General features: G+C 33.6%; 1 protein-coding gene and 1 pseudogene across 1 annotated transcript; both read left to right on the top strand.

Annotated features, from left to right (window-relative positions):
- Positions 1 to 34,793: 34,793 nt before the first annotated feature.
- LOC114321787 (sulfite exporter TauE/SafE family protein 3) lies at positions 34,794 to 42,133 on the top strand. The gene is made up of 12 exons (XM_028268996.2): positions 34,794 to 35,494; positions 37,810 to 37,969; positions 38,544 to 38,744; positions 38,827 to 38,891; positions 39,210 to 39,237; positions 39,348 to 39,439; positions 39,510 to 39,596; positions 39,750 to 39,800; positions 40,008 to 40,229; positions 41,113 to 41,206; positions 41,357 to 41,497; positions 41,660 to 42,133. The coding sequence occupies exons 1-12, from the start codon at positions 35,276 to 35,278 to the stop codon at positions 41,743 to 41,745; spliced, it is 1,446 nt and encodes a 481-aa protein (XP_028124797.2). The 5' UTR covers positions 34,794 to 35,275; the 3' UTR covers positions 41,746 to 42,133.
- A 16,864-nt stretch (positions 42,134 to 58,997) lies between these two features.
- LOC145806548 (uncharacterized) lies at positions 58,998 to 59,766 on the top strand (annotated as a pseudogene).
- The last annotated feature ends 9,926 nt before the right edge of the window (positions 59,767 to 69,692 follow it).

The following is a 69,692-nucleotide window of genomic DNA, read 5'->3' on the forward strand; positions in this document are numbered from 1 at the left end:
CTAGTAAGGGCTGCCTAAACCATGTTTAAGTCCATCTCTTTGCTTGTTTGCATGCACACCTCGCATGGTTGCTTGCATACTTGCATGTACACATTGCATTGCCATGTTGCATCCTTAGCTCGCATGCCTAGGTTGCATTGCATTGTGCATGCATTGCCTCACCTCTTGAAGTGAGTCATGATAGAGGTAGAAGCCCCTTTGATTTGTTTATATGCATTGCATGACATTTGAAATCAAAAGTGCACATTTGGTTTCTTAGGTCATCACGCATTGAAATACGCGATTGGTGGTCCGAGAACCAAGGACCATGTCCCTTTGAGTAATAAACATGATAAGGGATATGGTTGGTGCATACATTGCTTGAATTGTATTGCCATGCAAGGCTCTGTCCTCTGCTGCTGTCAAACAGATTCTGAAGGAACTTTTTGCCGATCGACTGCACAGAGTGCCGAGCGACAATCCATCCGTGGCCGATATCCTCATCAACAGCCGATGATCACATCTTACTGCCGGTGGCCATCCTACCCGGCCGATGGTGTCTCCCAATGTCCAGGGAAGCAATTCTGAGACTTTGGCAGTTTTCAGAGGGGCAGAGCAGGGAAAACAGAGCCAGCTTGCGCATGGCAGTGGACTTCCGAGCAAGACCCAAGCACGTGTGCATTGAGCTCTCTTCCCGAGGCTTTTTTTTTCTTGCTTTCTTAAATTAATTAATTCGTTTAATTAATTTAGTTGGCCTGTAATAATTAATTAGCTAGGTTAGTTAATTCATTATTCGAATTGTATTATTCTTTCGGTCCCTCCGAGCGAGGGCGAATTTGTAATAAGTGTGGGTGAGTGTGTGCATGTCTTCCAACACCCACTTCTTTCTCCCTTTTACTTACCTGCTTTGATGGTTAGTAATAGGTCATGTTTAATTTAGCATACCTTATGCTATGCATGCGTGCATCATTCATCAGTATTGCATGCACCGGGCTCGGCGCATCATGCTAACTGCATTAATATTTCGAATCTAACTTGAATACATGCTACCTGTGCATTTTCACATGTCATTCATAGAGTAGCCGAGCCTACTCTAGTGACATTCCATATGCGTTGCATTAGGCATTTAAACATGGACTTGGATCATGCATTGATTGCTAACGAGTTCTTTGTTTTGGCACAGAGTACGATGTAAGTATTTATGCTTCAGCATCTCGCATGAGTGTGAATGTTAACATGACAGCATGCTTACCATGTGGCTAGATGCTTATGTGTTATAAAATTGCCTGAATGCCTGTGGGTGAAGGTTGGATTGTCTGAGTTGGAATAGCTCATTGAAATTCGTGTTTTAGCCTACTTGCGAGTAGTAAATTCCAAAACATTTTTCCAAAACAAATGGATATGCAATGCTTATTCCCAAATTAGGCAATCTAGTCTATACTTTTGTGCTGTGTGCATAACATAGTAATTCTAGGCTAATAATCGGGATAAGAACACATAACGTTTTCAAAATTGGATATCACGGTTAGTAGAGGCCGATCTTCGGATCGGACGAGAGGGGGTGCTCATAGATGACCTTCCCCAATCGTACCCAAGTTCCCGAGCCGAGGCAACTTTGGTGATGACGGACATGTGGCCTTTGGCACCGAGTCAGGGTTTCCTAAATTCTCCCAAAATAAAATATTTAGGTGGCGACTCTGTATCTGGCAAAGTAGTCCATGTTTGGCACTTCTTTCTAAAAATCTATTTTTCTCAAAACGATTTGCCAGATTTGGACTCTTTGGTTCAGATTAAGAACCGTGACACAAATCGAGTCTAAACTGTAGCGGGGTCCCTCGCGGACGTGCTACAACGCTCCGTCAAAGTAGATTGTCCAAGTCTCCTCCTTAACTTGCAAAATGGCTTTATTTGGGAACAAGTATTCCATGCTTTATCCCCCTTTACTAGGTGATCTGCCAAGAACTCCGCCACAACTCTTCCTTTGACCGACTTGTGGGTGACATACTTGAGATCAAATTCGGAGAGGAGAAGCAACCAACGACCTAGCCTACCCGTAAGTGCTGGCTTCTCAAAGAGATATTTAATGGGATCTAATCTCGAAACCAGAATTATAAAGTAAGCTAACAAGTAGTGCCTCAACTTCTTGGTAGTCCATACCAAGGCTAAGCAAGCTTTCTCCAATGGAGTGTAGCCGGTTTCATAATCCAGCATCTTCTTGCTCAAATAGTAGATGACTTTCTCCACCCTATCCTAATATTCCTGAGCAAGCATGCATCCCGTAGTTGTATCCGTTACTGACAGTTACAGAATCAAAGGCTTCCTAGCTTTGGCGGCGATAACACAGGCGGATTCTAAAGGTACTGCTTAATCTGCTCAAAAGTGAATTGACATCGGTCATCCCATCAGAATTTCTTTCCTTTCTTCAGTAGACCAAATAGTGGTTCACAAGTTAAGGTTAATTTGGAAATAAATCGTCTTATGAATTGCACTTTACCCCTCATTTTCAGTCCTTAGTGGTGGTATTTTTAAGATGACCTTGATTTTAAAAGGATCTACTTCGATGCCCCTCTATGTGATTAAAAAGCCCAGCATTTTCCCAGCTGTTACGCCAAAAGTACATTTTTGTGGATTCAACCTCAGTCTGTATTCTCTAATCCGTTGAAAGAATTTCTTCAAGGTAGTGTAGTGGCCCTCTCTTTCTTTGGACTTGACAATCATGTCGTCCACATACACCTCGACCTCTTTGTGGATCATATCATGCAGAATAATGGTTGCAGTCCTTTGATAGGTAGCCCCGACATTCTTTGGCCCAAATGGCATAACCCGAAAGCAGTAGGTTCCCCACAGCGTAGTAAATGCGATTTTCTCTCTGTCCTCGGGTGCCATCAAAATATGGTTATACCCAAAAAACCCGTCCATGAAGGATAGTAATGCATGGCCTGCAGTGAAGTCCACTAATTCATTAATGTGCGACAAAGGGAAGTCATCCTTCGGATTGGCTCTGTTCAAATCCCAGAAGTCCACACACACCCATATTCTACCATCCTTTTTCGGCACTGGGACAATGTTGGCCAACCAAGTCAGATATTCAGATATTAATAAGAAACCTACCTCGATCAGCTTGGTGACCTCTTTTTTTATTTTTAGCACCCAATCCGGACATATTCTTCGTAATTTCTGCTTGACAGGTTGGGCCTCGGGGTCAAAAGGAATCTGATACTGTACAATCTTAGGATCGATTTTAGGTATGTCTTCATAGGACCACGCAAAAACATCTTTGAAATCTTCTAATAAAGTGACTAGGCGCTCGTGCTTCTCCGAAGACAATGTGGACCTAATCTGGACCAGATGTGGATCATTTTCAGTACCCACGTTAATAACAATGATTTCATCAGCATAGGGTTTTGCAAACCTCTCTGCCTCTCGATTAATCAAGTTTTTCAAAACTAGAGGAATTCCTTCCTCTTCGCTTTCATTAAAACTTTGAAAATCTTGGTCAATGCAATAAACAAGCAGCACAGAGAAATACTCAGAATCAATGGCATTTTCATTCATAAGGTCCAGCTCTTCGGTTACAACTAACTCAAAAGCAAGAGAAAAATAGGACCTGGACAAGACTTTGGCATCTGGGTTATCACCCTTGGGAATACCGAACTCAGACTCAGAAGAACCAGAATCTGATTCCAACTCCACAGACTCTGTGGAATCAGATTCTGGCTCATCACCCGACTCAAAACTAGATAGGTAGCCCTTCTCTAGCTGCTAGACAAAAGATGGTGCTTTAGATGCATCCAAAATGTTGTTGGATGGGTTCACACCTGGTTGGTCCCCGATCATGGAGATGGTAAGGTTATCCCCCACGTTCTCTGAGTCAGCCGGAGGGCCTGTAAGGAGACACGCCAGTGTTGCCCCTACTCCAAGCTCGCTGTTGTTCGAGTCATTTTCCATGCTCCGTTCAGCTTGAGTACTTGGCTCAGCCTTTTCCTCGGCATCACTATCTTGCAATTGCAGGTCGAAGAAGATTTCGAATCTGGGGACACACTGCTTCGCAAAATTTATCCACGGCTCGGGAAATCCGCAAAAGTGGAAGTCTTCACCCTCGTGAACAAAGAGGCCATTCAGGGTTCACCGAATTAGTCTATAAACGAGCTCATAGTGTTTTCCACCCTGCTTGGCTCTAACTCTATCTGCCATCTCTTCTCTTTTCCTAACCCAATCGTCTTTGGTTTCTCTTTGGTGGGTACATAACCCAAACCAAAGACATGTGGATTATGTGGCACATCGGCCAATGCTATGACGCCTTTCCAGCCACTTCTTCCAAGTCCCATTCCTAGCACATTGCTGCAGTTTGTTCATGACATAGATTGATTGGGTGCTGACATATATGCCCTCAGCAGTGGCCAAGATGGTTTGCATTACTCGAGTCTCAGCCAGCATAAACCCTGAAAGGGACGCATCCTCTTCACCATGAACGATCTCTAACACCGGTGTAGTTATCTCTGGTGGAGGGTGGATAGATGAATTCTCGAAAATAATCGCCACTCCTTTCCCGTGAGGGTATTTCAGTATTTGTGGAGGGTAGAGGAGACTGCTTTCACAAGATATAACCAGGGCCTTCCTAGCAGTAAGTTGAAGGTGGTTGGGACATCCAGGACCTGGAATTCGACATCCTGCTGAGCTGGGCCCACCTGGACTCTGATTTGTACCGTGTCCATAACCTCCTTACTTGTATTATCATATGCCCGAATTACTTGGGCAGTGGGCACAAAGTCTGCTGGTCTAAGGCCGATGGCATAAGCTGTACGAGAAGGACATACGTTGATAGCTGAACCGGTGTCGACCAACACCATTGGTATCCATTTTTCTCTGCACTCAACTGATATGTATAGGGATTTGTTGTGTGCTGAGCCTTCCGGCAACAATTCTTTATCAGAAAAGGTTAGGTTTGGCCCAATACCACCTGGGAAGACCAATCCCACAAGCTGTTCAGGGGTAGTGTCAATGGACAATTTAGCTTTGTCCATTGCTGATATTACGGCCTATTAATGCACTCGGGAGGCCATAAGTAGACCCCAAATTGAGATGTCAGCCTGAATTTTCTTCAGTTGCTTCAACACTGCCTCTTTTTCCAACTATTTTTCTTTTTGTTTCTCAACCTCTCTGTTTTTCCCAGATGTTTCAGCTTGGTTTAAGTGCGGTGACTTGAAATATCGCCCACTCCTTATCATGTGGTCGATCTCTTCAGCATACCATGTGTTGTCGAGGAGGCACTCACCACAATCCTCGTTGGTGTGGGCTAGATGTAGATCGTCATCATCCCACCATACACCTTCGGCAACCGAAAAACAGTTGTCTAGCTCTGTTCTGATCACTCTCATATCACAAGTTTTCCCTGCAGGGCGTTGAGTCATTACAGTTTTCTTGTTGTCTTCAACTCTCTCTTGTGCAAACTGCTTCAGCACAACTTCCTGTTCTGTATCCACAGTACTTATAGTGTCCAGTTCCTGAGCTGAATTGTTTATGCCGGTGTTCTCCAGCAGTTTCCCCTTTTCATCGGCCATTCTGGCCACTGCAGCAATTTCTGCTTTCTTTTCCTCCGATTTTGTTTTGATTCCTTCCTCTCTGTCTGGTTCATCACTCAACCACCCAGAGTTGTCCGCTGATCCATTCAAATCGACCTAATCAATTTGCACATCACCTTGATCTTGTTCGTCAAAGAATTGCAGGTTGTCTAAGTCCTCCTCAAGTTCTGCCAAATCATCTAAACCTTGGTTCGGGCCATCCTCTCTAGCCACATTGACCTCCACTGCAGTTGGCAATACCACTTCTAGCTTGACTTGATCAATCGGTACAATGTAGCAACTTGGATCGTACACCTCATCAGACAAGTCCTCAGAGCACTCAAGCAACGAACTCATACCCTGCTAGCCTCCCTTGTATTGCCACTGTCACCATTACAGGTTTAGGTTGAAGTGCGAACGTGTCCATCATGCACAAATTTGTGCTTTCTGGAATGAATACCGTCGATCTGGGTAGGTGGGAATAATATATACGCTGGGGTCATAGGGGATGGCCAGTGTATGGATTAGGTTTAGATTTTGAGGTGAGGAAACTTGATTGTGGGTCGGGAGAGGGTTTGTAGTCACATTTGTTTTTGGAGTGGTGCAATCACCTTATTGTCAATGAGGTCTTAAATCTCATGGCGCCGCCTGAAGCATTGGTCAGTGTCGTGACTATACTGCTGGTGAAACGCACAGTATTTGGCTGGGTTGTGTTTAGGTGGTAAAGGATCGGGTAGTGGGTGAGGCTCTAATGGCTTGAGGTGCCCCTTTTTGATCAACACCTTCATGGCTTAAGATAAAGGCATGTAGAGTTGGGTAAAGGTCCTCTGAGATCGGGCAGGGTTGTTTGAAGTTTGTGATGCTATATTGGCAAAGGGATTAGCAGTCTTGGTTGTGGTGGTGACAACGCTCACATCCGACGGCCGCATAACTATGCTATCACTGGTGGTTGCATTGGAACTGTGCACAAAAGGCCTCTTGGCCTGCTCTTTCTCATCAGTAATCAACCCCTGTTTCATGGCGTCTTCAATCTGAACACCCATTTCATGGAGCTCGGTGAATGTGAACAAAAGTAGGACAATCATCTTCTACAACAACTTCTCATGCAGATTATGGACTACTATCCTTATCTGATCTTTCTCGGAAGGCCATGTGGTCATCATTGAAGCTTTGGCCCTCCAGCTCGTCACAAATTCTGAAAAGCCCTCATTCGACCCCTGATGAGTTGCCTCAAGATCACAAGTCATGACCTTGATTTGTGTGTTGTACGAGTATTGAGCTATAAAGGCCTCAGCCATTTCCTCCTAACTCTGCTTCACAGAATCCTCCAGCTTCGCATACCATATAGTTGCTATACCAGACATGGTACGGCAAAAAAGTGAGAGCTTCTACAACCTGGTCAAGCCATCGACCGCAGGATGTCTGAAAATAGATGAAGATGAACCATGGGGTCTCCGGAGTCGTCGAATCTATCGATGTGCGGCATTTTGAACAGATCTGGAAATGTCACTATAGAGTCAGTATACCCGTCTTCTATGTCGGGAATAAAGTTGAGCCCCTATGCTCTCTTGAAGAGCTTCTCCAGTTTGCTGACCTTAAGTACAGTCAGATCAACCTCAAACTCAAATGGAGCCTCGGCTTGATACACAAGTGCTTTGGAGGCTTGTGGTGGTATCAGCTTTGTCGGATTGCCCTAATTCTCAGCATGGGCAGTGGCTCCAGGTGGTGGAATACCCGTAGGAGGTGCATGAGATACAGAAGCTGCTACCAGCTGTGGTTGTTGTTGTTGCAACATGTTTATTACCTCAGCCTGATGTGCTGTGACCTTGGCCTGATGAGCAACGTCTTGCTGCATGGTTTTAACTGTTTGCTAAAGGTGGTGAATCAAGTCCTCCATACTGACCAGGGGATACTGTGCCATCGGAATGGGCGAATGATCTCGTGCTGGACTAGATGTAGAAGACTGAGCCTAACTAGATGCAGTTGAAATGAGGGGTGATTGCTGTAGAAATTATACTGGTGAACTCTGCCTTACCCTCCTCCGTCTAGTAACCGGCAGGAGCGAAGTAAACACGGGCTGTCCCCTAATGAGATCTCTGACTCTATAAAGCCTTCTGACACGGGTCCAGAGCACTTGGGGGATATCTGAATTGTCCGAAGCTATGGTGTTATACTACTTAGCAAAAAGAAAGCAGTAATCAGAAACCGCACAACACCTTAGCTTAGATGTTAACAACACACAGATGTAATCAAAGCTATAAGACTGCACTCAACACTGAATTCTGCCCCCAAAACGGATACCAATACCTGTGACTAATACGCACATTCCTGTACAGTTTCACTATAAAGCACATACTAGTTAAGTGAGAGCCAAAACACCCCTATGAGGGGGTAGGGTTTCCCTATCCTAATTTTGTCAAGAACTAGGGTTCACTATTCAAACAAGCAGTTTCATGCAATTCTATATTCGGGTGAGCATTCTGTCATAGTTTGGAACAGTCTTTACGATTTTCGATATGCAACTAGGCCAAATGGTCAAAAAAGGGTACCTCAGCAAGACTACCTAATATACCTCTCGTACCTAACACCAAGAAGTGAAAAGAGGATCAAACGATACAATGGTAGTCCAGATACAAGGGTTGTGTTCCCATCGTGGCAAAACCCGTGACTGGTCATCCTTTTGGGCAAGCCTTCAGCAAACCGTCTAGGAATAGCAGATGGCAAATATAGTGACTTAAACGCACAAATGCAAATGCAATTCAAAGGAATATATAAGGGTAGATAAAAGTTCATATCATGAATTTCAAGTCAAGTTCTCTAATTTTCCCCAGCAAAGTCGCCAGAAATTGTAGCTCGACTTTTTTCGCGCCCCTTTTGAAAGGCAAAATAAGCCCTACAATATCGGACTCCCGCGGTTCTAAATCTGATCTCATAAGTGCAATGTGAAATAGATAAACACCAAAGAGTCCTAATTTGGCAAATCTTTTGAAAAATTGATTTTGAATTAAATTGTCAAAAATTGACTGCTTTGCCAGATACAGAGTCGCTACCTAAATATTTTTAAAAATTTAGGAAATCCATGACTAGTGCCAAAGGCCACGTGTCCAAGATTGTCTCGACTCGAGAACTTAGGTACGAGAGGGGAAGATCATGAATTGAGCACCCCCGTTCGCTCGATCAAATATCGGTCTCTACTAATCATGATATGAATCTTATGTACATTATATGTTGTTCTAGTTTATTAGGCTAGCATTACTATGTGATGTGCACACACACAAGCATAGACTAACTTGCAAGAATTGGAACACTTGATTCATGTTTGTTTTGCAAAATTGTTTCAAAATATGTACCACTTGAAAAAGTGATCGCATATGAACATTACTCAAATTATTCCAATTCAAACAATTAGACTTCATCCACAGGCATTCAAGCAATTATAGAAATTAAGCAATTACCCTCATGGCAAGCATGCTAAACATGGCAACAATCACACACATGCGATTATGCTAAATCGAGTAAAGGCTCACCTAGTACTCCAAGCCAAAAGAGAAATGAGTTAGAAAAATGTATGATCGTAACTTATGCAAGATGACTAATGCAATGCATACAATAATGCAACTAATAGGCTCGGCTATTAATATGGCATATGAATCAATTAAATAGCATGCATTCTAAGTACATATTCAAAGAATGTTTAAACTTACAATGCAGTTAGAATGATGAACTGAGTCTCGGTGCATGCAATACAAGTGGATGTAAGCATGAAATATGCTAAACAAAACATGATGTCCCTAAACTAACCATCATAAGCAATTAAATAAAAGAGAGAAAGACGTGGGGTTGTAAGACATACATATTATTACATTGCGCTCTCACGAAAGAGAGTCTGAATGAATAAACTAACTAACTAGCTGACTAGCTAACTAATTAAAGCTAAGCTAAGCCAAGCTAATTATTACAAAACAAATGAATAAATAGCTAAACTACTTAACTAATTATTACAAACTGAAGTAATTTAACTATTCTAGCTAATTAGAGATTACAACATCACAACTAGCTAACCACTTTAACTAATTAAATAATTACAACACAAGTGCAATTAAAAGAAGTAAGTAAGCTAAACAATTAAGTACTAAGCTAACTATTCCGCTTCGGGAAACGAGAGATGTTCATGTGCATGTTCAGTTTCCACCCAAAAAGGCCACTGTTTTGCTTCCAGAGAGCCTCTGTTTGCACAGAGAACACATGCACTATTGCCCACTTCCAGAATAACTCTGCTTTACTTGACAAACACACTGCTGAATTTTGCATCAGTGACCGGCCGACTAGTGATAAGGGTTATTGGCCACCAGTGATAGCCGGTCAGCCATCAAAGATGGTCTAACAGCCACCTACCGGCCATGGAAAGTGGCCTACCAGCCACTGCTACCCAGTTTATCCTGCTGCAACAGAGGACAAACAGAGCATGTACAGGGTAAGACCTAGAACACCAAACTCATAAGGACTATTACACTATAAACATGCAAAACAAAGCTCAAATGCAACTATCAACCAAAAAAAGTGCTAAAACAGGTCAAATACAGTCCTAAAGCATGCTGAAATTGAGCTAACAAAGGCTAGATTAATATGCTAAAACATAGCACAAATTAGGCTAGTAAGCAAGACACAAGGAAGGGAGGCTAACTACTCCAAATTTGGACTTCAAAACATGATTTTGGCCACTAAAAAAGCTCTGAAAATCAGTGTTTATAAGCTCAAAAATAGATAGTAAAAAGATGGGAAACACAAGGGGAATGGCCTTCAAAGTAAGGTACAAAGAAGGATAGAACACTCCTCAACCTTCAATGGCGTTAAAACCCAAGTTTCAGCCCAAAAATATAGAAGTTTTACTACCCAAAAACACTTAGAAAAATGCAAGAAAAAGAGTAGAGAAAACAAGCTAATAGACAAAGCCTGATACCTTTCGAAGAGGAAGTCAATTCCAAGCAACCAAACCAAGTAAACAACACCCTCAAGAGCTCCAACAAAGCTCTAGGATACCTCAACTCAAGTATGGACAGAATTTGTTAAGGGTGTATAGGCAAAGGTTAAGGATTTGTAGGCAAAAGTGTAAGGATTTACAGGAGAGAGAGAGAGAAAAAAAAAAAAATTGTTCTAAAATGTTTCCAACCTTAAAAAATGAGAGGGAGACCTCCTATATATAGAAAACATGAATTCTCCTCAAGAATATCTAGCCCTACATGTGGGTGAAGACGCATGCATCTGTGCAAACAGCTAGCAAAAGAAACTGGTGGCCGACAGACCACATCAGTGACCAGAAACGAAAAGGTGATGGCTGGCAGCCGAAAAAGGTGGCCGACAGGCCACCAAGGGTTACAAGCTTGAAGAACCAAGGCTTGGTCCAAGAATGAGGCAACAAGAGTGCAGGGCTTGAAAGGCTTAAAGCTGTGGCATTCTGCTGAGGGCTTCGAGCATTTGATGAGCATATAGACTCATCATTGGGTGTGCATGCGATGGCGTCCAAGTTGTAAGGGCCATAAAAAATGAGGTGTCTACACCTTCCCTCCTTATGCTTGTTTCTTAGCTTAATTGCTATATATTTTTAGCTTACTCTTTTAGCTATTTTTCCTTTAAATTTAGCACTGTTTTAGTGTAAATTAAGACTGTTTTTAAGAGTTAGTGGTTTAGGCCTTAGTCAACAACTATTTGAGTTGATAACATTTATTTCTTGCTTTCCATACTTGTATTCACCTCTAGCATCTCTGCAAACTCCCTCATTTCTTGGTTTTTTCTCTTTGTTTTGAGAGTTGCTTCAAAATGAGTGTTGTTTAAGCTTAACGGGTGATATTGTACTTAATGGTTTAATCCCTTTGGGGGTTCATTACCAACGACATGATCTCCCTATCATGCCTAAAACAACATTTGGTTTGGTACTTCCCTTCTTTAGTGGACTTAAAGCTCATTATTGGACTTAATGGACTAATGAATGAATGGTAATTTAAAAAAGGGTAATCAATGGTTTAAAAATGGAACAAGATAATAAAATGGTTTGGGTTCAATCGGACGTTAATTGAACTCATTGAGTCTTGAGTTTTTTGATACTTGTTAGTGATGAAAACGGTTCAAGAATCAATGTTAACCCTTTCCCTTGATCAATCCATGATAGGGAGGAGGTTTTGAGAGTCTTTTATTGTGCATTTATTGAAATTGTATCCCTTAGTTCATAAGTCATCACGCAATGAAATTACGTCGATTAATGGCTTGCGAATCGAGCCTACCTCTCCTTTGAGTTGTTTGATGATAAGGAGATGAAGGGTGGACAAACATCCTTTGAGAATGCTCTGTTTGTGCTTTGTTTGTTCTCTGTTGCAGCAAGAAAGAACCAACATTAGTGGCCGGCATATCACTTTTACTGGGCGGCAGGCCACTACTTCTGGGTTGTCGACCACTTTTTTCAGCCAGGTAGTGTTCTTTTTCTAGCAGAGCAGAGCAGAGGCTGAGGTGGAAAAAGAGTGCAAGTTTCTAACTGTGCAACAAAGGCATTCTGGTAACAAAACGAAAAGCATTGTCGGGTGGAAATCCACATCCATACATGAGCCATCCCTCGATTCTCGGGATCCGTTAAATGATGTTGTAGTATTAGTATGTTGTACTTAGAGTAACGAACTTGTAACTAATTAGTTAAATTAATTAGAATAACTGGTTAGTTGTGTTGTACTTAATTAATTAGCCAAAGTAGTTAGTTAATTTTTGGTGTTGTAATAATTGGCTAGTATAATTAATTTATTTCATTTGGGTTTGTAATATATTAGTTAATTCACAATAATTAGCTAGGGCATTTATTCGGACCCTTCTGCGCGAGGGCAAATATGTAATAATGCGTGTATATCTTCCAACCCCACGTCTTTCTCCCTTTTATTTACTTGCTTATAATGGGTAGTTTAGAACATCATGTTTCTTTTAGCATTTCCCATGTTTGCATCTACTTATCTTGCATGCATCGAGGCTAGGTTCATCATTCTAACAAGTATTGTCGTTTATTACTTCGTTGAATACGTGTTTAAACCGCATGCCTTCAAATTGATTATTCACATGTCATAATTAGTAGCCGAACCTATTAATTACATTATTACATGTGTTGCATTAGCTAGGGGCATGCATGTTTTCTAACTCTTTTATCTTTTGGCTTGCCTTGGAGTACGAAGTGAACATTTTTTGTGCTTTAGCATATCACATGCATGTGAGTGTTGCCATGTCTAGCATGCTTGCCATGAGGCTATATCTGTTTGAATGCCTGTGGATGGAGGCTAATTGCTTAAACTGGAATAGTTTGATGAATGTGCATATGAGCTCACTTTTTCAAGCGGTACATATTCAAACACTTTTCAAAAAACAAACATAAATCAAATATTCTAATTTTAGCAAATTAGTCTATACTTGTGTGCATTACATAGTAAGGTTAGCTTAATAATCGGAACAAGAGCATATAATGTAAATAAGAATCACATCATGATTAGTAAAGACCGATCTTTGAACGGGCGAGTGTGGTTCTCAATTCATGACCTTCCCCTCTCGTATCTAAGTTCCCAAGCCAAGACACTTTGGTGATGACGAACACGTGGCCTTTGGCACGAGTCACAGGTTCCCTAATTTTTTTAAAATATTTAGGTGGCAACTTTGTATCTTGCAAAACAGTTCATTTTTGGTATTTTGATTCAAAATCAAATTTTCAAAAGAATTGTCAGATTTGGACTTATTTGTGTTTATCTATTTCACATTGCACTTGTGGAATCAGATTCAAAACCACGAGAGTCCGAACTATAGAGCTAGTCGTATCCGAAAGGAGTACGAAAAGTCAAGCTACAATAAGCAAATTATACCACTTATTTAAAATAAAAATAAAAAAAACTTGTTTCACGTCACATGCATAACAAAAACTTATTTAAATATTGACACACAATGATAATATATATGTGAATATCTATGAAAACAATTAAAATATTCGTCATTAATCCATTACATATACATTGTCACTCATTAATATTTGAATATCCAATAAAATTTTAAAAGTAAAACAAATTTTCATCTAATAATAATAATAATAATAATAATGTTGCAACTATGTCACATCCAAAGTAACACTATGATTATTTCATATTGACTTATGTCACAAAAACATATTGCCACAAATTCAAAAACTCTCATGTCTACCAATCTTGACTTCATGAGAATCAATTACTCAAGATCTTGTGGTTACTAAATTCATGTTGTATTCGTGTTACATGCGAATCAATAGAAAGTTCGTATCAACGTGTCAATACGAATTTTTAAGCAGGTCAAACATGTCCATTTTAGGTTTAGCGTGTTCAACCCAAACACGACTCATTTTAATATTCTTGTTTTTGGGTCGTGTTATATTTGTGTTCAAGTAAAAAAATGATTAATCCCAACCCTCTAATTACTAGGGATGGCAATTTAAATCCGGCCCGACGGGGACCCGATCTCTCGACCCCAATTAGAATGGTTTTTTCCCGAAAAATACCCTCGACGGGCCGGGGATGGTATTCGAAAATGAATCCCCGATAATTTTTGGGCCGGGGACGGTGATATGTTTTTCAACCCTGGCCCGGCCCCGACTCCGTCCTCGTCCCCGTTCCCAGCGCCGTTTTTTCCAAGCTGAAATTACATATATACCCCCTATATTTATTCATATATATACACCTAACCCTCCTAATCAGCGAGCAAAAAGAGCAGAGAGAGAGAGACACTATCGAATCAATGAAAGAGACAGAGAGAGAGAGAGAGCAAAGGTGAGGAGAAGATCGGAGGAGAGAGAGCAAAGAGAAAGAGAGAGGGAGAGAGAGCAAAGGTGAGCAAAGAGCACAGAGAGAGAGAGAGAGAGAGTACCAAAACACCGAATCACTCTCTCTTTTCTCTCCTGGCGACCGTCGCTTTTTCTCCGCGCCACCGCAGCAGCTGTCTCTTCTCTCCGCAATGACCGTCGCTGCCTCCTCCTCCTCCTCTCGTCTCCACCATGGCAGATCTCTCTCTTCTCTCTCTCTCTCTCTCCCTCTACTTAGATCTCTCTACTCAGATCTCTGTGTGTGTGTGATGTTGATGATGTTGTTTGATGATGATGTTGTTGCTAAGATCTCTCTTTCTACTCGAATCTCTCTCTGTGTGTGATGTTGATGATGTTGTTGTTGATGTCTGATGATGATGTTGTTGCTATTAATTTTTTTTTTTTGGTTCAGGAAATTTCGGGGTCGGGGAAACCCAATCCCCATTAGGGGGCGGGGATGGGGACGGTGACAGGTTCCCTGTCAAGGATCAGGGCCGGAGACAGGGAAATTTTTATCATCGGGGATCGAGGACGGGGAGTGTGATCCCCAGCCCCGCCCCGCCCCGACCCGACCCATTGCCATCCCTACTAATTACGTGTATGATTCGAGTTGTGTTAACCGGTTACGTGCAAAATTCCCACCCTTACCCACATCCCTCTAGGACATAATAATCCAATATATATAAGATTTATAATTCGATGGGACTCCTAATCTGAAATATAAATTATCAACTAAACAACAGACTCCATAGTAGATTGGATATGGAATCCAATCCCCTGTCCGATCCTTCTAAACAATTGATGAAATTTATTAATAGTTTGAATATTTTTTTAATATTCTTCTCTACTAAATTTAAGATAGAGTTTGAGTAGGCACAAAGTAAGGAATTGTTTGGGGTCATCTACTTTAGATCATATTTTTATTTTATTTGGGTCACATCACTTTTTATTTGAATCATATTATCTCTCTACCATATTAAATAGCTTTTCATAAAAAATTAAAAATTATACTTATTTAAATCATCTCGAACAACTTATAAATCACCGAGCTTAATCTTTTAAGTAATCATTTGGCAAGTGAGTTAGGTTTAGGTTGTGACTAAAAAAGTATAAAAAGACAAAATAACTTAAATAATTTAGTAAGATAAAATGTCATATCTAAATCATAATTATTTTATTTCTTTTTATAAAAAAGTAAAAAAATTTAAAAAAATCAAAACAATTTTTCCAAACAATATTAAATTATCCAAGTTAAATTAGTTAAAAAAAATTAAAAAATCAAACAACAAAAAAGTTAGTAAATGAACATTTGAAGAACATGTTAGTGGATTTGACCACTTTTAAGTTAATTGAAAATGTTAGTTAAAAGTTGATTTTTTCAACAAAAAAAAATTAACTTTTTAAAAATAATACATAAAAAAATAAAAAGATAATGTGATTCAAAATAAATTAAAAATTAATTTTTTGACTTTTAGTTATCTTTCCAAAAGAGGCCTTTGTGACCTCTACCAATCGGAATTAGTTATTGTAATTATGTATCCCATCATAATTTTTAATGGTGTTATGATTAGTAAAGGGAGTGCGATTTATAAATTTGTGTTAAATAATTAGAAAATATGAAAAAAAAATATAATAAATTGTGATTGGTAAGAAGTATGGTTATGTGGTGTTTCAAGATCAGTTAATAATTTTTTCTTAAACAGAGTATTTAAATAATTATAGGCAATGATGTTGGTTTTTGATTTTGTCATAAAAAAAATATATATCTATATACTATATATCAAGCAAAAGGGGGTTTTTAACCCCAAGTCTTGTGGGAGCTCCAATCTCCCAATCTAAATTTCTTGATTTTTTGATTTTAAAAAAAAAAATCTTAGCATTTATTAACTTCTCCCAACTCCCAAGTTTTATCCTCATAATAACACTTTAATGCATTAAGAACAAGCATAAAAAAAATTCTTTGAAATCCAACACATGAATTTCTTGAAAAGTCCCAACACGTATGATTATTATCCCTCATAATAACACTTTAATGTATTAAGAACAACCATAAAAAAAAATTCTTGAAAAGTCCAACACATATGATTATTATCAAAATATTAAATTTTAATATAATATAATAAAAAAAAGACATTTAATTACTTGAAAAGTCCAACACATATGATTATTATCAAAAATTAAACTTTAATATAATATAAAAAAGGAAAAAAAGAAGACATTTAAAAAAAATATTTAAAAATCACAATTCACATATATAGATAATTGTAAACGCAATCCGTGCATAGACCCCCAAGTCTTACCCTCATAATAACACTTTAATGCATTAAGAACACGCATAAAAAAATTATTTGAAATCCAACACATATGAATTCCTTGAAAAATCCCAACACATATGATTATTATCCCTCATAATAACACTTTAATGCATTAAGAACAAACATAAAAAAAATTTATTGAAAAATTCAATACATATGATTATTATCAAAATATTAAACTTTAATATAATATAATAAAAAAAACATTTAACTTCTTGAAAAGTCTAACACATATAATTATTATCAAAATAATAAACTTTAATATAACATAAAAAATGAAAAAAAAGAAGACATTTAAAAATCGCAATTCATATATATAGATAATTGTAAACACAATCCGTGCATAGCACGGGTGATGTGCTAGTACTATATATTAAACAAAAGGGGGGTTTTTTAATCCCAAGGCTTGTGGGAGCTTCAATATCTCAATCTGAATTTTCTAAATTTTTTATTAAAAAAAAAAAACTCAGCATTTATTGATTTGGTCAAAATTCCCTGATCAACATTTATTAACTTTTTTCAATCCACATGTTTTTCTATATGCTTGCATTTATTGATTTGGTCAAATCCTGTAATCAACATTTAAAATTTCCTCATACAAATAATTATCGATACAATCCGAATTGGGGTGGCTGCTGTGTGGGGTGCACAACAGCCATGGCTGTGCAGCCAATTGGGCCCTTTTCGGAGTCCATTTTGATAATCCAAACTGTTCACATTTTAGAATATATCGAGTAGAACATACTTGTAAAAAATCAAGTTAATCGGATATCGTTTATCCATTCATCCACTCACATTTGTATCTACAAAAATAAATAACAATTATAATTTAAAGTATTAAACTGAATACAAATGTGAGTGGATGAATGGGTAAACGATATCCGATTAACTTAATTTTTTACAAGTATGTTCTACTTGATGTATTTTAAAATGTGAACGGTTTAGATTATCAAAATGGGTCCTGAAAAGGGCCCAATTGGCTGCACAGCAGTGGCTGCTGTGCACCCCGCATAGCAGCGACATCAATTCCATACAATCTGTGTATAGTTACTGCAGTGCCCTTTTCAACTTCTCTCATATACTATGGTTAGTGATAAGATTGTTAAATTATGTTTATGAAAAATCTTAAAAAACATAATTTATATATTAAAAAAATCTAAAACAAAAATTAATATTTATAATTATTTCGTGCATAGTACGAGTGATAGGCTAGTATATATATATAAGAAAAATAATTTAAACCAAAAAAAAAAAGGGGGAAAAATGTAAATTTTAAAAAGAGGTTAAAATGAGTAATTATTTTAGTGTAGATTCGAGCATTCCTATGAGCTGTGCAAGTAGACCACAAACTCCAACTCATCATCTTTGTCGTTATTATCGTCACGTTCTCTTGGATACTAATAGAGTTGAGTCCAATTATTAGGTAGGGGAGATAGAGTTGAGTCCAATTATTAGGTAGGAGAGACAATAATGATTCATGATTTTGTGAAAATGAAAACAGTGGGTTTGGTTCGAGTTTTTTGAATTAAATTTTTTAAAAATTAAGTTTTTTAGTTTTTGTATTTTTTTATTTTTAGTAAATATTTTTAAAATTTTACATATTTTTTTAACTGTTTTAGATGTACCTTATTTAGATGCATTTAAAAAGTAAAAAAAATTTGAAAAAATATTTTAAAAAATTAAGAAATACATAAAAATATAACAAAATGTACTGAATTTTTGTATTTTTTATATTTATGGTATTTAGTAAATTTTTAAAAGATTTTTTTAATATTTTTTTTACTTTTTAAGTGTATTTATGTTAGATATGTTTAAAAAGTAAAAAATTTCCATAAAATATTAAAAAAATTCAGTAAAATCAAAAAAATACAAAAAATAAGAAAATAGAATTTTCTGAAAACTATTTTTAGAAAAATGGAACCGAACATAGTGAACCTCCTTTTTTTTTGTTTTTTTGTTTTTTTTTCGCTTAGTGCACGTTTGGAAAGTTGAGGTGTAGGGATTTTTTAATTAAAATAGTCACACAAAAAAAAAAATTAATAAGATAAAATATCATATTTAATCTATAATTATTATATTTTTTTCTCTCATAAAAATTAAAAAAGTCAAAAGTCCATTTCAAATAAGACTTTTTACCTCCAGATTAAAATAATCAAAAAATTAAAAAGTCAAAAAGTCAATACACTTTCTAAACGAACCTTCTTCATGGTTTAAAATTTGAATTAACTGGGTTGTTTAGACTCATAGAGCTTATTTTGTTTTGATAATGTGAATGTATATTTTGTAAAACTTTATATATATATATATATATTATTTATAAAATTTAAATTAATTTAATAATTATAACTTTTTTATTTTATTACATTTTTTTTATAAAAAAAAGACAATAAGTGTATTTTTAAAAATAATCTATTTAGTTTTTTAGATATACTCAATAAAATGAAGAAATTATAATTATAAAATTGATATAATTTTTTTATAAATAATACCCATACAAAGACTTTATAAAAAAAAAAATTAATTAAATTATCAAAACAAATCTGTGATTCGTCTTACAATCCCAGCAGCAAGCCCAACACTTTCTTTTAATAATTGTCGTATTCAATCAAGTAGCTCATACTCCATTTTTTTTAGATTTGTAATTCATTAATATATTTCCTTAATTAAATAAATAACATACGCATGTTTCTTCTGCTAGTAATGTTGATTTATGATATTTTATCCTTTGGCCATTATCTTGGCGGCTTAACAACTATAAAACCACCAGGGTTGGTGGCTTGGTGGAAGGACGCAGCATGTTCTTTAGTCGAGATTCAGGTTTGATTCTTGAGAGGGGTTGTTTGTTATCTTTATAGAGAGTTCGCCCTTTACTCCTTTCGTTCTTGGGCTCTTCTGCTGTGTGTGTCTGCCCTCCACTGATGTCCTGGTGGTGGGTTCCTTACTTGGTGAGAGTTAATTCCTGACTGGCAACCGGTTACCTCAGGGCCAGGGGCTATGATGACACCACATAGCCTTTTTTTTCTAGTTCAAAAAAAAAAAACAACTATAAAAATTAAATAATTATAAATTATAATTTGGGTAAATTACAAAACACATCTTCATGCATCTGTCATATTTTTTTTAAAAAAAAAAATCTGCGTCAAACCAATACGACAAACCTTATTCCACCCCACTCTCTCTTTTTCATTTGAACTAAAAAAATATGATATTAGCTACTAAACATAATCATCATTTTTCACTTAGTTATAAAAATTATATTTATTTTATTTTTCTAGCATTTTGTGTTTTCGTTGTCCATGAAAGTATAAATTTTTCTTGATTTGATTTTTGACTATCAAAATTGTCTTGATTATGAAAATTATGGATATTGGGTGATTTGGGTTTAAAAAGAAATAAAATTAGAATAAATCAAATTGTTTTATTTGTGAAAGTTATGAATTTTGAATCAAAATTATAGTATAAAAAAATTAATATTACATTATAAAAAATTAAAAAGGTCCCAAAATAATTTTTTTTACCTTGTTTCAAATAGGCTTGAGCCCCTCTATCAAGAAGTATGAGAACTGCGTAATCCCTTAAAAAAATTTCATAAATTGACTACCTTTTTTTATTAAAAAAAATAAATAAATAAATAAATAAAAAGAAAATAAAACGATAATTACAGGAAAAACGCATTTTGTGTCAATTTTTGTCATGAATGATGAAAAGGATAGCACAAGTTGAATTATCAAAGATGAATACATGGATATAGGCTTGAGCCCCTCTTATCAAGTATGGGAACTGCGTAATCCCTCAAAAAAAAATTATAAATTGACGGAAAAGAAAAAAAATAATAATAAAGAGAAAATAAAGGATAATGACAGAAAAAACACATTTTTGTGTCAATTTTTGTTATGAATGATGAAAAGGATAGCACAAGTTGATTATCAAAGATGATATAGGTAGGTGTCAATTTTGTTGGTCATGCATGATACTGAGGTCTCGTTTGACAATTTTTAGTTTTATTTAGAAAGTGAAAAAAGTTATTATAAATTGACACATCACTTTCTTTACTTTTTTATACATCGTTTCGTAAAAAATCAAAAAATTACTAAAATAGATTATTCTCAAACAAGGTCTCATGTCATTTTATAGCTAGATGCCCATTTATTTTTAATTAATATATATTGAGCAATATTACATGCACAAAATTCATCTACATAAAAATGTTCAAAATATTTAGGATAAATTACACCTTGATCTCTATTGTTTTAATTTGAACTGTTTGGTTCCTACACTTTAAGTACAGTTTTAATTTGATTATTTTGTCCAAAGTTTTATTAATATTTCTTGTGTGTATACTTTAAAAGATTGACAAGTATTCTAAAATCATTAATTTTAACTTCCAACTTCAATGGAAGGATCAAATTGAAATCACAGGAATCTGAATAAAATTTAAGTCAAATTATAAATATGCAAAGTATAATTTACCCAAATATTATTCAAATTTATTTAAAATATGGGTTACATTATATACAAGTTAAATTTCAACTATATGTTTTTAAATATATTTTTGTACATAAAATTTGTACACAAATTTTTAATGATATTCACTCCCTTAACTAAAATTTTGTTGGTTGTTTGCATCATTGCTTTTACGTACAAAAGTACATTAAGGCCATATTTGTTTGGGTGGACATGAGTTTGGGATTGGACTAATAGTCCATTAAAATTATTAATCCGATATTTGGTTAAACAATTGAAGTACGGATTAATTATTTTAAACTTGACTATTAGTTAAGATAGGATACATAATCCAACGGATTGGTAGTCCTAGGACTATTAGTCATGGGAATACTAATCCAATCCGCCCAAACAAACATGGCGTAAAGGGTGAGAGAGAGATATGCGCTCATGTGCCATTCATGAGAGAGCTGTTCTCATGGTGGCATTCATGCTTTTGTTCGGATGCATAAAAATTATGGAGAAAATTACAATATATATACGGTGTCTTTCAAAAAAAAAAAAAAAATTTAAATAAAATCAATGATAATTTTCATAAAATTTTATAAATTTTAATAAGTAAAATCATAAAAAAATTTATTAATCTATAAATATTTTGTAAAAATGTCATTGATGTGTTATTTCCCTAAATTATGGCAAAATCCAATTCAATCCAATCCAACTCATGTGCCCCTTGACTGCTTCAATGTGCACATATGAAAAAGGGAAATTACTATTCAGGATGTGCTTTGAAATTTTTTTTACAAAATAGTGAAATAATTTATGATTTTAATTATTAATATTTATAAAATTTATCATTTTTTTGTAATATTTTTTACTGACACACCACTAATATTTAATTCTCTCTACGAAAAAATCTCGAAATGTCAGTGATATTTGCCATTTATTTATTCAAACAGAAAGAATACCAACCACATGTACTATATCCATATGGATAAGAGAATGCTAACATGTACATAAAATAAATTTATTCACATATTTTAGATTTTAGGAAAAATTATCAGAAAGTCCTATTTACCAATTTATTACTCCATTTGGTCCCACATTCATTCTTTTGGATTGACAAGTCCTATTTGGTATGTTTTGTGGACAGTTAGGACCCATTTTGAATTTATGTGATATGTGTATGGACAGGTTTGCCCTTTTTGTTTTTTTTCTATAGAGGTGTATATTGGGATTAAAGGTAGATTTTGTGGGATACATTTGCTGATCCACGTTTGGTAATTTGGGTCTCATGTTTTGAACATGGATGAACACTGCAATGCTAGTTGGCTGATCCACGTTTGCTGACCCACGTTTGCTGATCCTCGTCTGCCTCACCACCATTCTCTTCCTCCGCGAAATCCCACCTTCCTCCACGAGAAGACACTGCTTTTCTCTCTCTAGAAATCCCACTCTCTCTCTCTGAAAATCATGGCAATGGCGGCGAGAAGACACTGCTCTTCTTCTCTGTGGTTCTCTCCACTCTCCTCCCTCTTCCTCCCCACAGGGGACCTCCTAGCTCTCATCTTCATTCTCGCTCTCCTCCTCCATCACCTCACTCTCTCTACCGTTTCCGCCGCTGACTCACACTTCGAGGGTTTTGATGCAGACGACGAAACCCTAGACGATGACCCTATCCATCTCATCGATCTCCCTCTCCAATCCCCAACACCTTCGACTATCACTCAGTCCGACACCAGCGAGTCCGATCATGAACCCCCTGATCAAACCCTCTTTTCAGCCGATTCGGATGCACCTCCCAAACCCTTAACGAGTTCGTTCGAGTACTGGGATGAAGACGAATTCGGAGGCCTCCCTGTACAACACCAACCTCCAGAAACGGCGAATTTAATTCGGGATCTGAAAATTGAAAAAACTGTGAAGAACACTGCTAATGTTCAACGATGGTATATAGTCGAGATTGGGTGCGGACGGTTTTTGATTTAGGTTCACGTTGAGACGTCACAAATGGCAATTGGAAAACAAAGGGTCAAACTGTGGGAAAGTCGAAACATGACACGATTCATGTCAAAAAAAAAAAATGTGTCAAATTATTTGTGTTCACGTCACAACCCGCGTCAAAAAAAAAAAAAAAAAAAAAAAAAAGAAAAAAAAAGTGTCGAATTACTTGTGTTCAGGTCACAACCCACATCACAAAAAAAAAAAAAAAAACAACAAAAAATGTGTCAAAATACTTGTGTTCACGTCACAACCTATGTCTCATGTTTTGAGTGTTACACACTTACTAAATTAAAAAAAGTATTAGTGTGCTTTTTCGATCAGCGTGACATACAAACACCCATTCACTGTATCTCATACAAACTCACACCAAATGTCAATCAATAATACTAGCAGTGGCAAAACTGTCAACAAACAAATTAAGGGACCACCCAGTCACTAAGAAAACATTCAGGACCTTATGGATTACAAGTTCACAATATGGGATTTACTGGTCAATTTCCCTAGATTTTATTATTTTAAATTTATCAAATTTTGATAATGTGTGAATAAAATTGTACTCAATAGTGAAACCTTATATAAAAAAATACCTATTATAAAAAAATCAAATTAATCTGATAATCACGACCATCTAATTTATCATTACAAGATAAATTAAAAAAATTATAAATTTTAAGAATAAAATGAAATCATATAATTAAAATTATGGAATCAATTTGATTTTTATTTTATTTTATTTAACTTGTAAAAAAAAAATAACCTATACACATGGGGAATCAATCATGTCACATAACAGATAAACATGGATTGAACTGTCCAATCCATACAAGAACAGGGAATCCATATGGATAAGAGAAGGCTACATTCACATATTTTATATCTTATTATTTTGATTTATCAAAATCTTGATAATGTGTGAATAAATTGAATTTAATAGTGGAACCTTATATAAAAAAATACCTATTATCAAAAAAAATTAAATTAATCTGATAATCATGACCACGTTATTTATCATTATAAAATAATTTTGAAAATATAAATTATAAGAGTAAGAAGAAATCATATAATTAAAAGGGTAAATTACAAACACCCCTCTCGAGCTTTGATAAAAATACAAATTCCCCTGAGGTTTGAACAATTACAAATTGCCCCTGAGGGTCAAATTTTCATAACAAATTAGGAAAAATTAAGGAAAAATCTGTATGAAAATAAAAACTTCAAAGAGCAATTTGTTATGAAAATATAAACATCAGGGGGTGGGAAGTAATTTCTCAAATCTCAAAGAAAATCTGTATTTTTACTAAATCTAGAAGGGATGTTTATAATTTGCCCTAGTTAAGATTATTGAATTGATTTGATTTGATTTGATTTATAAAAAAAATAACCTACACAGGGTGATAAAAAAATAAACCAATCAATCATCAAATAGGTCACATGAACTCGGACAAACATGGATTGAACTGTCCAATCCATACAAGAACCGGGACAAGCCAAGTTCATTTTTTTTAGTATTTTAATTAATTTTTGTTCTTTTTGTTCTTATGAAATATTTTTAAAATTAAAATAAAATTATGCCATTTTAAAGTGTGTAATTTAGGATTGGTTTGGAAAGCTATTTTTTGTTGGGTTTTTTTACTAAAATGTGAGATATAAGTGCACTTATTTAGGTCACATTACCTCTTTGATTTTCTCACATTTTTCGTAAAGAGTTAAAAAGTATATTTATTTAGATCATTTTAAATAATCCCTTGAAAATAATATTTTGACATTTTATGGGGGAAAAAAGTAAAATAAAATAAAATAGAGAATTAAATTAATCTTTGACTTCTTTTATATGATATTTTTATTTATTTATTTATTTTTACTTGTTCAAGAAGTGACTAAATTAGAAAAAAAAATCGCTATAAAATTAATCTATTCTCATTATTTTTTTTTTATATTTATTCATAAAAAGTCACAAATCACTTAAAAAAAGGCTATTTTCAGAATAAACTCTTTTTCATTTTTAACTAAATCCAATCTTTCCACTAAATTCAATCACTAAGGTGCTGTTTGGTAACACTTACGTTTTCAGTTTTCTGTTTATATTTATAAAAATTTTAAAAACTTAAATAAAAACTTGTTTGGTAAAATTTTTGATTTATAAATCAGTGGTCTCAGTTTATAAATTTAGCCAAAAAATGAAAACACAAAAAATGTGTTTCCGTGTTGAGTTTTGAGTTTTTTTTTTTTTTTATCACCCAACACTAACCACCAACCGTCATTATTTTCCACCACCGTCTTCCGGTACCACCAGCCACCTGCTACCACCAGCCACCACCCGCCACCACCAGCCACCACCCACCTGCCACCCACTCGCCACCACCACCCACCCTTCGCAACCGCCGCCGCCGCCACCACCACCACCACCATCACCCACTACCCACCCGCTACCCACCTGCCACTACCACCCACCACCCGCTCGCTACCACCTATCACCCGTCACCGTCACCCACCCAACCACCGCCACCGTCACCGTCACCCACCCAACCACCACCACCACCCACCACCACCCGCCATCCGCCACCCACTTGCCACCACTACCCACCACCTGCCACTACCACCGCCACAGCCACCTACTCGCTACCACCTACCACTTGCCACCTGCCACCGTCACCTACCCACCCACTCGTCATCCGCCACCCACCTGCCACCACCACCACCCACTCGCTACCACCCACCACTCGCCACTGTTACCCACCCACCCACCACCAACCCGCCATCCGCCATCTACTTGTTACCACCACCCGCCACTACCACCATCACCACCCACTCGCTACCACCCACTACCCGCCACCGTCACCCACCCATCCACCAACCACCACCACCTGCCACCTACCCGTCACGACCACCCACCCGTCACCACCACCACCACCCACTCGCTACCACCCACCACCCGCCACCGTCACCTACCCACCTATCCACACACCAGCACCACCTGCCACCACCACCACCCACCCGCTACCACCCTCCACCACCCATCATTCGCCACCCACCTGTCACCACCACCAACCACCACCACCACCACCACCACCACCCGCCACCATCACCCACTCAACCACCACCACCACCACCCACTACCACTAGCTACCCACCACCCACCGTCACCACTTTCCACCACCGTCTTCCGCCGCCACTTGCCATCACTTGCCATTTCTCACTCTTTTTTATATTTGAAATTTTTTTAAAACATTTTGTCAATTACCAAACGCGTTTGTAGTTTATGTTTTTTTAAAAATAAACAAAAAATAAACAAAAACCAATTTATAAAATTTTTATAAATATAAAATGAAAACTTAAACATTACCAAACACACCCTAAAAAAGGATGGTTAGAATTATTCTCAGAAGAAAACCAATGATTGAACTAATCCTAGGAGGATTGACAATAACTGGTGTTGTACCATTCATTCTAGTTAAAGGTAATAAACGAATCACATAATTTAAACTTAATTTGTGTTCAACTCATTAAAAATTTGTTTGAACTCAACTTGTATTCAGTTTATTAAAAATTTATTTATGAATTAGTTAAGTAAATAAACCAAACTTAAACATATTTTGAAAATAGTTGAAGTTTTAAATTAAATTTGAACAGTCAATTGATCATTCGTTTCGGTTTGATAAACATAAAATTATATAAAAATACCAAACTATTTTAACTCAGCTCGGCAAAAGTTTATTTGAAATCAGTTAAAAAATTTAACAAATCAAACTTAAATAAGGGATTGTTTGGGATGACCTAAATAAGTGCACTTTTTGTCTTTTTACGAAAAGATGTACAAAAAAATAGAGAAATAATGTGATGAAAAAAAGATAAAAAGATAAAAAATGTGTACTTATTTAAGATAGTCAAACTTGACATAAATTTTAAAACTGCTGAAAATTATCAAAAACAAATTTAAACAATTAATTATTCAGTTACCATACAGAACAGACCACACAGAGGGTTTAATTATTCAGTTACCCTACAGAACAGACCACACTGGGGGTTAATAAAGTAAATTGGGGCCATTTCAGTTGGTGAGATGATTTGTCGGTGCATGTATCACAAAAATAATGCAATCAATCAGCCACCCACGTGCAATATATATGTGCATTCAATTATTATATAGGTGGAATACATTATCAAAAGTAGAAAACAAAAAACGGAAAAATCTGCAATTTTTTTATATGAAGATTGTTAAATGGAATCTCAAAAAATGATTTTTTTTTTTTTTACAGCATTTTAGGTCTCAAAAAGAAATAAAAAAGTTAATTTATTAATTTATTTAAGTCATATCACTTTTTTTTATTCTTTTTTTTATATAAAATTAAAAAAAAACTTATAAATTATAAAAAAAATAACTCTTGGTACCATTCTTAATTGAAACAACCTCGATACCATTATTGCTGCTCCAAAAGTTGCTTTACTTTTGGTTTTATCCAAAAAATAAATAAAGGTTTGTGGACGGAAATATATATTTTAAAAATCTCTCAAGTTCCTTGATAATAAATTTCATTATATGTTAATGTGCTCAGCCTTTAATATATATATAAACAGATATGGATTTATTAATATGAAAATAATGGTAATTTCAAACATTTTGTTGTTTTTAACCCCCCCCAAAAAAAAATGAAAACAAAAATTTTTAAAATGACACCAAACTTTCGCAAGGATTCTGATGTTGATACTCAAAGCCCCTTGTCCTTTACTTTTTAGTTTTTTTTTTTTTTGGTATTTTCTAGTAATATTCATCCTATAATTTAGTTTATAAGTGAAATAAATAAAAGAAGAAAGGAAAAAAAGAAAAGAAAAAAAAGTGCATAGTACGTGATGAAAATAAAAATATTCAACTTCGTTCACCCGAGTTGGATATCTACTAGACTACTAGTTCATTTGATGTGAATATTATATTATTACTTGTTTTTTTTCCTCCTAAGAACGGCCTATATATTTAATAATTGCTAAATTATTTTTTTAATTCATCAAATAACTCCAAACTTTGCAAAACAGTATTTTCTATTAATTTATTAAATTGCCCAAAAAAATTAAATATAAAATTACAAACACAAATTATGCTTGCACCTACTACTAGTGTACATCTATTATATTATACACTACAAATGGCTAAGTTGGTGTTAGCATTTTTTTTACAGAATTTTTATTTTCAAATTACCTTTCTGTAACTAACAATCCAAGCACAAGTCCTTCTATAACAGTCAATTCAATCTGTATTTGTCAATTTTAACTCACATGAAAATTATATATGTTTTGAGCATGCACAACAAGTCTATTTTCGGAAGTCACTATTTCAGCTGAAGAATTATTACAAAAAAATCAACAATTCTTTCTGGTTTTTTTTTTTTTCCACGTCTCCTTTTTGGAAAGGAAAATAGTATATAAGTTTATTTTTCACACACACTTTCGAGGTCAAGTGATGTGTCAAGAACCAAACATCTTCTTGATATATCACTGGGTCTAAAAAGTAGGTCTAATTTTTGGACCTAAATATCAATTTTTTTTGGAAAAAGTAAAAAATACTAAAAAGAATTAATTCCCAAAGCAAAACTAATGTGATATTGTGGATATTTGGTGTAACTTATCTAAGTTGTTTACACAATTTTTTTATTTTATGAGTCCGTATCAGATTGTTTGGTATACTTTTTGGCTTATTAGGCAAAAAAAAAAAAAAAAAAAAAAAAAAACAAAAATATCTTCAAAAGCTCGCTGAGAAGTGCTTTTGACTTTTCCTTATGAGTTATTAATTTTTAATTTAGAATAAACTGTGCCATCATTAATTTGGTGATTCTCACAGTTGAAATGGCAAATTCTTCATCTTAAAAGTGGTAATTATTGCATATAAAAAATAAAAAATAAAAAATAAAAAATAAAAGATGATTTTTTTATGAAAAAAATATGTAAAAACAGTAGAGAGAAAAAAAAATGTTTAATTTTTAAGTGATGCTACATCGCTTAATATATGATTCTTATTTTGGCCCGTTTGGTAAAGTTGTGAAAAAGTGATTATAGATTATAACTTAACAGATTATAACTTATAACTGAAACTGTTAACTTGTTTGGTGCAACTGTGGGATTATAAATTTAAGCAGCAGAGTAGTGTTTGGTTGATAAGCTGTAAAATAACTTTTTGATGTGTAATTGTCCTTTTTGCCCTTATATAATATAAAAATGATTATTTTGTCATTTTTTTTAGTTTTAATTTTAAAAAAAATTATTTCATTAATAAAAGTTAATATAATTAGTATTACATAAATTATTATTTTCATTATAAAATTATTTATTTTTTTCAATATAAATTAATTAGTGTCAATTAATGACTTATTTTCATTTTTTCATTATAAATTATTATTTCCAATTTTTCATTATAAATCAATTAGTAAAAAATTATTTCATATTTTCAATTAATTAATTAGTGTCAATTAATGGCTTATTTTCATTTTTTCATATAGATTATTATTTCCATTGTTTTTTTATTAAAAAAATACTGAAAACCTCCGCACACACACACACAAAAAAACTAAAACCCTAACTCCGGCAAGCACAGTTGCAATGAATCGACGCTAGGGTTTGAGATCGGGAATGGGGGACGATGACGGAGGCACACAGAGATAGAAAGAGACCAACAACAAGAGAGAGAGAGAGAGATCGCAATGGTTCAGAGACAGATCGCGATGGCGAGAAAGAGAGAGATAGATTGCGATGGTTCAAAGACGAAGAGAGACATATCATGATGGCGACGAACCAATGCCAGAGAGAGAAACAGAGAGATAGAGAGAGAACAACTCGAAATCTTAGCTAGAAATAGTCGCTGGAAATCGCCTTTCAGACGCCAGAAATCACCTCTCACGTTCTCTCTTTCTCTAGACATGAACAATGTTTGAGTGTCGAGTTTATATAGTGGTGTTTTGGTAATTTCTAAATTTTTGAAGGGGCATTTAGGTCATTTCACCCCTTCTATAACTAGCTGCGTGCATAAGCTAAAAAAAAATAAAAAAAAAATCTCTCAAGCAGCTTACAACTTTTAGCTCAAAATCAATTAATTTAAGTTATAATCTATCTCTCATAAGCTCAATCAAACACTCTAAAATGACTTATTTTAAGCCAAAAATTGATTTAAGCTACCTATAAGTTGTACCAAACGGGTCTTTTGGCCTCTCAAGAAGTAAAAGAAAGAAAGAATAGAGAGAGATAAACAGAGAAAAAATGAGAAGTAAGAAAGTAAGATTTATTTCACATCATTAAAAAGGTTGTTTGGGATGTGAAGTAGAGAAAAAGAAGATGTATATTTAGGATAATATTTTAATTTTTTACAAAAAGATATGTAATAAAATATTATAATAAAATCAAAATTACTATTTTACCTTTGTTGACTGTTTAACTTTTAATTTTTTGACATTTAAGTAATTAAATTCAAATGACAAAATAATAAATTTACTCTCTAAACTTTCTCCACAAACTTTTTAGAAATAATATAATGAGAGGGTAATTTGTATAGCCAAATTGGGCTGAGCTAGGAAGCATTGTTTCTGAATATTGGGTTGCGTTGTGGGCCAAGTAAGATAGCTCGGTGTGGGAACAAGGGTTGACAGGCCGGTTGGTGAGCTCTAGTTACAGTCGTTCGGTAAGCCGAAGTGTTATGTCGGCTACATATAGGAAGCCGAGCTAGAGATAGCCCGGTGAGAGAATTCAAAGTAAATCGTGATTATGCAGACAGGTCGGAGGTGATTGCTGGACCTTAAACTACATAACTTGGAGTCCACGGCAGAACCGTGGCATTTTATTTCTAGAAGGCCGAGCTATGCGCAGCTCGATAAAACACGGTGCGGTTCAGAGCAAGTTATCTCGGTTGGGCATCAGCAGCCGAACAAAGTGTGGCCATCTCACTTGGCTTGTAGTGATAGGGTATTGTAAGGATAAACATCATCCTTGGGTATGAGACTCCTAGAAGGACTCTGTTAAGGAGAGTACAGTCCTACTAGAATTGTGCAAACCATCTCACTTGGTTGGTAGTGAGTAAAGTGTGTGATTCATAGGAGGACTCTTATAAGGAGATTTGGAATCCTATTAGGATTGTGCCAAGCAGAGTCTATAAAAGCTCATAGCAGGACCTATGTATAGGTATCACAATTTTGACTCTCGAATATAAAGCTTTTGTTTATTGTTTATTTGCTGACTTAGGTATCGGAGAGGTATCCGGCATACACCCGCCGACTAGCTCACGTTTGTGTTTTCAAGGAGTAGGGCGACGACGTTTGGAGAAGTGTAAACTTGATCAATAAAATTATATAAAAAATTTCGTGCTTGTACATATAGACTTTTTGAAATTTTTTTAACAAGGATTTGACTTTTTCACTTTTATAAATAATAACTTTTTCACTTTTACCTACTCTAGCATAAGAGTTGCATGAATCGCGTTGGAGAGAATCAAACCATGTGATCGTGATCATGCGTGTATGTGTTATTTTTCTTCACTTAAACCGGGTAAAGGAGATGTTTTAAAAATGTTTTACATATATATATATATATTTTACAGTGAGTTATATTAAATTGAGCTTTTAGTTAAAATTGTTGAACAAATTAATTGAAAAATAATAAAAATAAGGCGCTTTTATATAAAAATTAATTAATAATTAAAGAATAATGTTAGAGATTTTTAAAAAATGATCAAAAATTTTATCAAATATTTCATATAGATGTGAAACTCACATGATGTGTGAGATAGGTGGTAGTGATGATAACCATGGTGTAGGTGGTGAGTTTGGTAATAAGCTTAAGCCTCTCATTTGAGAATATGTTATATATAAGGTAAAAGAATTAATATTTTGGGATAATTCTTTTATTTTTTATGAAAAAATATGCAAAAAATAAAGAAAAATATAATCTTTGATTTTTTTTAAATAGCTCGTTGACCGTTTGAATTATATTTTTTTATTATTTATTTTTAAGCTAAAATATGTCATGGTGGAGATTTTTTGACATAGATAGACATTGATAGTAATTACTGGTAATAGAAGAGAGTGGGGGTTATATTGTTAAATTGAAGACATTTATAGTTTGTGAATAAAGGAAAAATACGGTAGTGCTATGCCCCACAAATTTTTCTCACAAAAGTATTATTCACAATTTTTCATTGATAAGAGTTCACATAAACTCTTACTGGTAAAAATTTGTAAACAAATATTCTTGTGAGAGAAATTTGTAGGGATTGATCATTTTTCGTGAAAGAATAATGGTTGAGAGCTCTAGGATAAGAGCTCTAAAACATGCACTAATGACATGGATGTGTGTGGGGTCCAATTTGGTGTGATGTTTTAGCTTGAATTTCTTTTTTTTTTTTTTTTTTTTGGATATGCCAGCTCAGTAGAGCTCTTTTTAGAGCTCTACGTTTAGAGCTCTATAGCATTGTTGTTTCATGAAAATAACATTTTTATGAAATTAAAAAGGTCATTTTAATAGACTTAAAATCATATAAAGCTAATAACAATTTGATTAAAATTCAAATTATGTTGCCTCAATTTCATTTGCTTGTTCTCTTATTAGGAATAATGTATAACTTCAAACATCACTATTTAGGGTTGTAAATTGATCGTCTTAATAAAATGTAGTTTGTTTCAAATTTTCTTTTCTTTAATACTGATCAAAATGTTATATTTAAATATTTTCATGTATTATAAATTTTTTATTAAAAGATAAGTAATAAATGATACACATTTTGCTATAAAAATTAAAAAAATATATAGGAGTAACATTTATAGAACATCTTCCATCATCTCTCTTTATTTATTCTTAACATAATTTTTTTTAAATTTCTATAAAATCCTTAAAAGTTCTTATCAATCAATCTGTTACGCAAAATAAAAAATTAATACAAAAATTGAATACACAACATATTCTAAAGATAATCGTTAGCATTTTTTCTTTAAAAATTGACAAAAAAATCTAAAATTACAAAATCAAATACAATCTATAGAACAAGTCTTATTACAAAATAGTATATCTATTCTGTAATTGATTACAAATAAATAAATAAAATTGTATAAAATGGTGATCTTAAAGCATCTTCAACGGTGCATCAATTTTTTTTATTAAATTTGAATAAAAGCTTAGTTTGATATCAAGTATTTCAACGAAAGATTTTAAAATTTCATCAGAATACTGGTTGACCGAGCAGACTACCGGGAGGATGTTTGGCTGGTCGATCGACCAGTGTAAATTTTATTTTTTTATTTTTTTATTTTTTTGCCTTGAGGTGGTCGACTGGCCAATGCAATTTTTTTACAAAATTTTGCCTTGAAGTGGTCATTTGGGAGGACATTCGGAGGGACGTTCGACAACGGTAATGGATAGTGATTTTATGAAAGACACATTGGTCCTCAGTTTGATGACAAAAAAGTAAAATTCTCAATTTGATATTTATTTGATGCAACTATTGGAACAACAAAAAGACTTGAATTTGATGAAAATTTTGAGTAATCATTGGAGATGGTCTAACACAGTATATACTTTTCCCACTAAATATAGATTTATTAATGGGATTATTTCACATCAGTATACAACTTCAAAAATAATTACAAATTAATAATAATTTTTATTGATATTACTAATAATTAAAATCATAAAATTGTCCATACATTGTAATAATTTTTTGAAGATCATATGGGATAGTTTATTTTGAGAAATAGATTAAAAGTTAATTTTTTTATTTTCTTTTAAAATAATGTGCAAAAAAGTAGATCAAGAAAGTTAAAAAGTTACTTTTAACTATGTTCTCAAAACAAATTAGGAAAAGCCAATGTGAAAAAAGGGATTTACTTGTAGGTTTTACTAGGTAAATTTATTGTTTAATAGATCCTATGATAATTAATAATATTTTTCATTAAACACTATTTAAAAATAAATTAATTGTTAATTTTCAGCGACAGTTTAAAAATTGTCAATTTTTAACGACATATGCCAAAAAAAAAAAGTCATAAAAAATTATTTTTAATAATAAATTTGTTTAGCTTGCTTGGTTTCATTTTTTCAAAAACACTTTTCAGAAAATTTTATTTTCTTATTTTACGTGTTTTTTGTTTTTACTGATTTTTTTTTACTTTTTAAACACACTTAACATAAATACACCTACAAAGTGAAAAAAAATTGGAAAAAAAAAATCTTTTAAAAATTCACTAAATACCAAAAATATAAAAAAATACAATAATTAAGTACATTTTTTTATATTTTTATGTATTTATTAAATTTTTAAAATATTTTTTCACAAAATTTACTTTTTAGATATATCTAAGTAAGGTGCATCTAAAAAAGTAAAAAAAAATGTTTAAAATTTAAAAAATATTCACTAAAAACAAAAAAATACGAAAACTAAAAAACTCATTTTTCAAAAAATTTAATTCAAAAAATTCAAATCAAACACATTGATTAAGATTTATTTTTAATTATTTAAAAACAAGTTATTTTAGTAATTTTTTAAGTAAAATATGAGATAAAAAAATTAAAATATTTGAAACATTTTTAATTTTTTTATGATGATATGTACAAAAACAGACCACATGTCAAACGAGACTATCACAAGGAATAAGCATAATTAGCAGGACATATTGGTAATTTAACCATGTGAAAGGGAAAGGCATGAAGTGAAGTGAGTATTGTTTCCTATATAATGAATCTAATCCCCAAATCCCAAAATTCCATTGAAACATCTCTTCGTTCTCTTTTGGGCTTACCACCATTTCTCTCTTTTAAATTTTCATTTTTTTTATTCCTAAACATCTCTGCAATCACAAGACCCATTCCTAACAAAGCAAAAATCTATCCTTTCTCCGGTTTAATTTTCTCGCATTTTCTCTTCCTTTCTCTCAGAAAATTTTCTCATCTCTCTTCCGCATGCCGTAACAAAAGTTTTTTGTCTCTCTAATATTTTCCTCGGGATTCTCTTGTGATTCAGAACTACATTTATTGCCCTGTAGATGCATATCTGTAGAGAGAGAAAGTGAGAGCCAGTGTTTGGTAGTTGGGATTCGAGAGAGAGAGAGAGAGAGAGAGAGAGAGAGAATCGAAGAGTTGAGTTGGAAAAAGGTTTGAGGTATTGGAGTTGAATGGCGGAAATTGGAGTGAAATGGAGGGTTTTGAGATCGATATCGTTGATATCGTGGAATTTTTTATTAGCATCAGTGCTTGTTGCAGCTGAAAGAAGCTTGAAACAGCAATCATCAACCTATACCCCTGCCCAAGAAGCATCAGGATCAGATTATTTTTCACAGTTTGTGAATTTCTTGTGGCAATCGAATGAATCTGGGTACCAACATGTTTGGCCTGTAAGTCAAATTATCTATCTGATTACGTCTTGAAGACTTTTCTTTTCTTTCTTTTTGTATTGTTTTTTTTTTTCAAATCTTTTTGAAAAATTCCAAGCTTCAGTTTTAACCATTTTTTATTTTTTATTTTTTTAAAAATACCCATCTCCAATCAGTTCTCTTTTTAAAATTTCATCAAATACAAGAAAAAATATGACTGGGAAATTTGGTGATGGATTTGGTTCATCCTTGTTTTGGTTTAAAAAAAAAAAATAAAAAATTTGCCCATGCCGTGATTTGATACAGATTTGATAAAATGGTTGGAGCACACTTCTAGCCATTTTCCCTCAATTTTGAATTTGATGAAAAAATTGATGAAGGATTGGAGATGTTATGTTGATTCCATTGCTATTACCCATTTTTGCATAATAATTAACAAAGATGGTCCAAATCAACTAACTTGTTAATTTATTGGTCTAGTTGGTGTTATATTCTTTTTGCTTTATATTTTTCTTTGTGGGTTGGTTGACCTTTAAATGGATAGGGTTGCAAGCTTAGCCAAATAGTAGTGTGTTCAAGCTCTGCTCGATAAAACTCGAGCTTGACCTCGGCTTGGTTCAACTCGATTATATAAACAAGCCAAGATTAACTTGCACGTTGTGCATGTTTTTGAGTTCAAGCTCAAGCTTGAGCTCAAAAGGAAAAATCAAGCCTCGAATGCACATCAAGACTGAAAACAGAAGGTTATGGAAAAAAAATATAAAATAATGCTCATGTTAGTAATAAGAAAATAATGAAAATAATTATTTGGTTTACCTATGAATGAGGTAGATGTCATGTATATATAATAGATTCATCATACAATTTAGGAAACAATATAAATAAGGAAACAATACTCCATCAGTAATTGATACAATCACAGATTATATACATACTACTAAAAATAAATGATTTTATATACTTTAATTTCTATATTCAATACTCCCCCTCAAGCTGGTGTGAAGATATTCAACAATCGCAACTTTTCAACAGATGACTGGAAGAAATCAGAAAAAACTCAATGGCTAGTCCAAATAAATGCTACCGAACAAATTTGGTAGTCCACTAAATAAAAAAGGCCAAAAAGTGTTTAATACATTAGCACCACACTGTAGAAAGAGAAAAAAACAGGGATTGAATTATCCTAGAAGAGCTACCAAAGCATCTATGGTCAGGAAACACCCTGGTTGGCATTAGAGGTCGGAGCTAATGCTGGGAGATAGTTTATTTTACAAATTGGTCGGAACTAATGTTGGGACAGTTTAAGGTCATATTGGACCATTATAGGAACTGACCGGAATTAATGTCGGGACAGTTTACGGGGTCATGTCAAACCGTTGTAGGAATTGACCGGAATTAATGTCGGAACAGTTTAAGGGGTCATGTCAGACCGTTGTAGAGACTAATCGGAATCAATGTCGGGACAGGTTAAAGGGGTCATGCTAGACCGATGTAGAGAATTGGATGTTGAACCAGTAAGCGTGCTACACACATATCTTATGATGTGGTGCTGAATGATGATGGCAACAGATGATTAAGTGTGCTAGGGGGTGACTTATTAGAAAGTGCGTCAGGGGGTGGCTTGGATGGTCACATGGTATATCACCATGATATAGGTATAATACCCCCCTCAAACTTAAATAGGTTTGAAGATAGAAACTTATTTGAGGTTGAAATAGAGAGAAAGATAAAGTGGGACAGAAACACACAAAAAAATGAATTGTGATTAAAAAAATATCGGGGGGGCAAAGGTAAGGCTTCCGCCCGCTGGTGAAGCAAAATTACTGGGTACTTAACCTAACTCTGATACTAAAAAGAATGGAAAGAATTATTTGGCTTATCCATGAATGAGGTAGATGCTATGTATATATAATAGATTCATTATACAATTTAGGAAACGATATAAATAAGGAAACAATACTAAATCAGTGATTGACACAATCACAAATTATAAACATAAAACTAAAAATAAAAATTAAAAATCTATGTACTCTAATTTCTATATTCAATAATAAGTTTAGTCAGTCAATCAAGTATGTAAAACATCAATCATAAATAAAAAAGTACATATACATTTAGCTGATAGTATTTGGGACAAGGCACTATTGAGTTGACTTCAGTTTGTAGACATATCTTTATGTAGTATGCATGCATATTTGTATGGAAGCAACCTCACTTGTGCTTGCATATGTATAAATACATAGTTGATTGTTTGTTTGTTGCCATGCTGAAGTTGTGTAATACGTGCAAATTGTAAGAATTGATTTGTGAGGACAATTGTTGAATTTGATTTGCAGGAGATGGAATTCAATTGGCGAATTGTTTTGGGTACTATAATTGGATTCTTTGGAGCAGCATTTGGGAGTGTAGGTGGTGTTGGTGGTGGTGGAATATTTGTTCCTATGCTTAGCCTAGTTATCGGGTTTGATCAAAAATCAGCAACTGCAATATCAAAATGTAAGAGACAGATATCCATTTAATAATACTTCCAGAAAAGATTTGCTTGTTTTTAACCAGCACGAATGCAGTGACTTCTTCCAATTAACTTTGTAGATTGTGAAGTTTTCTTTAAAATATGTATGTCTAAATTTATTTTTGTTTTCTAAAATTGAAGGAAATGAGAGAAAAGAAGATGAATGAGTTGACTCAAGTCTGGTTTTGAATTCATTCTAAACAATGGAAGACATGTCTATGTTCATAAGTTTTTTTCAGTTCTGAAAGCAAAATATTATTGGAATGCGGACAGATGATATAATGCATTAACATGACTCCAATTTTCTTGGAGGTGAATTTTAGTTGTTTTGGCATTATTGAGGATTAAATATTCAGACGTCAGAGACAGTACAGAGGTTCACTGTGACATCAGTCATAGCTGAGGCAGTTCATATGACTAAAGCTTTAAACTAAAGCTTCTTATTTTTTTTTTTTCCTCTCTCAAATTGGTTGACAGCCATAGAAAGAAAATGGTCTTTCTTGATTTTACTTTCTGTTTCAGTTCTAATTTCATAGATTTGCATTATTTTCTGTTCAGGTATGATCATGGGTGCAGCAATCTCCTCTGTCTACTACAATCTTAAGCTCAGGCATCCTACACTTGATATGCCAGTCATTGACTATGACTTGGCACTGCTTGTCCAACCAATGCTCATGCTGGGCATTAGCGTTGGTGTTGCTTTCAATGTGATTTTCGCTGACTGGATGGTCACCGTTCTACTAATTATTCTCTTCATAGGTAATGTTTGGTTGCATTTTCAATAGTTCTTGCTATGTGTTCTGCCCTACTCATACTGTGGAGACTACATGGCGGTTTGCAGGCACATCAACCAAGGCCTTTTTCAAGGGTGTTGATACATGGAAGAAAGAAACAATAATGAAAAAGGTATCACGAGGTTCATGCATTTAAGAAGTAAAACGGAAGTTACAAGTCAGTCAGAAAATGAGATCATTTCACTTAGTTTTCAGTTGTATCTGAAATGTTCTTTTTCTTGCTTGTGTAGGAAATAGTTTGGCTTCAAAGAAAGTATGCAATTTCAATTTTTTTTTTTTTTTGCAATTTTTATTTCGAGCCGTGCTGATTAAAATTGATGTAATATAATATGGCATTAGGATTTCTGCTTTTGTTTTCATATGGTGTGTGTGTGTATTTTTGCAACCAATCTTAAATCTTCCATTCTGAATATCAATTTTCTGATTTCAGGAGGCTGCTAAGCTTTTGGAGGCAAATGGTGAGTTGATCCGGTGTTCTTTCTATATAACAACACCAAATAGATCCTCTTGCTTATTTATTTTTATTTTTCTGTTGTGGAATATTCACGCATATTTCCTGTTATATCAGGTAATGGTCATGAGGGAGCAGAATACAAGCTCCTTCCTGATGGCCCAAGCAATGGCACCAAAAAGGAATCCAATGGGACTACAGAACGAGAGGTAAGTAGCCTGTAACAAGCTGTTTACAGTTCCAAAGATCCCTCAATTCTGATACGTATAAACATCACAGGTCAGCATAATTGAGAATGTTTACTGGAAGGAGCTTGGGCTTCTTTTTTTCGTGTGGATTGCATTCCTTGTACTGCAGATCACCAAGGTTTTATCTTCTTCTTTTTTTTCTTTTTATTTCTCCTCATTTTTTATTTTATTTTTGTAAATATTTGATTTTTCCTTTTTGTACATCTTATTAAGTTATAAGTTTTTTTTTGTTGCTTTGTTTTGTTTTGTTTTTTTTTTCTTTTGAAAACAGAACTATACAGCCACTTGTTCAACAGCATATTGGGTCTTGAACTTATTGCAGGTAAATTTTATTATTTCACCCAAAAGTTAGAGATTCATGTAGTTTTTTTTTCCTCTATTGGACTGAGTCTGTACATGTAAAAATTGCAACTAACTTGAAAGTTTCTGTTGATATTACGACAGTGTCAAAAAAAAGTTTTTAGCTTTACAGACTGCAAACTGGGTTTTCAAGCATCTATGTGAATTTATCTTTTCAATTGTTCTGCAGATCCCAGTTTCTGTTGCGGTAACTTTGTACGAGGCAATTGGGCTGTACAAGGGGAAAAGACAGATTTCATCAAGAGGACATACAGGCACTAACTTGAAAGCACACCAGCTGATCTTGTACTGCTCCTGTGGCGTACTGGCTGGTATAGTTGGTGGACTGCTTGGCTTAGGTGGAGGATTTATTTTAGGTCCATTGTTTTTGGAGCTGGGAGTCCCTCCTCAGGTAATTTGCGTCTTTCTTTTCTTTTCTTTTCTTTTTTATTCAAAATTTTGTGTTTTCAGTGCTTGCACTAGAGTGAAAAAGAAAAAACTAAATAAATAAACAAAAGAGAAGGGTAGCAGTAACTTTATATTTCACTATTCATGTTGGTTATCTTTTACTACTTAAATCCAGGTTAGAAGAATATGGCTGATTCGTTGTTATGTATATCACTATTAGGTTTTGTACCCTTCCCTTGATATTGCCTTATTATTAAATTAACCTGTTTGCTTTGTGGAAAATGAAATCTATTCCAAGTAACATCAAAGAGAGTTTCTGCTTTCATTCTTTAACTTCGAAATATATTTCCACTATATGTAACATCGACAACAAGACAAGTCAATCATGATAATCTAGGATTCCAATTTTTTTTTTTTTTTTGACTTCTTGTTTCCAGAATCTGTTTGACCATTCGAGTAAGCTAGTGTAAATTAAAATTTTAACACAAATGGCGGAAGTTTTTTTTTTGGGGGGGGTCTTGTAAAAGCAGATTGTGTTATTTCTGGATTATTGTAATAATTCAACAGGTTTGCAAATAATTCTGGAGTTGTTTTTATTATTAGGATATTTTTGAATAATTTGATATTTAATGACTGGATGAGGAAATTAGGTGTAGTATGTTGAACAAAAATTTCAGGGATAAAATTGGAAATTTAGGAAAAAGCACGTGGACGGTGATCTAAGTTTCCAAAATGTGGATCTCATATAATCCCAAACTCAGACATAGATGTTTAGATAGCAAAGGAAGATAAAAACAACCATGCCGTTGAAACGGTTCCTTGTGCTGTGTTAATTACAAGCATTTGCATTCCGTCTCGTCCTAAACTCCTTGAGAACGTTTGTGCAGGTTTCAAGTGCTACAGCCACCTTTGCAATGACCTTCTCCTCATCAATGTCTGTCATAGAATATTATCTTCTAAAACGTTTTCCGGTACCCTATGGTAAGTTAGTGTTCCATATTACTGAAACAGTTTTTATAAAGCAGTTTTCTGTTATTCTCTTGAGAAATCATCTAAAAGTATAACGAGTAAAAGACTTGAGTTCCATTTGAATTTTGTTTGAATTCAATTATTTTTTGAGTGTTTGTGCAGCTCTTTACTTTGTTGCTGTGGCAACTGTTGCTGCTTTTATTGGGCAACATGTTGTACGGAAATTGATCATTATACTGGGAAGGGCATCCTTAATCATCTTCATTCTGGCTATCACGATCTTCGTAAGCGCAATCTCCCTAGGTGAGCTTCATTTTTCCCATTAGTTGGACTGGTGAAATTCCCAGGCAATAAATTAAATGAGTCTTTACAACTTAACTGTTTTTGAAAGCATTAACTACAATGTCTATAGTCTACTTGTGAAATTCTTGATTTCTTGATACAATTTATTTTTGTTTTTGATAGGTGGGGTAGGCATATCGAACATGATTGGGAAGATTAAGCAACACGAATACATGGGTTTCGAGGACCTCTGCAAATACGATGCTTAATTTGTCGTCGTCACCTCTTCTTTTCTCCTCTCACATTTAATAGGATTCCCAAGTGTCATAATGAGGCGGGCTCAGTATACAAATCGGCCTCGTGCCGTTATGCACGTTTGTGGGACAAATGAATGATTGCATTGATTCAGCTCCACTGAAAATTCAGTATGTTTGCTTTCATATGCTTTCAGTGTCTTTCTGTACGAAAAAATTCTGCTGTATTTGGAGCTGCAGTAAGAAAGATACAAAAGGAGTGTTTTCAGTGTTTTTTTGTTTTTTGTTTTTTGTTTTCGTATTTTTGGGTTCTTACATGGAATGGAACTTTTGAATAATTGTAATAATTTATTGTTTGACCCTTGAAAATTCAATTGATTCAACTTTTGAGTTTTATATTTCACCATCACCCTCTTGTGGTTATGGGATTCATTTGCAACAATGAATATTCTTCTAATAAATTTATATAAAAGAATATGCTCTAATCGGTTATAATGTTGTGAATTTTGGGACATTGACTGAAAATAAGATTTGATGGATTTCAATTTTGAGAGTTTTGTGCACATGTGCTCTGATTATTGTGTAACATGTGGCTGAGTTGGCTAGTATATACCCTTTGTTCTGTCTATCAGAATGTTGGCTCACATGGCTACTACAGTCACATCAACGAAATTCAGATGCTTTTTATCAGGTGGAATAAAATCTCTTGATTACACAATTCTGTTTTCTTCTTCAATGTGAAGATCATCATTATAACTTTTTTTTGGCTCCTTTTGGGGCATGATATGAACAACCATTTCAAACACCAATGATTACAGAATTTTTGTTGGCCCACATGGGTAAAAGTAGGTGTATGAATAATGTCATAACCACAAGAGGGTGAGCCAACAAAAGATTAGAAGTACTGATCCTGGAACAACAATATGCATGAAGGTGAAAGAAGGTGCAAAAGTTCATGAAAGGGATGACTAAATGTCCAAGTTTAAGAGATTGTATTTCTGTTGGGGTCCATTGAAGGAGGGCTTCCAGAATGCTTGTAGGCCAATCATTGGTGTGGATGGTTGTCATTTGAAAGGTCCACATGGTGGAGTGTTGTTGATTGTAGTAGGGATAGATACAAATAATTGTATATTCCCGTTTGCCTATGCTACTATTGAGAAGGAGAAGAAGAAGAAGAAAACATGGCGGTGGTTTCTGAATTTGTTGGGGCAAGATTTGAACATTGTAAATTATCATTGTTACACTTTCATGAGTAACAAGCAGAAGGGCCTAATGGATCCAGTGGCTGAGCTATTTCCAAATGCCCACACAGGTTCTATGTAAGGTATTTGTACAATAATTTCAAGTGTGAATATAAGGGAAGGGTATTGAAGGATTTATTATGGAAGGCTGCTAGGGCAAGCACTGTTGTTGCATTCACCAAAGTCATGGAAGAAATCAATGGAGTTGATGGCCAAGCATACAATTGGTTGGTAGCAAGATCACCAATCCATTGGAGTAGGAGTCATGTCAGCAGTTTCCCCAAGTGTGACATTTTGTTGAATAATCTATGTGAAAGTTTCAATTCAAGCATATTGCAAGCTAGGGATAAACCTGTGGTCACCATGTTGGAGAAGATAAGAGTCTTATTGATGGAAACAGTTCAAAAAAGACATGAAGCAATTAAAAAGTACAACAAAGGCCCTATATGTCCTAAGATTCAGAATATTTTGGAGAGGTAAAGGTTAGTGCAGCTGGTTGGATTCCTAGACGAAATGGGGCTTCCTAATTTGAAGTTGTTGGTCCATATGGTGAGCAACATAAAGTGGACTTGAAAGAGTGGATTTGTGGATGTAGGAAATGGGATCTATCAAGCATTCCTTGTGTCCAAGTTGTAGTTGCTGCAAACTATATAGGTGAAGAGCTAGAAAATTATGTGCATCACTAATATAAAGTTGAAACCTACCTCAGGATTTATGAGTTCATGTTGACTCCAATCAATGGTAAATAAATGTGGCAAACACCTGCATATGCTAAAGTGCTACCACCTGATGTGAAGAAGAGAGTGGGAGGCCAAGACTGCATAAGAGGAAGGATACTGATGAATCAATTGATGTAATTGATTCAGGTAAGTTGGGAAGAAGGGGAATCCAAATGACATGCAAGAACTATGGCAAGTTGGGACATAACAAGAGAACATGCACAATCAAGGGCCAATTCACTTACTTAACAGATCCTGTGAGTTCCACTCAACTAATTCATATTTTTCATGCATTTTGTAAACTTACACATTACTAACTTTTGTTTTTTAGTTTTTACAGTCCCAGCCTGAAGGAAGCCAAAGTCAGACCTAGACTGACGGGAGCCAAACTCAAAGTCAGGTAGAAGAAAGCTTGGTTGGGAGTCAGGTTACAGAAGTAACTAAAGTTATGAAGAAGAAGCTGGCTGTAAGTTTTGAAAATTTATTTGTTAATTAATGTATTCCTTGTGTATGTCCTAACAATGGTGAGGGCTATTGCAGGTAGAAAGGAGAATGGTTATGACAACAAGTGACTCAACTCCATTGCATGCAAGTCAGGATGTGCAGGGGTCTGTAGTAAGTTCCAATACTAACACTCCTCTGCAAGGTCAAATGAGATGGAGAGGAAGAGTGGTGTACGATGCTAGTGCTGTCAAATCTCCTCTGGGTGCAACCACGAATGCAGCTGAGACAAAGTATTTAGAAAATGAATGACCAGTGTTGTTGTTGGTTTTTTTTATTTTATTTACCATGCTGGAGAAGGTTTTTACTACTTTTGTTCATGGAATACAATGTAATGGATGTCAAGATTTTTGCTACTTTTGTTCATATTCCATAACCATGACAATGGTAGGGGCTTTTTGTACATTTGAAGCTTGGTTTTTGTATTGGCTGCCCCTTTCTTAGTATATGTTTTGCACAACATGAATGACAAGTGTGTGAACTGATCAAAGTTTGAATGATAATTTAGTGCCTTTACTACTGTTGTGACAAGTCTTGGTGTTTATTGGTAATGGACAGATGTGTGTGTGTGTTTTGGTGATGGTTTTTTTTTTCTTCTAGTTTTTAGTTTATGGATGGACACAACAATATAAGCAATAATGTCAATTTTTCTGTTGTATTGTTTTGACTAATTTGAATTTGGAGTGACAAATTGTGTATGTGATTCACAATCCTTTCCCAACTTCCAAGAGTTCATTGGTGATGGACTGCTATGTGTGTGTGTTTTGGTGCTTGTTCCTTTTAATTTGCAGTCCAGGAATGGACACACAGTGAAATGAAGAATGTAAATTTGGTGCCTTTACTGTATTGTTTTGCCCAATTTGAATTTGGAGTGACAATTATGGTCCCAAATTGTGTCCCAACTTCTATGTGTTTCTTTTGTCTATGTCAGAGTCACCAAACAAAAAATAATAGAGACAACATTAATAGGTCACCACACACACAATTTTCATCTCAAAATCATATTTTTCCATTAACAACAGTTCACCCATTGCATATGATTCAGAAACCGGATACAGACTCCATTCATTCTTACACCACCATACAACTTGTAACTTTACATTACAAACCATATTCCTACAACCAATCATGATAAAACCAAGCAAATCCATAGTTTCCTCTCTCTTCCAGTCCTTCTCTTCAGTTGTGCTTCCATCTTATTCAACTTCTTCAACAGATTAGGAATGATCTACACTGCCCGATCGCACATGGGTAGGTCTACCCAGGTAAAGTGATTGTAACCATTGTTAGGGAAACTATGAAATCTCCTTCTATGATTTGTGTTGGTCCATGCTGTGTGTATCAGCCTTCTTCTTCCACAAATATTGCAAAACATCTCTTCCACACCACTTCCCTTGATTTCTTGAGCTTCGATTGTTCCTCATTTCTTCTCTCCCACTGATTTCATTGATGCTCCATTTTTTTTTTTCCTTCTATTTTGTTGTAGTCTCTATTTTTGTAGGTTGAAGGAAATACAAGGGAAGGTTAGGTTTTGGTGGGCAAGCCTTAATTTTCCCTCCATGTGAAAGTATAAGGGGCCACGTCACTCATTCCGTCCACTTCCTACAGAAATAGACAGCAGGGGTGAGATTGATAGTAACTTGCACAGTATGGGGGTACATATGAAAATAAGTGTAGTCTGGGGGGGTCTTTGAAAATCATGTCAAAGTATAGGGATATAAATGAAATTTGCTCAAACAAACCTCATATCCACTACCAAAGTCCATTTTATGCTTAGTGCTCACAATATTTGAAGAATCTCTTTGATAATATTAAAAAAGGAATCACCATTTTGAAAGTGAAAATAAAGAAGAGAAGCCATTGATGCACTTTTAAAACCATATTTTAATTTACAAAATAATTGTTAATATATAGACATTATTAAAGTAACTAAAAAAAAAAGAAAAAGGAAAAGAACAGTATGCACAGACCAATTAAAATATGAAAGGTGTGTTTAGTTTGTGTTTGTAGAGTAGTTTTTGAGATAAAAAGTACGAAAACTTGTTTGGTTTGCCTTTTTTCAGAAATAGTTTTGGAAAATTATTTTGGGGAGAGAGTTTTAAAAAAAGTGATTGATTTGATGTGTATGAGAGAGTGTGATTTTGGAAAGTAGGTAACCAAACAAAATTTTGAGATTTTTTTTGGAAAAATTTGTTTGGTTTGATTACTCTTGAAAATTTGTTTGTAGAGAATTTTTCTCAAAATTTTTTCTGAAAAACAAACCAAACAAGCCCGAAATGTTTTTGGGTATAGTGGCCAAATGCCATGATGTCTCTGCCAAGAAAATAAATAAATAATTAATTATTTAAATGATTCATCAAATGCTGTGTCTCTGGCGTGTGGATATGGGGGCCCAAGAGTTAAAGAGAGAAATGGCAGCTATTAAATTTGACAAATGTCAAAACTTGTGTTAAATTCGACACAAGTTTTGGCAGTTCTCATATGTGCCAGATCATGAAGAAACATCTCCTTCCTTCCCTCCCTCCTCCCAATGAAATATCCCTCCTTATTGCCCTCCATTTTTACAAAAAAACACAGAAACTGGTGTATTCAGATGATCGATTGGTCATCTAGACACACCAGTTTCTGTGCCAAAATGGCAGTCGAACCATTGGAGCAGCATTGCTATTTTTCATCCATTTTCAACTATTCATTACAATAATTTGACAATAACAATGCTATTATAATATTTGTCATTGAAGATGCTCTAAGCCTGTTAATACTTAGATTAATATCTTAAACACAATCATTAACTTATTAAATTATGAATAATTTAACATTTATAGAAAGCTTGCCTTCTTCCACTTTAACGTGTGCCCCTCTCACTCTCTCATGCATTATCAAAATTATAGGGTTACAATATAAAAAAGTCTTGACTAAAGAAAGGGATACAATTCAATGCAAGTGTAGAAAAGAAAAAAAAAATTCACATCATTAAAATTAAAATTAATTTTGTTTAATAAATTTGTAATTATTTTTTGAAAATATCATTGAATTGTAATTTTTCATAAAGAAAATTTAGTGGAATTGGGATAAGTATTTGGAATTTTTTTTTTTATTAACTTTCTTTTAAAAAATTTCAAAAAACTTCGCATTGTGTGATCTACTCGACTACATGGACCAAATAAGTTATAAAAAAAAAATGGAAAACAATTCAGCAAAAAAAAAAATGAAAATAAGTTGATGATGCTTTTAGATCATTCTACACTAGACAAACAAAAAATGTAAAAAAATTTGCGCAAATTTTAAAAGTAATAATATTGAAAATTAAAAAAATTGAGCTTTTTAGACAGTTGCCAAACCCATCAAATTTAATTGATTGAAATAGAAAAACCCATTATTTTTATGTTGTGTTAATCATCACTAGGGACAGATCCACGAGGAGTGAAAGTATATTTAGATTTTCCCGCACCCCCTAGATCCATCATTGATCAGCACAATATTAATTTATTTATTTCATACATGTATTTAGAAGAAGAAGAAGAAGAAGAAGAAGAAGAAAAGTGGTTGTCCGATGACTTAGATCCATCATTAATCATCACAATATTAATTTATTTATTTCATACATGTATTAAAAAAAAAAAAAAGAGTGGTTGTCCGATGACTTAGATCCATCATTGATCATCACAATATTAATTTATTTATTTCATACATGTATTTTAAAAAAAGAAGAAGTGGTTGTTCAATGACTTAACTCAATCACCTTGGGCTACCTAGCAACCGCACATTAACTGAACTGACCTGAGTTCAGGTATCGAACCCATCTTTCAACTTTATCATCATCCAACTAGCTTGGTGCCCTCGCTTGAGTCACAAACTAAAGCTACTTACCTCAACAATTATTAGATGTCTCAATCACACCTTATATCCAAACATTATGTGTTGTTTTTAAACGATGTGGGATGAGTTTATGATTCTACTACTACTAATGTTTAAATTTTACACTATCTCTTTTCTAATGAGATTATGAACAATGTGGGATGGATTTACGATTCTATTACAATTAATTTTTAAATTTTACACTATCTCTTTTCTAATGAGATTATGTTTCCTTCTGACGTAGCGGAATACACGGGGACTAGATATCGTTCTAGAAGACGAAAAGAGGCTCTCGAATCCACGAGAAAAATAGAACCTTGAATCCACAAGGAAGAGAAAATATTTCAATATTATTGATTGAATGAATAAAAGTTGTATAAAAGTTGTCTTTTCCATGAGGCTTACATAGCTATTTATAATAAGCAAAACCTAATACTTGTAGGAAAAGTAATTCTAAAATAAACTAAGAAACTTAAATCAATACAAATTAGGAAACCTAAGAGAATAGGAAACTAAAATTCTAAACTATTTAAAATCCTAGTCAAAACCTAATTCCAAAATAATAAAATTAAGAAACCTAATAATTCTAAAATATTTATACTAAATTACAAGAATCCTAATAAAATAATATGTTAAAAATATTAAAACTAAAAACATAAAAATTCTTAAAATCTTGTCCTACATCACCTTCTCTCCCGTGGCCGCTATCCACTGCCACCATCACTGAACCCTCTCTTGTCAAAGCTTTTAAATATTTATTGTGCTTGGAATATATTTTGAGTTATTTTAAAGGTATGTAGTACTTCCAGTGTGGAAAGAAAAAAAAAATCAGATCAGAGTGGTAAATTTTATAAATATTAAAATTAAAATTAAAATTTTAAAGTAAATTTGTAATTATTTTTTGAAAATACTATTGAATTGTAATTTTTCATAAAGAAAATTTAGTGGGACTGGGATAAGTGTTTGGATTTTTTTTTTTTCATTTTTAATGAACTTTTGTCAAAAAAAATTCAAAGAACTTTGCATTTTAGGACCTACTAGGCTACCTGGACTAAATGAGTTATAAAAAGAAATGGAAAAAATTCATTATAAAAAAGTGAAAATAAGTTGTTGACGTTTTTAGATCATTCTACACTAGATATACAAAAAAATGCAAAATTTTTGCTGTAAATTTTTAAAAAATAATATTAAAAAAAAAAGAAAAAAAAAAGAAAAGTTTTTTTAGTTAGTTGGCAAACCCACCAAATGTTACTGATTGAAATAGAAAAAAGTATCATTTTTATGTTGTGTAATCATCACCAATGACTGATCCACTGGGTGCGAAAGTATATATTTTCAAATTTTGAGGATTCATCCTTGATCATAACAATATTAATTTATTTATTTTATACATGAAAAAAAAAATCCATCCTTGATCATCACAATATTAATTTTTTATTTTCTACATGTGAAAAAAAAGAAATGGTTGTCCAATGACTTAACCCAACAACCTAAAGTTAGCTAGAACCTACAGGTTCACTGGTCTAGCCTAAGTTCAAGGCGTTGAAACCATCTTTCAATTTTACCATCATCCAACAACTTTGGTGCCCTTGCTTGAGGCTACCGCTACTTAGCTCGACAATTATTAGATGTCTCAATCACACCTTATATTCAAACATTATGAGTTGTTTTTAAATGATGTGGGATAAATTTATGATTATACTACTTCCTAAAAAATCTAGAAATCCCCTAGATGTTGATTTGTGATTATGTATCAATTTTAGGCAGAATATAACAATCCCAATCAAACAATCAAGACAAAGAGACACAACGATTTTATGTGGAAAAAACCACAATTGGACACCTCCAACTGTGATAAAAAAACCACGGGCAATAGCCACAAAACAATTCACTAAGAAGATTTAAAGGAATTACATAGGTATACTCTCAATTACCTAGCGAATCCACGCCTAATTGAACCAACCTCTATGTGCCTCTTCCAACCCGTCTTCACCTCGGAATTGTCTTTACGATGAGCCACCCCGGAATCCACCAAAGCTTCAGGCTCGAATTCTTCAGAATCCACCGAAGAACAACTCTCTCTTTTGTATAGCAAACAAAACCTTTGATGTACTCTCTTTAAACCATGAGTTGAATACTCAATAAAACATCAAAGAAAACTCACAAAGTATCCCCAGATATAAACCCTAGAACCCAAAAAGAAGATCTGGAGTAGTAATCCTAAAATCTGACCCAACACGCGAATTTATAGAATCTGTCCCGTGATCGCCAAATGCCCGCTCGAGCGGCTTCAGCAAAATATGCGCGAAATATACTAGAGGTCCGCTCGAGCGCTAAAGAACTCGCTCGAGCGCGAAATCACACAGCTCAGTACTTTTACAGGCGACCAAAACTTCTGGAACCAGGGATTCTCCACTTGAGCGGGGTAATGTCCGCTCGAGCGGACAGGCAATCTTGAAAGCATTAGCATCACAAACTTCTCTGAAAGGCACAATTCAGGTTGGATTCGCATCTAAACACTCATAGTCTCACTGAAATAAAAGTGCGAAAATAAATACAACTGAAAGGAGTTTTGTCAAACGGGGTTGCCAAGAATAAAACCTAACACTTCCAATATTTAAACTTTACACTATCTCTTTTCAAATTAGATTATGAAGGATGTGGGATGGATTTACAATTCTACTACTACTAAAATTTAAACTTTACACAATCTCTTTTCTAATGAGATTATGTTTTCTTCTCTTCCGTAATAGCCACCATCGTCCGCCACTATCACCGAACCCTCTCTTGTCTGCCCCACCTACAAGGACCAACCACCACTCCTTCGCTCCCTTTCCTTTCTCTCTCTTGCTAGCCACATAGGAAAATAAAAAATAAAATATTCTGATCTTAGTAAATCATTTTGGAAATCAAATTGTTTAACTTGATTGCTGACAAGTTTCAAATCTAACTAAAATAGAGGATGTTCTTTGATTGAGAAATTTACGTCAATTTTGATAAACCTGAAATGAGATATCTAGGTATAAATCGAAATGAAACTCTTTCTTGATTGAAATCAACCATCAGAACCACAAATACATCATCAGTGCCGCCAGAATAAAACCCGTGGGTCAGGGTGGATGGGTGATGGCAGGGGAGGGGAAAAACTTTGCAATTCAGGATTTGCTAGACTACATGGACCAAATAAGTTATAAAAAAAAGAAAAAAGAAAAACAATTCATTAAAAAAAAAAAGTGAATAAATTGGTGATGTTTTTAAATCATTCTGCACTAGATACACAAAAAAATGAAAAAAAATTTATGCGAATTTAAAAAAATAAATATTCAAACAAAAAAAAAAAAGGAAAAATTTAGTTAGTTGCCAATCCCACCAAATTTTGTTGATTGAAATAGAAAAAACCTTCATTTTTAAGTTGCATAATCATCACCATGGACGGATTCCCAAGGTACAAAAGTACATTTAGATTTTCAAATTTTGGGCATCCATCATTGATCATGACAATATTAATTTATTTATTTTATACATGAAAAAATAAAATATAAAGCGATTGTTCAATGACTTAGCTCAGTAACCGAAAGCTAGCCAGAACCTACAGGTTCATTCGTCTAGCCTGAGTTCAAGCGTTGAAGCCATTTTTCAACTTTACCATCATCCAACCACTTTGGTGATCTCGCTTGAGTCATAAGTTAACGCTACTTAGCTCGACGATTATTAGATGTTTCAATCACACCTTATATTTAAACATTATGCGTTATTTTTAAACAATGTGGGATAAGTTTATTATTATACTACTAACAATATTTAAACTTTACACTATCTCTTTTCTAATTAGATTATGAACGATGTGGGATGGATTTACGATTCTACTACTACCAATATTTAAACTTTACACTATCTCTTTTCTAATGAGATTGTGTTTTCTTCTCTTCCGTAGCAGCCACTATTGTCCGCCACCATCACCAAACCTTCTCTTGTCAAAGCTTTTAAATATTTATTGTGCGTCGAATATATTTTGAATTATTTAAAAAAAAAATCAGATCACAGTGGTAAATTTTGCAAATATTAAAATTAAAATTATTTTTTTAATAAATTTGTAATTATTTTTTTAAAATACTATTGAATTGTAATTTTTTGTAAAGAAAATTTAGTGGAACTGGGGTAAGTATTTGTTATTGTTTTTTTTGTTCATTTTTAATGAAGTTTTTTCAAAAAAATTAAAAAAACTTTGCATTTTAGAATCTATTCGACTACATGGAGCAAATAAGTTATAAAAATAAAAATGAAAAACAATTCATAAAAAAAAATTTAAAAAAAAAGTGAAAATAAGTTGGTGATGTTTTTAGATCATTCTACACTAGATACACAAAAAAAATGTAAAAATTTTTACGCAAATTTAAAAAATATAATAGTCAAAACAAAGAAACAAACAAACAAAAAAAAATTTTTTTTGTTAGTTGCCAAACCCACCAAATGTTATTAATTGAAATAGAAAAAAGCATCATTTTTATGTTGTGTAATCATCACTAAGGACTGATCCACTAGATGTGAAAGTATATTTAGATTTTCAAATTTTGAGGATCCATCCTTGATCATGACAATATTAATTTATTTATTTTATACTTGAAAAAAAAAAGTCCATCCTTGATCATCACAATATTAATTTTTTATTTTCTACATGTGGAAAAAAAAAAAATGGTTGTCCAATTGACTTAACTCAACAACCTAAAGCTAGCCAGAACCTACAGGTTCACTGATCTAGCCTGAGTTTAAGCATTGAAGCCATCTTCAACTTTACCATCATCCAACCACTTTGGTGCCCTCGCTTGAGTCAAAAGCTAACGCTACCGAGCTCGGTGATTATTAGATGTCTCAATCACACATTATATTCAAACATTTTGCGTTGTTTTTAAACGATGTGAGATAAGTTTACGATTATACTACTACCAATATTTAAACTTTACACTATTTCTTTTCTAATTAGATTATGAACAATGTGGGATGGATTTACGATTCTACTACTACCAATATTTAAACTTTACACTATCTCTTTTCTAATGAGATTATGTTTCCTTCTCTTCCGTAGTAGCCACCATCGTCCACCACCATCACCAACCCGTCTCTTGGCTTCCCCACCTACAAGGACCAACCGCCACCCCATTCGCTCCCTTTCCTTTTTCTGTCCTAGCCAGCCACATAGATACATTAAAAAATGCTCTCATCTTAGTAAATCTAAAAAATCTAGAAATCCCCTAGATGTTGATTTGTGATTATGTATCAATTTTAAGCAGTATATAACAATCCCAATCAAACAATCAAGACAAATCGACATAACGATTTTAACGTGGAAAAACCACAATTGGAGCGCCTCCAACTATGATAAAAAACCACAGGCAACAGCCACAAAACAATCCACTAAGAAGATATGAAGGAATTACACAGCTACACTCTCAATTACCTAGCGAATCCACGCCCAAATTGAACCAACCTCTATGTGTCTCTTCCAACCTCGTCTTCACCTCGGAATGGTCTTGACGATGAGCCACTCCGGAATCCATCAAAGCTTCAGGCTCGAATTCTTCAGAATCCACCGAAGAACAACTCTCTCTTTTGTGTAGAACAAACAAATAATCCTTTGATGTGTACTTTTTAAACCATGAGTTGAATACTCAATCAAAACATCAAATAAAACTATCAAAATATCCCCAGATATAAACCCTAAAACCCAAGAAGAAGATCTGGAGAAGTAATCCTAAAATCTGACAAAAACCTGTAGTTATAGAAATCTGAATCGCGAAGCTCGCTCGAGCAAGGAACCAAAAACGCGTGTTTTCCATAAGTGGCTTCACTTGAGCCATGCACCCTTCGCTCGAGCGTACATTTATCTCTTTCAGCTTTTTACACAGACGCAGCCTTCGCTCGAGCAAGCACTTGTTCGCTCGAGCGAGCAACATGCAACTTCGAATGCAAAATTGCATTTTGCTTCGGGGGCACAGCCCCTTGACCCCACCGTGGCGTTGCCTCGGACCCACCAAGGGGCGCTGCCCTCTGGACCCCCACGAGCTGATCGGGCAGCTCGATCCCCGTCATAATCAGTGAAGTGGCAATCTTGAAAGTATTAACATCACAAACTTCTCTGCAAGGCACGATTATGGTTGGATTCGCATCTAAACACTCATAGCCTCACTGAAATAAAAAGTGCGAAAATAAGTACAACTGAAAGGAGTTTTGTCAAACGGGATTGCCAAGAATAAAAACCTAACAATCTCCCCCTTTGGCAATGCCGTGACAAAACACACCTAACAAATAAAATCCTAAACACCCCAACCCATTACAACCAACAAAAGCAAACTTCTTTCTCGAGGTCATGATCTGCAAAACAGCTATTAGTGCCACAATCTCCAAAACAACTATTAGTCCCAAAAGAGAATATGAAAATGCAATAAACATATGACAAGATTATCTTGAAGTATGAGATGTAAAACATGAATAGATGCGACTTTGAGATTTTAAGAACATGTAACATGAAAACCTCAAAACTAAGACACATGCACCTGACAACATTTGACGAAGGAAGCTCAAACAATTAAAGTAAAAGCATAAAACACACAAGCAATGACATGATAACAATAAACCAAACTCCCCCTCACTAAAAGCGACCACAAACACTGAAAACAGTGAACAAGAAGAAAACGACAAAAATAATATGGTGGAGCAAGCAAGAAATCTCAGATTTGTACTTTAGAACACACAAGATTATCCAAGAAACACAATTACTTGAAAACACAATATGCACAGTCTATAGAAAATTCCTCATAAAAGAAAGTAATGCATTATGTAAAAAGCATAGATCCCATGAGAAAAGTGTGTGTGTGACTCTTGGAGTTCGACAAACACTAGATTCAATCCTAGTAGTGATTTGAAAGTTAGACCTCCGACAAGAGAATCTAAACACAACAAAGAAAAGTCAAAACACTAGGAATCAAGGGGTATTTGGTGAGTAAAGGCGGAAGCTCCCCCTCAATTCATGAATCCTTTTTTTTTTTTCACATCTTTTTCTTTTCTTTCTTTTGCACACCTTTTTTTTGTTTCTTTCTTTTGCACATTTTTTTCTTTCTTTTGCACACTCATTGGCAGCTGACATGCTCAAGAGTATGGAAACCGAACCAGAGAAACATGGATATAATAAGGATGGCCTGGTTGGTGACTTTGAGGTAGCGTTTTCCTCATGCCTGGACTACAAAGAACAGAGGGGAAAGCCGTGGAGATGCAAAAAGATGGAAGGTGGTTAAGAGACTTACCATCACCCATGATGTGCTAGTATAGGTCAATTCCTCTAGAAAAGCAAAAGATACAATGCCAGAAGTCCATAGAAAAAAAATAACCACTAAGGCGGAAGACTCCGATATTTGCTAATCCAAGAGTGTGTACAGAATGAGACATACTAATCAAAAAACACACACTCCAAAATAAGTAATTACCACATAAAACGCACACATATTAACATGTAATGGATATTCTTATCAATTCCAATATGCACCAAGGACCACTCAAAAAATTTAAGCTTGCAAAACCATACTAAGAAAATCTTCTTGGATTTTTTTTTTTTTCATTTTTTTTTCTTAACCAAAGCAAGACAAAAAACGAATATGCACACATTTTTTTTTCACATTAAAAAAAAACACACAGAAACTCAAAAACTAAAACAAATAAACAAATTAACACAAGTCAAGTTTTCTCACCCAAACCGCTTTAGTATAAACAAAGTTGTGAGCATTGCGGTTCTTGGGTGGTGTCTTGACGTTGTGGTTCCCTTTGCTTTCAATGGGAACCCGTCTCGACTTAGTTTCCAACTTCCTATTTTTAGGTTTAGGCAAATACACTCTCCCATGTAACTTATAACAATAAGGGCGAATATGACCATGCATACTACAATGATGACAAATAAAAACAAGGTGTACCTTCTTTTCTTTTACCTTACCAACTCTAGGAAGTTTGAGAAGTCCATTCTTATGTTGAATTTTTTGTTCTCCCTTTCATTGAGTTCTTGTATCATAAGATGTGGAAGCACTCTGTTTTTGCTCTTTCTTACCACCAAACGCAATGCCACTCCTGTCAGAACAAATTTGTTGAGACCCAATGATATTGTCCAATGTCTTTGATCCCCTATTCCAAAGACCAATGGTAGCCATAGCACACTTGAGCTCTTCATCCTTTTTGATCATTAGTTCTTCCAAAGCAACTTGACACATCTCGAGAGTTTCAATTTTTTCTTCATATGTTGCATAGATTTTTTCTCGAGAGTTCCTCTCTGTCTCACAAGTCAAGAGTTTTGCACAAAGAGCTGGTCGATCATTAGCTATTTTGATGGCATCAATCCTAGCCTCGGAAATCTCCTCCTTTAGTTTGACATTCTCACTTTCACATGCTGTGAGTTTCATAGTGAGTTTGTCATTCAATTTGGATAACTTAAGAGATTCCTTATACAACTTTTCATAAGCTTGCTCAAGCTCTTCATCATCACTTCCCGAGGATTCATCATCAGTGGCATTCTCAACCAGGCTCTTCGGATACTCTGTTCGTCCTTCAGTTTCGGAAGCTACCATGAAAGCAAGGAATTGTTTATGTCCCTCTTCGCCTTGATCTTCATTGTCACTTTCATCTTCATCAGATTCTGATTCATCATCCCAAGTGATGGCGAGGGCTTTCTTCTTCTTCAAACGAGTGGAGCATTCTGAAGCAAAGTGGCCAAATCCTTGGCATTCATAGCAGCATTGGACTCTTTCAGAGTTCCCTTGTATCTTTCCTTTCTCCTTCTTGGCTATAGAATTAATTTTGTGTTTATCTTTGCTTTTAGATTTATGGGTATGAGTAGATTCCAAAAGATTAGGATTCTTTTTCAAAAAATATTTTTTAAATTGTTTAACAAAAGCAGCCGTAATCTTGGAATCTATCTCATAATCCTTATCAAAATCTTCTTCAACTCCATGAGCACTACTATAAGCAATAGTATCTTTTTGTTTCTTTTTGAAATTCCTATGTGCTTCATAAGTTTAGAGATTTCCAACCAAGTGATCCAGCTTAAGGTTGTCAACATCTTGAGCCTCCTCAGTAGCCGTAACTTTTGGTTAGAACCAATCGGGCAAGGATCTCAAAATTTTTTCCACGACTTTGGATTCTGGTATTTTTTCACCTAAATTGAAGCTAGAATTTACAATGTCACTCAACTTCGTATAAAATTCATCAAAGGTCTCACTATCTTTCATTGAAAGGTTTTCGAAACTAGATGTGAGCCTTTGAAGTTTTGAGCGTTTCACAGAAGGAGTGCCCTCATGAATAGTTTGTAAGATATCCCAAGCCTCTTTTGCGACTTCACAATTGCAAATTTGACTAAACTCTTCAGGTGTGACAGCGCAAAAGAGAGAATTGATAGCTTTACTATTCCAGCTACTATTTTGGTAATCAATTGTGTCCCACTTTTCAATTGGTTTGGGGAAAGTTACTCCATCAACAGTAATTTTTGGTTTAACCCACCCATACATGACAGATTGTCAAACTTTTTCATCAATAGATTTCAAAAATGATCTCATCCGAGCTTTCCAAAAAGAATAATTGGATCCGTCAAGTAAGGGTGGTCGAACCATAGAGTTTCCCTCACGTATTGAATCCATTATCACAAATCAAACAAGATCTCATTCTAAAAGAATATTTTTTTTTAAAAAAAAGAACGACCTGCTCTGATATCAATTGAAAAATCTAGAAATCCCCTACATGTTGATTTGTGATTATGTATCAATTTTAAGCAGTAAATAACAATCCCAATCAAACAATCAAGACAAATTGACACAACAATTTTAACGTGAAAAAATCACAATTGGAGAACCTCCAACTGTGATAAAAAACCACAGGCAATAGCCACAAAACAATCCACTAAGAAGATATAAAGGAATTATACAGGTATACTCTCAATTACCTAGCGAATCCACGCCCGAATTGAACCAACCTCTATGTGTCTCTTCCAACCCCGTCTTCACCTCGGAATTGTCTTGACGATAAGCCACTCCGGAATCCACCAAAGCTTCAGGCTCGAATTCTTCAGAATCCACCGAAGAACAACTCTCTCTTTTGTGTAGAACAAACAAATAATCCTTTGATGTATACTCTTTAAACCATGAGTTGAATACTCAATCAAAACATCAAAGAAAACTATCAAAATATCCCCAGATATAAACCCTAGAACCCAAGAAGAAGATTTGGAGAAGTAATCTTAAAATTTGGCAAAAACCTGTACTTATAGAAATCTGAATCGCGAAGCTCGCTCGAGCGAAAACTCTCTTGCTCGAGTGAGGAACCAAAAACGTGTATTTTCCATAAGTGGCTTCGTTCGAGCCATGTACCCTTCGCTCGAGTGTACATTTATCTCTTTCAGGTTTTTACACAGACACAACCTTCGCTCGAGCGAGCAACATGCAACTTCGAATGCAAAATTGCATTTTGCTTCGGGAGCGCAGCCCCTCGACCCCGCCGTGGCGCTGCCCCGGACCCGCTAAGGGGCGTTGCCCCCTGGACCCCCGCGACCTGACCGGACAGCTTGATCCCCGTCATAATCAGTGAAGTGGCAATCTTGAAAGTATTAACATCACAAACATCTCTGCAAGGCACGATTCTGGTTGGATTCGCATCTAAACACTCATAGCCTCACTGAAATAAAAAGTGCGAAAATAAGTACAACTGAAAGGAGTTTTGTCAAACGGGATTGCCAAGAATAAAAACCTAACAAAATCATTTTGGAAATCAAATTGTTTGGTTAACGAATCACCAATCACCAGAATAGAGGATGGATTTTTATCGAGAAGTTTATGTCGATTTTGATTAACCCGAAATGAGATATCTGGACTGGTTATAAATCCAAACCCGTGGGTTTCCTATGGTAGATGGGTGATAACATTCCAAACCCGTCTTCCATCTTCACAGCATGGGAAAACAAAACGCTTCAATTTCATCACAAACGGGCTACACTTTTCTCGAAACAAAATTATCTGGGATCTCAAACTCCAGCAGTGCTCTCTCTCTTCTGTCAGCCCAAACAAAGAATTTGTCAGGCCATTTGACAGGAATTCCCATGCTTAGCCCTTTGATCACACTGGGCACTAATTTCCATTATGGAATCAATCAAAATTCTGAAGATTTTGTAGTTTCACCAAACGGGTTTCATTCTTCTAGGATGAATTCAATGGAACTTGACCGGCAAGGGCCTTCAGTGATCTTTGATGCTCGTATTGATATTGATTTTGAAGTCGAAGCAGGTGGGATTTTTCAAAGATTTGATTCTGTGAAGTCTAAAAGTTGTCTTTCTCATGAACACGGGCACACAGATGATTTGATTCAATTGACGTCACATTTTCAAAGAGTGAAGCGGCAGAGGAATTAATTCTATGCACGTGAAACAGGAAAACGGTATCTTGTGTTCATTCCCTACCATGTAGAGGCTGTGAAAGCAATTGGGTATGTATATGTTTCTCTATTTGAGTACTCTGTTGCTTCTTTTTTTTCTTTTTTTTTTCTTTTCTTTTCAATGGAACCCTTCAATAGTTGAAGTACCTTTCCAACTAAGGAATTGATATTGTATACTTCATTTCACAAGCTTTATCTCACAGGTCTATTTGAATTACTGAAGAATTATTGCAAGCTTTATTTCACAGGTCTGATTTTTCTACAAAGATATTGTATATTTTTTTATCATAGCGAGACATTTTAACAAAATATATAATTTAGCGATTTAAGTTAAAATTGATATTAAAATCACAGACTCTAAAATAACGTAGTTTTGCTTTACAACAAAATATTACAATGAGATTCATTATCAACAATTCTAATCCTTATTTGACTTTCTAATAGAAGAAAGATAGGGTCAAAACAAACCTCATATCCGCTATCAAAGTCCACTTTATGCTTAGTGCTCACAATATTGGAAGAATCTCTTTGATAATATTACAAAAGGAATCACCATTTTGAAAGTGAAAAGAAAGAAGAGGAGAAGCCATTGATGCCACTTCAAAACCATATTTTAATTTACAAAATAATCCATACTATATTTTAAAGAAAATGAAGTTTTTAGTGAGAAGAGGTAAGAGAGCTCTAATTGCTTAATCTAAATTTTGTAATTTTGTAATTTAAAAAATATTTAATAAATCACACACTCAAATACTTTCTTTTTTAAACAAAGAATGCATTTTTCCTTACAATCAAACAAAGAAAGAGTTTTCCAATTAAAAAATAAATAATTAATAAATTGCACACTCAAGAAAAAAGGAGTTTTCCAATTAAAAAATAATAATAAATCACACATTCAAAAATATTTTCATACACACTAAACCTCAAACCTCATTATTTTCATACATACTAAACATTTTTATATATATGTAGAGATTTACATATATTCCAATTCACCAGGATTTCTTTAATGTTCAAACTCTCAACTCAAAGTTTTTATTTATTTTTTATTTTTTTAATAATGAAAATACTAAGTGTCATTATGTGATGCATTTTAATTTGTTCATAATTAAATTCATTTAGTTTTATATTAAACCCTTAAATTATGCGACCATAATTACCATTTCCAATTACTTTGTTAATTTATGTTTATCATACCAAATTTATTTTCAAAACTGATTCCCTAAGATTGCATTACATTCATACGTACAAAGTAATTAATTCTTCAACTTAAAATTTAAATATTATGATTCTTTAACATATATAATAGTTATTCTAAATATTAATAAACAATGATCTAATTATTTATCTATCTATCTATCTATATCTATATCTATATCTATCTATCTACCTATTATCTATTTTATAAAGAAAAGGGTGTTTTTAGTGAGAAATCTTGTGAGAGTTTCAATATCTCATATTAATTTTCTTGATTTTCTTAATTTTAAATAAATAATTAAGAAAATCTCCATTGGCTAGCTTTTATTTGATAATCTCACATCAGGAAAAGAAGGAAAAAAAATGAGTTGTTTTACTCATATAAAGGGAATCTTATACTCCTATCCCATTTAGTAAGGAATCTCGTGAAAGTTTCAATATCTCTTACTAATTTTCTTGATTTTCTTAATTTTAAACAATTAAGAAAATCTCCATTGGTTAGTTTTTATTTGATAATCCCACATTGGAAAAGAAGGAAAAAATGAGTTATTTTATTGATATAAAGTGAATCTTATATAATTTAGGGTGGCTCTATCTTATATAATTTTTTCATCCATAAATATATATAACTATTCATTTAATTGTTTTAAACATAAATATCTAGTTTTTTTAAACTAAGTTCAAATTTTTTAATAATTATAAAAAATACTTATAAATATCTAATTACTAATTTAATAAACAGATAGGTCAAATGATTCATATATGTTGGGAATAAATGAGGATAATTTTTAATGATTAGGTGAATGACAAGTTGGCGTAAATCTAATGTTAAGCCTAAATTTAATATCACAAGTGAATTCTAATCTATTTTTACGTAAATCTTATAACATAAGATAAATTATAATTTTGATGCTAGACTAATTTTTAGACTTTACAAAACATGAAAAAATTAATATATTGACAAATGTAATTTACCACTATCATATGATGAATTAAATTTACGAAACTCATAAGACGAAATGTATTTGTATTTTATCATAAATATAATTTTTGTGATTTATTTTTTAATTTTTACCAATTAAATTATGACATGTATTTGTTATTAAGAACTTAGAGCACACAATTAATGACATAAAAAAAAAAATTCTCTTATATGTAACTGTGATAAAAATGAATAAAATTTAATTGATTCTAAATTATTTTTACTAAATATTCTAGATAAATTTTTTAGATTATTATTTAATTTTAAAAATCAATTTTTGATTATTTATGTATATCCGTGCATAGCACGGGTAATTATGCTTAGTTATATATATATATATATATATATAATACTAAAGTGACATTTTAACAACAAGAATTGTGAGGGCTTTAAATGCTCAACTAAATTTGTTTACTCTCAAATTTTTTTAAAGAAGAAAAACATACATTGACTGCTGTGAAATAAAATTTAAAATTTAAAATTTTAGTAACATTTATCAATGATTTAGAGGTTTAAAATTTAAAAATTAAGCTTTTAGTCACGAAGATAATTAAAGTATATATCTACTATACAAGAAGATCACTCAAACATATTTTCCATCGCTTCCTTTTTACCAGAAAAAGTATCCTCTCTACAATTTCATGTTTTTCGCTCTCTTTTTTGCCTTCTTTGGAGGCGTATAGTCTCTAGCTCCTTCTTTAGATGCCTCCTTCAACTTCTATGACTGTTGGCTTCAATGCCAAGATAGATAAAAGGGTGTCAAAGCTTTTAAATATTTATTGTGCTTGGAATATATTTTGAGTTATTTTAAAGGTATGTAGTAATGCAAGTGTAGAAAAAAAAAAAAAAAAAAAAAAAAAATCAGATCAGAGTGGCAAATTTTACAAATATTAAAATTAAAATTATTTTTAAAAAAATAAATATGTAATTATTTTTTGAAAATACTATTCAATTGTAATTTTTCATAAAGAAAATTTAGTGGAACTGGGGTACGTATATTGAATTTTTTTTTTTTGGTTTCATTTTTAATGAAAATTTCAAAAACTTTGCATTTTACGATCTACTCGACTACATGGACCAAATAAGTTATAAAAAAAAAAATGGAAAACAATTCATTGAAAAAATAGTGAAAATAAGTTGGTGTGATTTTAGATCATTTTACACTAGACAAACAAAAAATATAAATTTTTTGATGCAAATTTAAAAAAAATACTATTCAAAACAAAACAAAAAAAAATTTGGGTTTTTTAATTAGTTGCCAAACCCACCAAATTTTATTGATTGAAATAGAAAAACCATCATTTTTATGTTGTGTAATCATCACCAAAAAATCCACAGAGTGCCAAAGTATATTTAGATTTTCAAATTTTGTGGATCCATCATTGATCATAACAATATTAATTAATTTATTTTATACATGAAGAAAAAAATCCATCATTTATTAGCACAATATTAATTTATTTATTTTATACATGCAAACAAAAAAAATGGTTGTCTTGTGACTTAAAAAAAAAAAAAAAAAAAAAAAAAAAAAAAAAAAAAAAAAAAAAAAAAACAACAACAACAACAACAACAACCACCTTGGGCTAGCCAGAACGTACACGTTCACTGGTCTATCCGAGTTCAAGCATCAAACCCAACTTTCAACTTTAGATGTCTCAATCACACTTTATATTTAAACATTATGCATTATTTCTAAACCGTGTGGGATGAGTTTATGATTCTACTACTATCAATGTTTAAAATTTATGCTATCTTTTTTCTAATGAGATTATGAACGATGTGGGATGGATTTACGGTTCTACTGCAACCAGTGTTTAAACTTTATACTATCTCATTCTAATAAAATTTGTTTCCTTCTCTCCCGCAACCACTATCCACCGCCACCATCACCGAACCCTCTCTTGTCAAAGCATTTAAATATTTATTGTGCTTGGAATATATTTTGAATTATTGTAAAGGTATGTAGTAATGCAAGTGTCGAAAAAACAAATCAGATCAAAGTGGTAAATTTTGTAAATATTAAAATTAAAATTAATTTTTTTAATAAATTTGTAATTATTTTTTGAAAATACTATCGGATTGTATTTTTTGATAAAGAAAATTTAGTGGAACTGGGGTAAGTATTTGGATTGTTTTTTTTTTTTGGTTTCATTTTTAATGGACTTTTTTTCAAAAAAATTCAGAAAACTTTGCATTTTAGCACTACTTGACTACATGGACCAAATAAGTTATAAAAAAAAGTGAAAATAAGTTGGTGATGTTTTTAGATCATTCTGCACTAGATACACAAAAATGTAAAAATTTTGACGCAAATTTAAAAAAAATAAAATAATAATATTCAAAACAAAACCAAAAAAAAATTTAGTTTTTTAGTTAGTTGCCAAACCCACCAAATTTTATTGATTGAAAGAGAAAAAACCATCATTTTAATGTTGAAAAATCATCACCATGGACAGATCCACAGGTGCGAAAGTATATTTAGATTTTCAAATTTTAGGGATCCATCCTTGATCAAAATAATATTAATTTACTTATTTTATACATGAAAAAAAATACATCCTTGATCATCACAATTTTATTTTATTTTATTTTATACAAAAAAAAAAAACCTTGGGCTAGCCAAAACGTACACGTACACTAGTCTAGGCTGAGTTCAAGCGCCGAGCCCAACTTTCAACTTTACCATCATCCAACCACGTTGGTGTTCTCACTTGAGTCACAAGCTAACGCTACTTAACTCGACAATTATTAAATGTCTCAATCACACCTTATATTCAAATATTATTGTGTTGTTTTTAAACGATGTGGGATGTGTTTATGATTCTACTACTACCAATATTTAAATTTTACACTATCTCTTTTCTGATGAGATTATGAATGATGTGGTATGGAATTCCGATTCTATTACAACCAATGTTTAAACTTTACACTATCTCTTTTCTAATGAGATTATATTTTCTTCTCTCCTGTTACCACCATCCACCTCCATCACTGTACCCTCTCTTGTCAAAGCTTTTAAATATTTATTGTGCTTGGAATATATTTTGAATTATTTTAGAAAAAAAAAAGTCAGATCAGATTGGTAAATTTTGTAAATATTAAAATAAAAATTATTTTTTTTAATAAATTTGTAATTATTTTTTGAAAATACTATTCAATTGCAATTTTTTGTAAAGAAAATTTAGTGGAACTGGGGTAAGTATTTGGATTTTTTTGTTGTTTCATTTTGAATGAACTTTTTTTTCAAAAAAATTCAAAAGACTTTTGTGTTTTAGAATCTACTCGACTACATGGACCAAATAAGTTATAAAAAAATAAAATGAAAAACAATTCATTAAAAAAAAAAGTTAAAATAAGTTGGTGATGGTTTTAGATCATTCTACACTAGATACACAAAAAATGTAAAAAAATTTACACTAATTTAAAAAATATAATATTCAAAACAAAAAAGGAGATTTTTTAGTTAGTTTCCAAACCCACCAAATATTATTGATTGAAATAGAAAAAATCATCATTTTTATGTTATGTAATCATCACCAAGGACTAATCCACATGCTCCGAAAGTATATTTGGATTTTCAGATTTTGAGGATCTATCCTTGATCATAACAATATTAATTTATTTATTTTGTACATGAAAAAAAAAAAGAAAAAAAAAAGAGTCCATTCTTGGTCATCACAATATTAATTTTTCATTTTCTACATGTGAAAAAAAAAAAAAAGGTGGTTGTCCAATGACCTAACTCAGCAACCTAAAGCTAGCCAGAACCTACAGGTTTACTGGTCTAGCCTGAGTTCAAGCGTTGAAGCCATCTTTCAACTTTACCATCATCCAACCACTTTGGTGCCCTCGCTTGAGTCATAAGCTAACACTACTTAGCTCTGCAAGAATTAGATGTCTCAATCACACCTTATATTCAAACATTATGCATTGTTTTTAAACGATATGGGATAAGTTTACAATTATACTACTACTAATATTTAAAGTTTACACCATCTTTTTTCTAATTAGATTATGAATGATGTGGGATGGATTTACGATTCTACTACTATCAATATTTAAACTTTACACTATCTCTTTTCTAATGAGATTAAAAGAGATTATGTTTCCTTCTTTTCCGTAGTAGCCACATCATCCGCCACCATCATCACCAAACTTTCTCTTGTCTTCCCCACCTACAAGGACCAACCGCTAACCCCTCACTCCCTTTCCTTTCTCTGTCCTAGCCAACCACATATGCTCTCCTCTTAGTAAATCATTTTGGAAATCAAATTGTTTACTTGATTGCTGACAAGTTTCAAATCTAACAAAAATAGAGTATGGATTTTGATTGAGAAGTTTATGTACGATTAACCCGAAATGTGATATTTGGGCTGGGCATAAATCCAAACGAACTCTTTTTTGATTGAAATCAACCACATCAAAACCTGTGGGTAGAGAAGAGAGTAAGAGAGCAAGTAGGGAAGAAGACAACAAACAATCTCTGAATTTTTCCTAGTTAATTTGTTTTGTGATTCTGTGTTGGTGACTAGGGTGAAGGAGTAGCGTAGGGAGGTATTAGATAAGGGTGGGTGCATAATAGTAGATGAAAAAAAATCTTGGATGCTCCTTTTTATTTGCAGAAATGATACATCTTTCTAATTTGGGAGTTCTAAAAAAGTACTAATGATGTGGAAAAAAAAAAAAAAAAACCAAGCCCAAAACATCTTATCACATGGGACCTACACATCAATTAGAGTTATTAGAGCTCTTAATTTAGAGCTCCCAATCTTTTTTTCTCTGATTTGTATGATGTGGCAAATTTTTACTACCTTACCTCGAAGTCTGTAGTTTACAGGTTATCTGTTTTAAACTTAATCTCTTTTTGTGATTAATAAAACAAAAATTATATAGTGTTAATTTTTCGTATTGCAAATCAATTATCAAATGTCATATCTTTTATTATCTCCTCAATTTCCGAATATAAGGTTGTGTGTGTCCCATTCGCTCGATCAATCACAATCTCCATAACAAAAGTTCTCCAAAAAAAAAAAAAAAATTTATTACTATTTTTTTCACAAAAGACTTGGATAAGATTTTACAAAATTTATTGGTATGGTCTATTTTTGAAAAAAAAAATCTAGTTGTCATATCACTACAAAAATTAAGGTTTTAGTGACCAAAATTTAGGGACCAAATATTTTTGTGGCAAAAAGTGTTAGTATTATATTTTTAGCAAAGAAAATTAGACATTAGTGATGAATTATTATCTTTTTGGGACACGTATTTATTAACAATGAAAATTAGACATTAGTGATGAATTATTAGTATTTATCAGCTATTGAATTGTAATTTTTCATAAAGAAAATTTAGTGGAACTGGGGTAAGTATTTGGAATTTTTTTTTTTTTTTTGGTTTCATTTTTACTAAAGTTTTTTCAAATTTTTTATAAAAACTTTGCATTTTAGCATTTACTCGACTGCATAGACCAAATAAGTTATAAAATTAAAATGGAAAATAATTGACTAAAAAAAAGTGAAAATAAGTTGGTGATGTTTTTAGATCATTCTACACTAGATACACAAAAAATGTAAAATTTTAGAGGCAAATTAAAAAAAAAAAAAACATTCAAAAAAAAAAAGAAAAAAAAATATAGAGTTTTTAGTTGGTTTGCCAAAACCCACTAAATTTTATTGATTGAAATAAAAAAAAACCATTATTTTTATGTTGAACATCATCACCAAGGATAGATCCAAAGGGTGGGATAGTATATTTAGATTTTCAAATTTCGGGGATCCATCCTTGATCATAACAATATTAATTTATTTATTTTATACATGAAAAAAAAATTCATCCTTGGTCATCACAATATTAATTTTTTATTGTATACATGTAAAAAAAAAAAAACCTTGGGCTAGCCAGAACGAACACGTTCACTGGTCTACCTAGAGTTCAAGCGTCGAACCCACCTTTCAACTTTACCATCATCCAACCACCTTAGTGCACTCGCTTAAGTCACCAGCTAACGCTACTTAGCTCGACAATTATTAGATGTCTCAATCACACCTTATATTCAAACATTATGGGTTGTTTTTAAACAATGTGCGAGGGGTTCACGATTTTGCTACTACCAATGTTGAAATTTTACACTATCTATTTTCTAATGAGATTATGAACGATGTGGGATTGAGTTATGATTCTACTATAACCAGTGTTTAAACTCTACACTATTTCTTTTCTAATGAGAAAATTTAGTGGAATTGGCATTCATTTTTAATGAACTTTTTTCAAAAAATTTCAAAAAACTTTGCGTTTTAGAGTCTACTCGACTACATGGACCAAATAAGTTATAAAAAAATGAAAAACAATTCATTAAAAATAAAAGTGAAAATAAGTTGGTGATGTTTTTAGATCATTCTGCACTAGATACACAAAAAATGTAAAATCTTTGACACAAATTTTAAAAATATAATATTCAAAAGAAAAAAAAAAAAGAGTTTTTTTGGTTAGTTGCCAAACCCACCAAATGTTATTGATTGAAATAGAAAAAATCATCATTTTTATGTTTTGTAATCATCACCAAGGACTGATCCACAGGGTGCGAAAGTATATTTAGATTTTCAAATTTTCAAGATCCATCCATGATCATAACAATACTAATTTATTTATTTTCTACATGAAAAATAAAAGTCCATCTTTGATAATCACAATATTATTTTTTTTATTTTCTATTACAAAAAAAGAAAAAAAAAAGAAAAAAGAAGTGGTTGTCCAATGACTTAAACTAAAGCTATAGCCAGAGAACCTATAGGTTCACTGTCTAGCCTAAGTTCAACTAAGCTGGGCACAATTCACAGGTTCACTAGTCTAGCCTGAGTTCAACTAAGCTGGCCACAACCTACAGGGTTCAACTAAGCTAGCTAGAACCTAGAGGTTTACTCGGTCTAGCCTGAGTTCAACCAGGCTAATTGGAACCTAGTGGTTTAATCGTTTTAGCCTGAGTTCAACTAAGCTAGCTAGAACCTAAAGGTTCGCTGGTGTAGCCTGAGTTCAAGTGTTGAAGCCATCTATCAACTTTACCATCATCCAACCACTTTGGTGCCCTCGCTTGAGTCATAAGCTAACGCTACTTAGCTCGGCAATTATTAGATGTCTCAATCACCCCTTATATTCAAACATTATGCGTTGTTTTTAAACGATGTGGGATAAGTTTACGATTATACTACTACCAATATTTAAACTTTACACTATCTCTTTTCTAATTAGATTATGAACGATGTGGGATAGATTTATGATTCTACTACTACCAATATTTAAACTTTACACTATCTTTTTTCTAATGAGATTATGTTTCCTTCTCTTTCGAAGTAGCCGCCATCGTCCACTACCATCACCAAACTGTCTTTTGTCTTCGCCACCTACAAGGACCAACCGCCATCCCCTCTCTCCCTTTCCTTTCTCTGTCCCAGCCAGCCACATAGAAAAATTTAAAAATGCTCTCATCTTAGTAAATCATTTTGGAAATCAACAAAAATTGAGAATGGATTTTGATTGAGAAGTTTATGTTGATTGTGATTAACCCGAAATGACATATCTGGGCTGCGCATAAATCCAAACGAAACTCTTTCTTGATTGAATTCAACCACATCAAAACCCGTGGGTTTCCTAGGGTGGATGGGTGATGGCAAGAGAGGGGAAAAAACAGAGTAGTAAAGGAGGGGAAAAAACAAGATTTTTCCTAGTTTGTTTTGGGATTCCATGTTGGTGACTAGGGAGAAGGAGTAGGGTAGGGAGGTATCAAATAAGGGTGGGTTTATAAAACAAAATGTTATATCTTTTATTGTTTCCTAATAAATTTTTTTTATTACTATTGAAGTGGATTTAAGCTCACGGGTGTAACAAGGACTTAATGAACACAAAATTTTGAAAGGGACACGTTCTGAACTTGTCATACCACATGTTTGCCAAGTTCACCGGTGTAACAAGGACTTGAGCTCCTCAAAGAGTTACCACAAAAGGCATAAAGTTTGT

This window comes from Camellia sinensis, chromosome 13 (assembly GCF_055761805.1).
Source record: "Camellia sinensis isolate YWXY chromosome 13, ASM5576180v1, whole genome shotgun sequence".
In the NCBI taxonomy this organism is placed as follows: domain Eukaryota; kingdom Viridiplantae; phylum Streptophyta; class Magnoliopsida; order Ericales; family Theaceae; genus Camellia; species Camellia sinensis.

Bases quoted from the DNA above. Each gene is read 5' to 3' on its own strand.
- LOC114321787 (XM_028268996.2), top strand. From the start codon at position 35,276: ATGGCGGAAATTGGAGTGAAATGGAGGGTTTTGAGATCGATATCGTTG. The intron at 35,495-37,809 runs GTAAGTCAAATT...TTTGATTTGCAG, and splicing joins GGTACCAACATGTTTGGCCT to GAGATGGAATTCAATTGGCG. The intron at 41,207-41,356 runs GTAAGTTAGTGT...GTGTTTGTGCAG, and splicing joins ACGTTTTCCGGTACCCTATG to CTCTTTACTTTGTTGCTGTG.